Here is a 72089-nt window from a genome sequence, read left to right as displayed (position 1 = left end):
TTCTGGGTTTTTTTTTTTTGTTACATTTGTACCCCGCACTTTCCCACTCATGGCAGGCTCAATGCGGCTTACATGGGGCAATGGAGGGTTAAGTGACTTGCCCAGAGTCACAAGGAGCTGCCTGTGCCTGAAGTGGGAATTGAACTCAGTTCCTCAGTTCCCCAGGACCAAAGTCCACCACCCTAACCACTAGGCCACTCCATGGTGGATTGGGTGGGTATATTCCCGCTCACTTGAGCAGGAGACTCTATTAAATATTTAGGTATCATTATCCTGAAAGAGTTAGACATCTTGTATTCCAGTAACATTAACTCCCTGTTCCAGAACGCCAATCCCAAACTGAAGATTTGGTAGCACTATCCTTTTACATTAATGGGAAAAATAGCACTTTACAACATGAAGATTGTCCCTCAATGGTTGTATGTTTTGCAAATGTTGGCCTTCCTCTTTCTAGTCTCTTCCTCTAGACAATTAATCAGAGCTGTAGAGGGCACACCTTCCCTTTTTTGTGGTGGCTTGACCAAGGGATGTGGGGGTCTTGGACTTGTTAGATCCTAAACATTTTTCTGTTGTCTGTCAGATGTGACATTTAAATGACTGGTACTGCTCCAAGGACGGCTTTCCTTGTACCCCTTTGGAGACATGGTGCGCCCTTCCCTGGCACTTCAACTATCTTTTACATGCGTGGGATGCTGGGCTGGCGTGCACTGTGTTGGCTTGTCTCTTTTATAATCCTTTGAGGAAAACTTCCGGAAAAACCTAAAAACTCACCTGTTCAAAAAGCCATACCCCACCAATCCACCATAAATGCCCAATCTCTGTAACACAATGTAACTACATCACGGTACAGACTGGACATAAATCTTCTGTTTCACAATCCCCAATGTGGTTGCGCCATGTTAGCTCTATCAAACTACTTACCCACAATATCACTTTGTAGTGGAGGAGTGGCCTAGTGGTTAGGGTGGTGGACTTTGGTCCTGAGGAACTGAGTTTGATTCCCACTTCAGGCACAGGCAGCTCCTTGTGGCTCTGGGCAAGTCACTTAACCCTCCATTGCCCCATGTAAGCTGCATTGAGCCTGCCATGAGTGGGAAAGCACAGGGTAGAAATGTAACAAAAATAAAATTTGTCTACACCGGAGTCCGCAAGTGCTGCTCTGGAACTATGTAAGCCACATTGAGCCTACAAATAGGTGGGAAAATGTGGGATACAAATATAATAAATAAACATGGAGGTAGGTATGCCAAAGCGTAGGACTGTTGCTTTCTACTATCCCTTTGCTTGCATTCCGGGGTAATGGGGACTTTTTGCCAGGATTTCAGACAAAGACTTTTAAACATTGGTCTGACCAAGGACTGTAATATTTTTGGCAGGTGATTATGGATAAGGGGAAAATGAATCCTTTTGCTGCTTTGTGTACTGAGTATGGTTTAAGCCCCCATGACCACTATGCATACCGACATTTGCATCACTACACGTATCTTCCCTTCTGTTGACAGCTTTAATGTTGGACATGCAGGAACAACTTAAAGAGTCTCTTTTTATAGATGTGCAGCTGGCTGTGCTCTTACAATATCATCATAAATACATTCAGGAGCAAAACCCAGTCTTTGACTATGCACCGCTGGTGCGTAAGTGGGAACTCAATCTACAGATCAGGTTGTCCGCAGATCAACTTAGGCGTTACTTATCTATTTATGCAAAAGCATCATATAGCAATCTTTAAGGGAAACACAATATAAGCTGATGCTGCGCCTCCACGTGTCCCCACATAGAGCCTATAAAGCAACTCTATGCTTGGATGACACTTGTCCTAAATGTTCTCAGTCAGCTGTCACATTAGGTCATATGTTCTGGCAATGTCCTCTGGTGCATCATGTCCTCTCTGTGGCACATTCGTTGGGTGCCACATCCCCTTCTGCTTTTTGACACCTTCAACATATTGGCACCGGCAATATAAGTATAGAGCGCTGACACTTTACTGATTTGGATTCCCCTCAGTGGAAGATGTTTTGTTGGCTTTGGGAGCCCTTTTGGACTTTTCTTCACCTACGTTGCAAGGAGCAGAATCTCTGAATTTTATGAATTTTTTTATGGAGGACATTATGTTGTGGTTGGGGGGGGGTTGTATCATTTGGAAATGCTTGACACTGTTAATGCTGTCTTGTCTTGTTTCACTGCCAACTTATTGTACTAGAAGTGTCAGTGTACCTTGCCTATAGTCCCTTTGTTGGCTTGTATTTTTACACTGTTTTGGAATATCAAATAAAATCTATATAAAAAAAAATAAAACTGGCTAGCTTATAGAATTGCCCTTTTAATGTTCCATCTGCTATGAGCTCTCCTAGACTAAGAGATGAACTGCTACAGATTCTGCTGCAAGCTGCTTAATCATTGGCTGAGTCACAGGAGAGGACTATTGATGCAGCTACTTCGCAAAAGGTGAGAACATCAGCTGAACAAGCATAGCAAAGCGTTACCCAAGCCAAACCAGCTGTAGTTACTTTGGACACTATTTGAACCATAATAAATCACATAAGGAATGTTTTGGTTGCCTGGACTGACACTGCCCTGGATGGATTCCATGGAAGAACATTTAAAGGCTCCTTAAATTGAGGTAGGATTTGTACTTACCACATATTATCAGAAAAAAATTGCATGCGTAAATGCAAAGTCTGTAAAATAAATGCAGGGGTTGTGCTCTGCATCTGCCTTGCATTTACTGTACAGGACAGACAGTTAACGGATGGTCACCGCATTATATGCCTGGGCAAATAGCAAGGGCCTCTAAGCTACTGGCTCAGGCCTGTAACGCAGTGCTCATGTGCTAACTTTCAGCAGTACAGATACTCATGGTGGCACCACTCATTTGCAGACACCCCCCAATGACAGGTCGACCGCTTCAAACCCCCAGTGACCAGTCAGCTGCCCCTGAATCTCCGAATGACAAGTCCAACACTCCTGAACCCCCTAATGAAAAGTATGAGCCCCGAACCCCCAGATAACAAGTCTGACCCCTCCCCCATACCATCTGATTACAAGTCTGAACTCCCTTGCCAAAGCCCTCCCACATCACAAAGCTCCTTCATACTGTCCTCAACTCAAACTTTTCCCCACCTCTGGACCCTCCCGACCCCCCACCCATCCGCTTCTGGGACTTACACAGAGGCCTGCTCTGTCTACCAGTGGGTTCACTGACCCCTAGCAGTATTCTCATGATACTTCTGCTAAGAGATCAGCCTTCATATAAAGGCAAATACATAGTAATAACCTAAACAACAAGCCCTTGTTGGGATATTGGCACTGGTACTACATTAGCATAGTTTAGTGAGGTCTCTTTGGAATCCATCTACTGTACTTAGACTGCACTAAAGGACTCAGGACTGACTGATGGTGGAACCCAAGGGATGTATATTAATATGAAACAAGGTTTTTTCCAAAGTAAATGATTAACTAGAGTGAGATTTAATTAGCCCTGTGAATTTATTGACTTCAGCTGATAACTATGCTTTATAGTTTAAGACAAAAGTAGAACAATTAAGGGGGTCAATTAAATCCCAATGTTCAGGCAATCAAGATGGTTTCAGAACTAGGAGTTTCTGTTGATAGAAGAAGGTCTGGTTTCCCTCTGATTACTTATTTGGAGGTTCACGATTTATTAAAGAAATATGTTAACATTGTATGTTAGATTTATGTCCTATTTATTTGATGAAAGTAGCTTCCCCACTTTTTGTTGATGTTCTAAAGGATTGGATACACAAAAGGGTAGTTTCCCTAAGGCCTAGTTGATATAAGTTTGACATCTATACTCAAAAACCCTAAGGGGGACTTAATAGAAGTTTCTAATTATATAACAGTGGCTTCCATTCCTCTATTCATCCGAATAATGGAAAGTTGGGTGGCTAATCATTTTAATATATTATATTGTACTCAATACAGGTTTAGGAAAGATTTTAGTACTGAGACAGTGTTAGGAACAATTGTGAATTGGGGAAGGTCTATTCTGAGTATGGGTCAAAATCCCCTTATTATACAATTCGATTTATCAAGCACATTTGATGTGGTGGATTATGAGGTATTGATTAATATTTTAAGTGACATAAGAATTTTGGAGAGGGTATTGGATTGGTTTTAGGGCTTTTTAAAGTAATAGACAGTATAGAGCTAAGATGCATGGAGTGCTCTCTGAAGCTTGGAGTCCAGGTTGCGGGATCCCTCAGAGTTCCTCGCTTTCTCCTATTGTTTTCAATGTTTTGATGTGGAGGAGTGGCCTAGTGGTTAGGGTGGTGGACTTTGGTCCTGAGGAACTGAGTTCAATTCCCACTTCAGGCACAGGCAGCTCCTTGTGACTCTGAGTAAGTCACTTAACCCTCCATTGCCCCATGCAAGCCACATTGAGCCTGCCATGAGTGGGAAAGCACAGGGTACAAATTTAACAAATATATATATATATATTTGAATCAGTTGCAAGTGGACTTTTTATATATGCTGATATCATCACAATAATGTTTCCTGTGTCTAGGGAAGGTGCTGGCTCTCTGTAAAAATTCAAGAATGTATTAATATGGTAGATAATTGGATTATATCACATAGGTTGAAGTTGAACACAAGTAAAATTAAATTTCTTTTATTAGGGAAAAGTAATAATATTTAGTCTTCTCAATCATTTACTATTAACACTGTTTGTAATGAGTTGGATTTGTTAACACGGCTTCTGGGTATCCAGGTAGATAATCAAATTTCTATGGAAAATCAGGTTAATAAAATTGTGAAAAAATTGTTCTGTTTGTTTAGAAAATTGCAGTTAATTAGGAAGTATTTTGAAAGACATATCTTCAGATTAATCATTCAATCTATAGTGCTTTCACAATTAGATTACTGTAATGTAGTGTATTGTGGATGCTCTAAGACTATTTATAAGAAAATATAAACAATTCAAAATACAGCAGCAAGGCTGATTTTTGCAGCACAGAGACATGATGACTTTATTGCTTGTTAAGTTGCACTCGCTGCCAGTAGAGATCAGAGTTTATTTTATTTTATTTATTTACTAGTAAAAAAGGCCCATTTCTGAGAGCAATGAAACGGGCGCTAGCAAGGTATTTGTTTTCTGCAATGAATGTTTTGAAAGGGATTTTGTGGATAATTTTGTTGTGTTAGTAATGAATAATTGACATTTTAGTATTATGTGCAATATGATTTTTTAACTGGGGGGGGGGGGTTGGTCGTGTTATTGTTGGCTTGTATTAGTGTGGTGTTGTAGTCTGTTATTTTGTTGTTGTTGTAAATGTTGGTTTTGTGGGGGGTGGGGTGGGGATGGCGGGGTTGTTGAACTGTGAGGGTGTGGTGGGGGAGAGAGTGAGTGTCCATCTGTCCATGTTGTGGATCAGTGTGTGGTTTTTTTAGGGGGGGGGTTGGGGGGCGGTGGTTGTGTGTGTGAGTGTGAGAGACAGAGATCATGTGTTACAAAGATAGATTGAGTGTGTGTGTGGAAGTGAATGAGGGTGTGGCAAAGTAGTAGCATGGGGGTGATTATCGTGCAAGAATGTTGGGGAGGGGGCGTGTTTTGCGATCTGTAACTGTGCTTCACTGTGTGTGTGACACAGAGAGTGTGTCTGTGTGTGTGTCACAGATAGTGTTTGTGTAGAGGGTGGGGATGGTCAGGGTGTTTGTGGGGGAATGTGTGTGTTTCTGTGGCCCCTCCCTCTCTCGCTGCCAGTGGCCCCCCTCCCTGTCTCCCTGCCATGTGCGAGTGTGTGTTTGTGACAGAGAGAGTGAGTGTGTGCGAATGTGTTTGTGAGAGAGTGTGTTTGTGGGAATAAGAGTGTGTGGCAGGATGGGCCCCCCTCCCTCCCTGCCAGGTGCAAGTGTGTGTTTGTGAGTTTGAGAGAGTGACACTGTGTGCGAGTGTCTCTGTGGGAATGTGTGTGTGTGTGTGAGAATGAGAGTGTGTGCCAGGGTGGCCCCCCTCCCTCCCAGGTGCAAGTGTGTGTTTGGGAATGAGAGTGTGTGCCAGTGTGTGCCAGGGTGGCCCCCTTCCTTCCTTCCTTCCTTCCTTCCCTCCCTCCTTCCTTCCCTCCTTCCCTGCCAGATGCAAGTGTGTGTTTGTGACTGAGAGAGAGTGATTGTGTGCGAGTGTGTTTGTGAGAGAGAATGTGTGTGTGTGTGTGTGTGTGTGTGTGTGTGTGTGTGTGTGAATGAGAGTGTGTGCCAGGGTGTCGCCCCTCCCCCCTCCTTCCCTACCTCCTTCCTTGCCTGCCTGCCAGTGAAGGGGACTTATGTCACTCCTGCATAGCATGCTAATCGTCTCTTCTCTCTAAACTGGTGGAGTAAGGAGTTCATTTGTTCCCCCTGCAGGTGGTGGATTGTTGGCACGGAAATGCCACTTCCTCCAGAAAGGGGCGGGGCTTGTTTTGAAAGACAGCTACCCCCTCCTCAGGAAGGGGCGGGACTTGTGTGTGTGGTTTTTTAACCGAACGCCACTGCTTTTTCTTCGCTGTCCCCCTCCTGCTCCTCTGCGGCGCCAATTAAGGCAAGGTGGTTTAGTAGTCCGTGTGAGTGTTTGGGAGGGGGCGCTGAACTGGGTGCGCATGCGCTGGCTGGAGCTGGTAGTGCAGGTGTGTGCAGGAATCACTGACAGCTAATGTATGCTCCGCGTGTTTCCCTACTCCTCCCCCTGCCTGGGTCGCGAGAACGCTGGCTTGGAGAATCCCCGCATGAAGAGCTTGCAGAGTAAGGGCCGCAATGTAGAGGTAGGTTAGTGGCGGTCTTCACCCGCGCTTTCCTCGCGGTTGGTCCCCGTGCTGGTAGCTACCCCCTCCTCAGGAAGGGGCGGGACTTGTGTTTTTTTTTAAACCAAACGCCGCTGCTTTTTCTTCGCTGTCCCCCTCCTGCTCCTCTGCGGCACCGATTAAGGCAAGGTGGTTTAGAAGTGCATGTGAGTGTTTGGGAGGGGGAGCTGAACTGGGTGCGCATCACCCGAGGCACAGCCAATCAGCAGCGCGACACGGTCGGTGTCATTGCTCCACCCTCGACGTCATCACGTTTGATGTGTGGGCGGGGCAGACATTCATGGACGAAAAGCGATCTCTGCCGCCTCACTTTTAGAATGTTGGGAAAGTGAGGCTTCATTAGAACTTTGGAGGTGTGTTTTATATAGAGATTTATCACATTTGTATTCTACCTTTTCCCACTGATTGCAGGCTCAAAGTGGCTTATAGTGATACTGTAGTATAGTTACAGTGCAAGAAGTACAATTTTTGCAAATTGGGAGCAGGATAGAAATAACAGTTAACAGCGATAGGTATTGAAGTAAGATATAATTAACAATTAATCAGTAGTAAATAAGAAGATAATAAGGTGTAATTAGAATCCATTGGATCTTATAATAGTAAGAGATAATTCTGATTATGTTGAACCTGAGGAATAAGCCTTCTTGAACAATACTGTTTTTAATGATTTCCTAAAGTTTAGGTAGTTCTGGGTAGTTTTAAAGTTTATACACCTAAATTTAGAATTTTATATGGACAGGTCTCTCTTTATATGGTTTCCTCGATTCAATTAATATCAGGGGCGTGAGACCAGAATTACATCAACAAATATTATTATCATTTCCATCATTTCTGAGGATTAAGGATAAGAGGTCCCTTTTGTCTTCTTTTTCATATCAAAAGTTTGAAATAAGAAGGATACAGGACTATGGATTGTTTAGGAGGGTTTTAAGAACCTTTTTATTCAAGAAATTTTATTGGATATGCAGGCCATATTTTTGGTGTTGCAATTAAGTTTGGCTGTTTTTAATATTTGTTATATCCATTTCCTTGGTAATATTCAAGCTTCTTTTTGGTTGCTACCCGCATTGAATCTACTCAGGGTAGTTGCAGGATATAAGAACCAGGATAAGATAAGATAAGATTTATGACAACATTTTGAAAGCCATATTTTGGATTTGATTTTGATCCTTTTGAATATGTCCATTTTTTGAACAAATTAATTTTTGTTTAACTGTCTAGTGGAGGTTTTTCACATCTATGATGATGACTTTCTCTGTTAATCTGTAAGCCACTTGGCAACATTAACAATGGTATAGTAAGCCTCAAATAACATACAATAATCTTCAGGTTCATTGTAATTGCACTGAGGTCTTTTTCTCCACTTTTCTAATTTATAGTACACTGTATACTATAGTAGTGTTGTGAATGAGCTCTATTAGGTTCCTTCAGTTTGATAAATTATATCTGCTTGTGTGTAGTCTGTTTCCCCCATCGCAGTATGTATGCCAACAGTGTGATGGAAGGCCTAGATCAGCTTTCCCATTCCATCGTCTCTTGTGTTTAAAAAATATAAGGAGGGCACTTCAGTTTTGTTGCCTACAGCACATTCCTAAAATGACATCATGCCCACAACAGCCACAATGTTTTGGAAGTGTCTAGAGGGTAGAAAATATAGTGAACTCAGGAGCTTGACAAGACTTCAGACAGCACACCCACAAGTGGTCATTTTGGCCTTGAGCACCTCATTGAGGTCCAAGATCCCCTTCAGCTTAGGTACCATCAATGCCCTTCATCTGCCTCTGGAAGACCCATAAAAGATGAAAGATTCATGACTTATGAGTCATCCTGGGAACATAAGCACATGTCTGGAGTCTCCTGCACTGCAGTTCTCTGGCTTTTCGCTGTCCTTTCTTGCCTATATTTTCAGGCAGAGAAGCCAAGACGCAGAATTAAAACCATTGCCAAGCATGCTATCTCTCCAAAAAGGGAACAGGAGCCTGCTTTCCAGAACAGCAAAAATAGTGTCTGTCTTTCTCCCAAGCAGCAGCAGCTACAGAATCAGTATTGGTGTTTTTTCAATCAAACTTCCATAGTGCTTCTCTTCGCCTCCAATTTTTTCTGTCTTAAAACATTTACTTCACCTTCAGAAGTGTTGTTGTTATGCATCAAATCCCTTCCTACATCAGATATAATTTAGGCTCTCAGAAAATCTACACTAAACACTATAGCACAGTTTCTTGGGTCCTATATGAGCTACATTCACATTACTACCTAGCTAATACATAGTCAAGACTAATCAGAATAAATAGAAGCAATGGGACAAAAAAATAAAACAAAACATCTTTTCTATTCAGTTGCCCTTTTGAACATGTAGAGTCATTGAGATCCAGGCTTTTGATTTAATTTCCTTCCTACTACTACTACTACTACTACTATTTAGCATTTCTATAGCGCTACAAGGTGCACGTAGCGTTGCACAAACATAGAAGAAAGACAGTCCCTGCTCAAAGAGCTTACAATCTAATAGACAAAAAATAAAGTAAGCAAATCAAATCAATTAATGTGTACAGGAAGGAGGAGAGGAGGGTAGGTGAAGGCGAGTGGTTACAAGTGGTTACGAGTCAAAAGCAATGTTAAAGAGGTGGGCTTTCAGTCTAGATTTAAAGGTGGCCAAGGATGGGGCAAGATAAGCTCCTCCCTTCAGGCCATGCCATCCACACCCCCTCTCCCCCCTCCCCCCCTGAAAGCTGTGCTGACTCTCACCAAAATCTAATGTATGCATGATACTGGTATGCAGAATGCAAGGCCAAGAATGAACTCCTGTCAAGTGATGTCAGGGGAGGATATCTTGGAAAACAGGTCCAACCATATTAAAAGGTGCATACTTTTATTTATGAGGCCAAGTAATATATGTATTTGGTGGCACCTACAGCAGGGCATTGTAAGTTTAAGTGGCAAATTTTTCTATCTACATGTTAAATATAAAATGTTGCAACACTGTGAATGGCATTTTAGAAAGGACATCCAACTCAGAATAGGACAAGTCAGTACTTCACTGGTGGGGCTAATATTTTAGGACATAATCTGTTGATCTAAAGCCTGTTCTAAAATACACGAGAAATTGACAAATTTGTGCTGGTTACGTCCATCATGAACATCCATTTTACAAAGTGAAACATATAAACTATGAATGGGGCAAAACAAGAGGAATGGACTTCATTGTGGCAGCATAGGAGCATCCATGTTATAAAATAACCACATGCAGAGGGTTAGAGCAACAGACAGTGAACCAGGAGACCTGGGGACCCTCATTCAAATCCCACTGCAGTTCTTTGTAATTTTTTTTTTCACGTGCTCAGCCCTTCAGGGACGGAAAAACATGTATTATATCTGAAGTGCACTGGCTTAGAGGTGATATATAAGAAATTAATTTTTTTTAAATGAGTACCATGAGCATCTGTAGTTCCTGAATCTGTCACAGATCCAAGTATCCTTTGGGGAGGGGATGGCAGCAACCACTGGGGGATTAAGAGAGTGGCTTCCCTTAATCCCTCCAGTGGAGAACTGTTCAATCACAGCACCTTTCTGTAGGATGTGCCAGATCTAAATATTGGGTGCCAGATCTAAATGCCAATGTCCAGCTTTTAGGCCATAGACATCCCTTTCCTTTCTGAAATCAAAGTTGGACGTTTATATTTTGGCTCCTTGCTAGTCCCACCCAAAACACGCCCAGATCATACCTCCTTGCCCTGCAGTTTTTGACATCTGTATTTCAATTTTTTAACATCAAGATTTGAACATCCATGCAATATGGATGTCTAAATGCCAGTATTCAGATGTCCAAAACAAAAATAGAGAATTACTCTTTTGGGATCTTTCCAGGTACTTGTGACCAGTGGCGTACCAAGGGCGGGGCGGTGGGGGCGGTCCGCCCCGTGTGCACGCCACCGGGGGAGGGGTGCCATGCTCCGGTCAGCGTTGTTTGTTTCCATGCTCTCTCTGCCCCGGAACAGGAAGTAACCTGTTCCGGGGCAGAGGGAGCATGGAAACGAACGACGCTGACCGGCACGCGGCACCCCCCCAGTGGCGTGCACCCGGGGGGAGGGGGTTCTTTCGCTGGGGTGGGAGGCGCGCTGCACGGGGGGGCGCTGAACCCGGGGGGGGGGGGGGGCGGGACGCATCGGCGATCTGCCCCGGGTGTCAGCGCCCCTAGGAACGCCACTGCTTGTGACCTGGATTAGCCACCATTAGAAACAGGATTCTGGGCTTGATGGACCTTCAGTTTGTCCCAGTATGGAAATGCTTATGTTTTTGTATTCTTATGGACCTGAATTTCCAATTAAGATGCTAAACTCCAAAATTGAATTTTTTTTTGCTGCATGAGGTGGTTTTGAATTCCAGAGAGGTAAGTATGATGTGATATCACACAGTATTTATAGTCTGCCAACTCCCAACAAACATCAGAGAAAAAAATGAGTTTTCAAACGTTTAGCAAAAGAAAAATATGTAGGCACTGTTGTAAGATCTAAAGGTAATGAATTCCAGATCTGGACTGCTTGATATATAAAAGTACAATTTCCTGTCTGATCACTCTTCCAAACTTTAGTACAATTAGCATTTTATAAATGTGCAATCCTAAAATAACTTTCTAAATATATTCAACCACAACATAAGAAAGAATAATACCAGAATAGAAAGCAAAGTGGGTAGGTTGCTAATCTGAACATTCTGATTTGAACTGCTGCTTGAAATCTTGAGGATCTTCTGTGCTGCAGGTAAATTTCCTGCCTGCTGCTGCATCCAGCTTTAAATTACCAAACTGCATATTTTTTTCAATATATGAAATCTCTTAGACTGAATACAGTAAATTAATTTAGTTTTACAGAAACATGGAGGGACATTTTTTAAAAACGTCTAAATCCAACAAAATCTCACAGTCATAATCAAGCAGGACAAAATATGTTGTGTTTTTTTTTTTTTACTAAAGCTTAGCTCAATTTATCTGTAGCAGAGCCCATAGGAATAAAATGGGCCCTGCTGCAGTTAACTCAAGCTAAGCTTTAGTAAAAGACCCCCTAGATTTCCTGTTCAATTATGGCTGTGAGGTGGATGTTTTTGCACTGAAAATGTTCAAAATGAATGTCCATTCTGCAAAGTGAAACGTCCATCTTTTGAATGCCAAAATGCCAGGGAGATGAAGGTCAGTCTGGCATCATTTTCAAAACTATGGCCACACAGACATACTTGTAGAATAGAGAAGTAGTCTACTGGTTAGTGTAGTAGACTATAAACCAAGGGACACAGGTTCAAACTTCACTATAAGGTTTTTTTTTTTTTTTTGCTTTTTTGTTTGTAATTGTGAAAATACCTATTGTACCTGAATATACACCAATAGCCTTCAGGCTTGCAGGTGTCTTGTATATTTAGGTTCAGTAGGTATTTTTCTGTTTCTGGAAGGCTCAGAATTATTAAAAAAAAAAATAAAAGATGAAGTGGTACTTGAACCTAGGTCCCCGGTTTATAATCCACTACACTAACCACTAGACTACACCTCTTATCTACTTATTGCTTTCTTCAGAATGGCCATAATACCTGCAGCTGACATAGAGCCTGGTTTTCCTTTCCAGTTTCACTTGCAGGGAAGAAGGGGGGCAGCAACCACTGGGGGATTAAGGAAGGGCCATACCTTAATCCGTCCAGTGGTCAAAGCTGCTCAATCAGAGCATAATTTTCTAACTTGGGTGTGACAGAAAGAGGTATAAATAAAGTCCTTCTCTTTATATATATGGACGTTTCTTTCTATTCAAAAATCCCTGTTGGATGTCCTACTTACGGGCCCTCCCTTGTCCTGCTGAAAACACAACCCCTTGCTATTTGGATGAACTGCAGCATGAAACGTCCAAACTCTGACCTTCCAAAATCATGATCTGGATGTTTTTAGTACATGAACCTTTTTCTTTTTTTAAGATGTCCATCTGCTTCAAAAATGAGCACCATAGGGTAAGTGTGATGCACTGTGTACTCCTCTCTCCTCTCTCTCTCTCTTCCCCCCCCCCCCCCCCCATTCCCTGGCCACATCCACACCACTGTTCTTATATTTCCCAATATAGTAAGACAATATATTATAGGAACACTTCTGTGTTGGCCCTGCTCTTGCTTGTAGACTGTCTTCTATTCCTCTGATTACTACTAGGTCATGTTATTATTATTTTGGATTTTGCTCACACCTTTTTCAGTAGTAGCTCAAGGTGAGTTACATTCAGGTACACTGGGTATTTCCCAGGAGGGCTCACAATCTAAGTTTGTACCTGAGGCAACAGAGGGTTAAGTGACTTGCCCAAGATCACAAGGAACAGCAGTGGGATTTGAACTAGCCACCACTGGCTGTCAAGACCAGCTCTAACCACTAGGCCACTCCTCCACTAAAGCCAGTTCTATATAGTTCTGTATAGTTTCTCTGTACCCTTCTCCACCACCGCCAACTCCAGGCTCCGCTCATTCTGCCTCGCCTCACCCTATGCTTGGAACAACCTTCCTGAGCCCTTACGCCAAGCCCCCTCCCTGCCCATCTTCAAGTCTTTGCTTAAAACCCACCTCTTCAATGCTGCATTCGGCACCTAACTCTTACCGTTCAGTAAATCCAGACTGCCCCAATTTGACCGCCCCTATCGGACTGACCGTTCACTTGTCTCTTAGATTGTAAGCTCTTTGAGCAGGGACCGTCCCTTTATGTTAAATTGTACAGTGCTGCGTAACCCTAGTAGCGCTTTAGAAATGTTAAGTAGTAGTAGTAGTAGTTTCTGTGGACTATAAATAAGCAAGACAATAAGTGCATAGTAATGATAGGCTGATTTTAAATACATAAACCATTTTAAAAAAGCCTCAAACCTTTTTCATTTTAACCATTCTGCCAGCCCCCTCCCAATTCTTTCTTGCCCACCCCATTTTAATTTTGTTTCAAGGAGAGATGAAGGACCAATACCAGAGAAGAGAGATGTTGAAAGAAATGATATAAATGACTTTCTAGTGCTGCACTAGTAATCATCATGTCTTCATTAGGTTTCATAAATCAGACGAGCCCTGTTCTTAGCTTGCTGAAAATATTCTGCAGCAGTAAAAGTAGTTGACATAATCATGAAACCTTTGAAAGGAAAACAGTGTCATCCAGTGGTCAGATGTGTTGGGTTCCTAAGTGCACTAGAACGAATAAGCTTTTTCTTATAGTTCTTAATATGGTAGGTTTGGCTTTGACAGAAAACATAAGCTCAAATATAAAAGTTGCCATGTTCAAGGGACTGTAAGGAAGAGAAGTTTCTCATATTCTGTTTGATCTTTTACCAAAAGTCTCTGTTTTAGTTTACCTTGTTTAAACTGCCTCGATTCCAGGGTTCTTTTCTATTAGACACTCTTCATAAGTTTCCCATTTAATTCCACATTCAGCACAGACTTCTCAAATTCTATTGTTATACTTTTAATGTAATTACGCTTTCTTCTCCACAGTTCTTATTCTCTAGATATATCCATTTCATTTCATTTATGTCTTTTTTTTTCCTGGTATCAACTTCTACTCTGTCCTTTTCTTTGTTTACTCCTTAAATTGTCTACACCCCAGTGCTTGGCACATTTTCCTCCTCTATTCACTCTGCTCCTACACACTTGGTTTAAATTTCCTCTGTTTCATCATTTATTTTGCCTTACCTTCCTCCAATTGCATTTACCTTCTTTCAGATTTGCCAACATCCATGTACCAATATGCTTTGGTTTTTCATTTATTCACATTTGTTAACTATATTTTGGTTGAAGGTATGTAAATTGTTTTGAAGAAATCAAATAAATAAATAAAATATCAAAAGTGCAACATGGTTATTTATTGTAAAGACTTTGGTTCACAGAAGGGTACACTTTGATTATTTTTGGACCCTGTTAAGGAGGTTTTTCTGACCAATGATTACTTTTTAACTGATGACAGCCATAAGTTATTTTTTTAAAGTGGTTTATTTATTTATTTGGATTTTGCTCACACCTTTTTCAGTAGTAGCTCAAGGTGAGTTACATTCAGGTACGCTGGATATTTCTCTGTCCAAATAACCAAAGGACTTAGCACCAGTTTAATGAAGTCTTTCCTCCCAAAAGCTTTTTTTTTAGCATAAAAAGTTAAACCAATTCCTGTATAATTAACGGTAACTCCAAAGAAGTAAACACCAGCAAGCAAGCTGCTGGAAACAAGGAGGCTACCTACTGTCACAAAAAGCATAAGAAAATAAAAATTAACATACTGGGTCAGACCAAAGGGGTGGTCATGGATTTGATATATTGCTTTTCTGTGGGTACAACCAAGGTGGTTTACATATACCATAGGAAGGTACTTTTTTCTGTCCCTAGTGGGCTTACAATCTAAGGGGCCATTTTACAAAGGCACGTAAGGGCCTACACACGTGCAGTACACATCAAATCGGCATTACCACCTGGCTAGCGTGTGCACCTGGTGGTAATTCTGAGTTCGGCTTGCACCGAAAACCTGCAGTAGAAAATAATTTTCTATTTTCTACTGCGGGGACGTTCCCGGTGGTAATCGGCAGTTGGTGCGTGCTGGACGGTTACCACATTGGTAATGTGTGAGCCCTTACTGCTGTGTCAATGGGTGGCATTAAGGGCTCAGGCCATAAATGGATGCATGCTGGTTTTCATTTTGCCACACGTCCATTTCAAGGCCCCAACCAGGGGCGTAGCCAGACACACAATTTTGGGTAGGCCTGGGCCCAAGATGGGTGGGCAGAAGAACTCCGCCTTGTCCCACAAGTAATTTGGTCTCTCTCTCGCCTGCATGCCATATGGTCTCTCAAACATACCCCTCCCCCCATACCTTTTAAAATAGCAGAGTTTTGCTGGCAACCAGCAGCAACTAATACACAGTGCTCATGTTGTCCCTACAGCCTTCCCTCTGATACAGTTTCCTGTTTCTCCATAAGCAGGAATACATCAGAGGGAAGGCTGCAGGGCCGGTGCGAACAGTATGTATCAGTCGCTGCTTGTAGCAGGCAAAGATCTGCTATTTAAAAGGTATGCAGGAGGGACAGTTGGGAGTTTTCGGCTGGTGGGGCTTGGGAATTCCTGCCAGCCACATTAGAGATGTGCTGCTATTGGGTGGGCCTGAACCCAAAGTGGATGGGCCTGGGCCCACCCGGGCCCACCCTTGGCTACGCCACTGCCCCCCCCCTTTTTTCCAGACACGGTGGAGAAATGGTACAGCACGTGTCCAATACATGCGCCCATGCTACTGCAGACCACTTTTGTAAAAGGGCCTCTAGGTCTGTACCTGGGACAATGGAGGGTTAAGTGACTTGCCAAGGGTCACAAGAAGCTGCAGTGGGAATTGAACCCAGTTCCCCAGGTTCTCAGCCCACTGCACTAAACATTAGGGTACTCCTCCACATACACTTGTGTCAAGTCCAATATTCTGTTCCCAGCAATGGCCAATCTAGGTCACATGTACCTGGCAGGATTCCAAAAAGTAGCAAGATTCCATGCTACTCACCACGAAGGACAAGCAGTGGCTTTCTCCAGAGCTACCTTAATAAAGGTTATGTAATTATATGGTCAGTAAGACTTGAAGTGATATCTTATGCATACCTACAATAGGTTTGATTCACACATAAGGGCACAGCCTGAGTGCTGCTGATCACATGCTTTACATAGGCAACTGTATACCATGGTATATTACTGTGATTACAAAATAGAGGAACTAAATACAAAGAGAAAAATCAAAACATTTTTTTCAACTCTTTCAACATAGGTCAATTGTGCATATTCAACACTCTTGAATTTCACTCAGACATAACAAAGTTCAATGGCTATTGCATACCATCAAAAGTGGATCAGTTATATAGCTTACTGATTTTGATGCATTCTATAAGGGATCTTCAGTTCTTTTAGAATTTCTAAATGTATCCCACATGTAAATACTGACATTTAAGCATGCATATTGCCTGTGTAAATAGCAATTTTGGAAAGTTGCTATTTGGAGAGGGAGATCTATACCACACAAAGATTTAGTGGGGCGTGGATCGGAAATGTTTTGGGCAGGACTAAAATCTACATATACATTTTCCATTTCACAAAGGGAATACAATTGTATGTGGAAAAATTTCCATGCCAGGTATTACACCAGCTTAAAGGCACACAAAGGTTTTTTTTTTAAGTGCTCATTTCAGCTAGGGCTTTACATGAGGAATTCTTCTTAATTTCATGTATTTATTTCCTCCTCCGAAATGAAACCAAATTAAAACTGCAGCCTCAGAACTTAATTGGCAGTATTGATAGGTATAGGTTTGTAAAATGGGGCAGCTACATGTAAAAGTTGTGAAATTACCTCTACTACATGTAAGTACTGACAACCCAACATGGAAGCTTCTGGATCTAAGTTACTCATTTTTTCAACATATAGCTTTGTAAAATGTCTTCTCCCACTGCTTGTGCTTACAAATCCATATACACTATGGCAGGTATTTTAGAAAATGCTCTGCATCAGCAGATTCTCCTGAAATACAACTGGAATTGAATGCATCTCAACCTGGACATCTCAATTTCAATCTCTACATTCTATGCAAAATTGGTGATGGTATGCAAACAGTAAGATACATTGCAAGTCATTGCTCCCAATTCAAGTTTGAATATAATAAATGCACCTCGATTCTGCTAAGTAATTAAAACATCGGATTAGCTAAGGAGCCAATTAAGGGCCCTGTTTACTAAGCCAAGCTGTAGGTGTGCTAACGTTTTTAGCGCATGCTAAAAATTAGCATGCACTAATGCAAGAGACAGCCATATATTCCTATGGGCATCTCTGACATTAGCCCTAAATGTTTAGTAAATAAGGCCCTAAATTAAAAATATACATAAGTTTAACAAAAAGTGCAGAAGATGCTCAGAAGATGACACTCAGGACTTGAATTTAGAGTAATGAGACAGTGTGTTATAAACTTGCACTTACCGTGCTAGAGAACCTTAGTAATTTTACTACAAACATCATGCATCCAGTCCATGAGCACAATCTCTACTTCAGCTGCAAAATAAATAAATAAATAGGATTTACAATCGACTTATCAGGGTTTACTTAAAAAGTAATAATGATGACAACAAACAAAAGTATTTAAATCATTTCAATAAATTGATCACATGATGCAGTGAGTAGGGCAACCATACCTAACATAAACTCCAAGTCCTCCAATGAGCCAACCTGTCCCTGTCCCCGGCCCCTTTGCAATCTAAACAAGTACCGTATTTTTCGGACTATAAGACGCACTTTCTCCCCCCCCCCCAAATTTGGGAGGAAATGGGGGGTGCGTCTTATAGTCCGAATGTAGTTTTAAAAGCACCGTAATTCCGTTTTGCAAGGTCCCTCCCTCACTCCCTCGCTTCGTTTTGCAAGGTCCCCCCTCGCTCCCTCCAAATTTTAAAAGAAGTTTTACCTGGTTGTGGTTGCAGCAGCAGCAGCAAAAAGATGCACGCTGGGCGCGTCAGTCTTCCGTTCTGACGTCTCTCTCAGCTCTGGTACCGCCCTCAAGGGGTGGGACCAGAGCAGAGAGAGACGTCAGAACGGAAGACTGATGCGCCCAGCGTGCATGCTTTTTGCTGCCCCAACCACGACCAGGTAAAACTTTTAAAATTTAGAGTGAGTGAGGGGGGACCTTGCAAAATGGAGCGAGGGAGGGAGGGGGGACCTTCCAAATGGAGGGAGGGACGGAGGGAGGGGGGGAAACGGAGAGATCGGGGGCCCTGCATTCAGACAAGACGCACCGGACCATAAAACGCACCTAGGTTTTAGAGGAGGGAAAAAGTGTGTTTATAGTCTGAAAATTTTTTTTTCCTATTTCCCTCCTCTAAAACCTAGGTGCATCTTATGGTCCAGTGTGTCTTATAGTCCGAAAAATACGGTACTTGAGATGGGAAGGTGGTAGAACTAGAAGGCGTGAATTGAAATTGAAAGGGGGCAGACTCAGGAATAATATCAGGAAGTATTTTTTCACTGAAAGGGTGGTAGATACCTGGAATGCCCTTCTATGGGAGGTGGTGGTGATGAAAACGGTAACGGAATTACAAAATGAATGGGACAAACACAAAGGAATCCACAAAGGAATCCTGTTTAGAAGGATTGGATCCAAAGAAGTTTAGAGGGGATTAGGTAGGAAAACCAGTGCTGATCTGACTTCTACAGTCTGTGCCCTGATGGAGGCTGAGTAGAGTTTGATGGGACAGAGTAGAGCTTTTCGGGTGCTTTGACAACAACTTCAGAAAACAGGCCCAGTGCCGGGCAGACTTCTACGGTCTATGCCCTAAAAATGTCAAGGATAAACCAAGAACAGGTATACATATGATGTATATACCATATATATGAGTTTATATTGTTGGGCAGACTGGATGGACTGTACAGGTCTTTATTTGCTGCCATCTACTATGTTACTATGTCTGTGGACATTATTACCTTAACTTTACGAACAGATTTGTATGTAAGTACTCAAAAAAAGGCCATCAAAAGCAGGCAAGAGAGAAATGTAGCAGGCTGGGAGAAATTAAGATGGCTGACAGCACAAGCGATGCCTCCAAGTGTGCAGAGATGACAATAATACAGCTTACAGAATTGATGCTCAAGGCATTGGATGGGTATTTTTTTAAATGTTATATCAGCTAACCAGGATAACTCAGTTTCTGGAAGAGTATGCACCTCAAGTGGCAGCCACTAAGAAGGATCTCTTTAATGTAGAGAATAATGTCTGTGGGATGGCAGGGCAGGTTAAGATATGTCAGGTGAAATTTTGAGGGCTATAGATATAGATGACCTAGTCACAACATGGAAGTCTTGCCACTGATGGGCCTAGAAAAAAACATAAAGGAACTATTTGAAGACCGTTTCTATTTAAAGGAGGAAGGGAACCTGAAACTCACAAATGTATAAAAAACAAGCCAAACAAACTGATTTCACCCCTCAGGAATCTAAATGGGAAACAGAACTGGGGGTTTAGCCCAGGGCTTCTTTAACAAAAAAATATTGGACTGCAGGAGCAACAATATACAGTTTTATTTAGAGCATACATTGCCCTCAAAACAGCACTGCAATTTAAATTGTCTACAGATGGCAGATGTTTGAAACATGGGGGGGGGGGGGGAGGCAACACTAGAACACCTTTTCTAGACCTGCCCAGTTACTCAATGTTTCTGACACTTGGCAACAGCATACATAAGGAGGGGTTGTGACAGAGGAGATCACACAATGAGTGAAACTGATTCATGACTTGGGGAGAAGGGCGAGAGTATTCTTAAGGAAAGTATGTCTGTTAGTGCATAGATGTCTCCTGGTGATGTGGAGAACTTCAGACCCCCTGACTTTGAACCAATTAAAAAATCAACTTATTCAATATTATATCAATGGAGAGATTAAGCATAGGGAAGCAAAACATGGGCCAGTGGTAAACATTTTCAGCTGCATGGGTGCCGTATTGGAATTCATTGCCCCACCAGGCAAGCAGTCAAATTTTGAAGATGTGGTGAATATACAGGACCAATGAGAAAGATAAACAAATGAGTGGCTTTGGAAAAAGCAGGGAGGACACACTGCAGGAATGTTTAAAATGGTATTAACGGGTTATTTAGGGGTAGAGGGCAGGAAGGGGTAGAGGCTGGGGGATGCACAGAGATATCATAAACAAAAATAAAAAGTTTGTAATTGTTATTTACCTTTGTTGTTTGGGGACTATTTTGGTTTTCACAAGCACAAAAGAAACTGTGGACTGCAAAGCAATACCACAACACAAAATCATCCACTCAATTAAAAATTGTCAACAAAAAGTATGCAAAGTATATTCTCAGCATTGTTAGCGAAAAACGGTTAGGACATATTCTCAACCTTAATAATAATATCCTCGTTTAAAAAAAAACAAAGAAAAGGGAGGAAAAACCTCAGAAACAGTCTGGGACCTTTTTGACAAGCAAATGTCCTCATAGACCACTTAGGCACCCTCATAGGCATAAAAATCTCCCTTCTGTTGTTCTAAAAAAAAACTTTTAAATAGAGTGTAATGCAGAAAAATCTTTTATGTAAACAGTGTAAATCTTAGAAAGCCCAAAAATACCTTTAAATTCATCAAAACTGTTTCCGTAGCACATATCAGATAATGGCAAATGTTCAGCAAAACTTATCTGAAAAATAGGAAAGACAAATATGGTCCCAACAATGGTGGCCAGCGATTCGCTTATCAAGCTGCTTCAGAGATTTAACCAAGTTCAGACACATAATTCTTGCTCATTGCAGGACTGAATATTCCCCCTATTTAGGAGGTGGTGAGGGCTCCCGTGCTAACCTGGTGGTAACCGGGCAGATTACCGCTGGGGAAGCCCCTGACACAAAAAAAGGAATTTCTGTCACACCAGAAATGGCGCACCCTGGGGGCAGCACTACTGCTGGTGCCTGCGGTAGGCCAGCAGTGGTGCTGGATTAGCGCACAATAACACCACTGTAGCTCTACCGCGGCATTGTAAAAAGGGCCCCTTTGTGACTTTTCTAACTATAGGAAAGAAAAGGTTAATTAAATTCCCCATCTTCTAGAGCTATTCAGTATACTGGCCCTACACTAGAGAGCTATTTATTTTACTACAGGCACCACAACCACTCTGCAAAGCAGTCAGACTTCCCTGACTACTTAAACCAGATTTTCAATTATAGCACCGTCACACACTACAGCTGTCAACGTTTCCAAGTTTCAGCCTACCCTTTCACAGACAGGCCCAGAGTCACACAGTACTTAGGCCCCAATCACCTCAGGCCTGAAACCTGGTGAAATCTTAACACAAGATTTTAAGGAAATTCTCTCTCACAAGCAGATGATCAAAAGCCCTGCGCTGTTCCAAACAGCGCTCTAAAATAGCACTGGAACAGCGCGGGGCTTTACTGCACTGATGATCAGAGATAATTGCATGCAAATTTAAGCACGCAATTATCTCTGATCATGGGGTAGAAGTGCGGAAGAATTGTGCCTGAGCATGCGCTCAGCACAATCCTCCCGCACTTGTTTGACAGGTCTGGGCTGTCAAAAGCTCAAACCTGTCAAACACAGGGGCTGGAGGTCCATGGGACCACCAGGCCCCAACTACCCCTGCCCCGAGCAAAGGGGGCTGGAGATCTAGTCCGGTCCCCCCCAACGATCCCCCCTAGCACTGGGGGGGGGGGGGGTTGGTTGGTCACCAGGAACCTTTTGCTGGGGGAGTTAGGAGGGGTTGGAGACCCACCGGATCTCCAGCCCTCCCTGAACCTGGGGGGGATCATCGGGGGGACCGGAGGTCTGCCGGACCTCCAGCCCCCCGTCGTTGGCAGGTTTGTTGTTGGGGGGAATGGAGGCCTGCCAGCATGCAAATGCATGCTGAACAGGGCTCACCATTCCTCCCTAATGATCTGCAAGCCCTAACGCCAGCTCGGAGCTGGTGTAGGGTTTGCCACGGCCAGCGACCCAATCTTTGATGCGCTGGCCGCTGATCATTGGGGATGAATATGTTTAGCCCTGTTTAGCATGCATTTGCATGCTAGTTGCGTTCAGAGCCCTTGAGCGTGTTGTTTCATAAGCTCGAGGGCTCTGATCATGGGGTGTTAGCAAACACCAGCGCTAACAGCCTCTAGCGCCAGCCAGGGGCGTATCTGGACTCGGGAGGGGCACATTTTAGCCCCCCCCCCCCCCCGGCGCCACCGATCCCCCCCCCCCCCCCGCCATTTCCGGACCCCCCCCCCCTCGCCACCAATGACACCCTCCCCCGCTGCTGTCAGTTACCTTTGCTGGCGGGGGACCCCAACCCCCCGCCAGCCGAGGTCCTCTCTTCCATGCAGGCTGCGACGCTGCAAGTTTCAACGCTTCCTGTTCTTCTGAGTCTGACGTCCTGCACGTACAACGCGCAGGATGTCAGACTGAATTCCAAATTCTGAGTCTGACGTTCTGCACGTTGTACGTGCAGGACGTCAGACTCAGAAGAACAGGAAGCGTTGAAACTTGCATCCTGCACGGAAGAGAGGACTTCGGCTGGCGGGGGCTTGGGGTCCCCCGCCAGCAAAGATCGGCGACAGGTTGGTGGCGGGCGGGAGGGGGAGGTGGAGAGAGTTTGTGGTAGGGGGGTCCAGGGCGAAATCTGCGGGGGCCCAGGCCCCTGTGGCCCCACGCAGATACGCCCCTGGCGCCAGCGTTTGCTTCTGATCATCCCCCTGTCGGCTTACTGTAGAATGTCAGACTCACAGTAAGCTGTTGATTAACATCTCATGATCCAAAACAAGCTTCACAGGCAGCTTCAATCACAGCATGTCTAGTACTATCAACAACTTTAAAAGGAAAATCATTTTTTCCCCCAAACTTTGCTCTGAACCTATTAGGCTACACACTCTCACATAGCAGTGAGGGTCATCACAGCTATTCTGAGCAACTACCACCCAAGCCATTGCCAGGGTGACAGTGACTCCGATGTCATCAGAGAATCCACCCACAGACACAAACACCAAACAGATTCATGCAATCAAACACTTTCAAAAATGTGTATGCAAGCAGTTCCATTCTGCAACCTCAATCTCCATTTTGAAACTGTAAAATTCCATTGAAATGAATGGGAAAATAAACTTATAAGTGAAGTACCACAAAAATCATTCATATCTTAATAAAAACTATCAACGTTCCATTTTGCCATGTATCAACCACACACTTTTTTCCAAATTTAAAATAACACGCTGTACAAGACGTTACCAAATTTCTTCACAAAAATTCCTAAAATCCACCCGAAACCCGCCAACATCACTCTTAAAAAATAAACCAGACCTCAGACATGGGCACGAGGAACAAAAGCCTGAAACACACACCTGGAAGCCCCAAAGCCTGCCTGTTTTTAAAACAGCCACAAAACTATTTAAAATAAAAATGTTAAAAATCCTCAGCATCCTATTTCACCTCAGAGTGACCCCTGGACCCCCCAAGGAATAGGGATACCATATGGCTCCAGAAAAAGGAGGACGGATTGAGCCAGCCGGGTTTTACTTCCATTGCTTTAAGCAATGGAAGTAAAACTCGGCTGGCTCAATCCGTCCTCCTTTTTCTGGAGCCATATGGTAACCCTACCAAGGAACAAAACCATTTTTTTAAAATCTACCCCTGAAGCCCACAGCACCACGGACCTAAAAGATCCTATTTAAAATTTAAAAAGGAGACCTCTTACCTGATCACCCATGTCTTCTTCAGGCTATCTTTGGAATTCTTCGAGGTCAGGAAGGACCCACCACAGCAGCAGCAAAAAAGTCACAATTTGCTATGGAACTCTACCAGGCAGGCCAAAAATTGAGGCCCCAGTTTCATTTGGAAAAACATGCATGCACCAGAGCTCTGGCAGCCAGGTCTGACATAGGCCATTTTCCTGCCTGTCTTTAGCCCAGGAAGCTTCATTTGTGACTAGACCCACACTGCAAATATTTATTTAAGCAGAACCTAGTTGAACTGTATGTGAGGGAGAATTAAGGGGCCCTTTTTCTAAGCTGTGATAGTAAATGGACTTAGTGTGCTCGAACACGAGACTTTCCCATGTGCCAAGTCCATTGCTAGTACAAATGTAAAAGAGGTATTTTTGTATTTATTGAGTTTCTGGCCAAGTGCTAGTGTTAGCTATTTAATAAAAATTCATGCAGAAGCACCTCCTATTTAGGAGTCACTAAGGGCTTTCACATTATGGACACACTAACCAGTTAGCATGCTGGTGAGGTCAGTGCTGAATAGGGCTTCCATGCCCATTCTCCACCCCAGACACATCCCCTCCAAAAAAATATCATGCACTTAGTGCATACAGATGGCAAAACTAATACAGAACGCTGTAGCATGTCCTGCGTTAGACCATTTTTCTTGCGTCAAGTGCACCTTAGCACTTAACAAAGTTTAATAAAAGGGCCTCAGTGAATTCTTTACTGTATTTTTTTTTTTTGTGCTTCATCATATTTCAAGTGCTTAGGCTGATGCTGGGCCTACGATGAGATGTGGTGAGGGCTGTTGGAGGAAGATATGGAGGGGATTAGCAGGAGAACTGTGAGTAGAACGTTGATGTCCATTATGAATATTAGTCTTAAAAGGAAACAAGAACCTGAATGTCCAGTTTCAATGCATGTGTTTAGTTCCAGAGTAGATGCTGAATTTACTAAAGAGCATGCCCCCTAATTCTATAAAAGTCACCAAAAATTGTGTGTGCAAATTTGGATTTGCCCCCAATTTGCACATGCAATTTAATTGAATAATGAGCTAATTAGCACCAATAATTGGCTTTTTAACAAGCAATGGAACTTAGATTTAATTGGCATTTGTGTGTGTAAATTTAGACACAGTATATGTGCTTATAATTACGTGCAATCTGAAAAGTGGGCACAGAAATGGGAGGGTCATGAGCGTAATGGGGGCACGCCTAAAATTAACACACATTGTTATAAATAACGAGGATACTCGCCTAATATAGGGGTGTGTATTTGCACCATGTTTCAGTTGGTGCAAATGGCCATGCCTAAAGTTAGGCATGGTTCCTGGGCATAAGTGCTATTCCCCTGGTCCCCAAACCTGGTCCTGAAGGCACCTCAGCCAGTCAGGGTTTCAGGATATCCACAATGAATATTCATGAGAGAGATTTGCACAGTGCATTTTTTCTAGTGAAAAAGGTGCCGGTACTCAAATGCTAGGCCACCCTTCAGGGGTGGGGGTAATCACTGAGGGATCCGCCCCACAATAGCCAGGCCCCCTGCAACCAGTCACAGAACCTTTGACCAGGCAGAATTGGTGTGTAGAGCCTGAGCTGTTTCATTAAAACTTGGGGACCATGGGTCAATTTTAGCAGACAATGGAAAAGGTGCCAGTACTCAGTACCACCACCCCCCCCCCCTGGTACCCCCTCAAAAAAAGCCCTGGATTTGCATGAGGTGCCTCCACAGCATGCAAATGTCCCTCATGAATATTCATTGTGGATATCCTGAAAACCTGACTGTCTGGGGTGCCTCCAGGACCAGGTTTGGGAACCACTGTGCTATTCTATAAACCATGCCTAACTTAAAGCACAGCTTATCAAATAGCGCTTTTTCCAGCCCTGATTTTTTGGTGTCATATATAGAATCTAGCCCATAATGCCTTTAGTAGATCCAGCATGAAAACTGGGTTTAACACAGATGCACCTAACCATTCTACCTCTTTTCAGGAAATCTAGACTACCCCAATTTGATTGTCTACACATTTTGTCCATTAGATTGTAAGCTTCTTTGAGCAGGGACTGTCCTTCTTTGTTAAACTGTACAGCGCTGCGTAACCCTAGTAGCGCTTTAGAAGTGTTAAGTAGTAGTAGATGCAATACTGCCACTGGTAACGTGCACCCAATGGGAACTCTTATTCCCTGTGACCGTGCTAAAGTGACTCCCTCAGTTTAACATTCATCTGCTCCCACACCTCCCCCGAGTACTGAAATGGTCCCTTCAGGAGCATTAGCCTTCAGTCCCTTTCCAAAAATAATGATACCTCTCGAGATGGAGTTACTTTTTAAGCTAATGGGAGAGAAAACACGAATCGCACATGTTAACATCATTTGCAGGATTCTGGCTTGTTAATGAGATCTTTTCAATAAATTTGCATGTGATACAGTTCATTCATATTTTTTTTTCTGTTTTAATGGGGCCTCTTTTGCATTAACAGTAAAAAAGAGGTGTGTTGCACTAATATTCATTAATGCATCGACGTAAACATTTAAAATGCATTAAAGCACTCAGTAATGGCCCCCCTTCATGTTAACATTCATGGTGGTGGTGCTGCTGCTGCTATAAATGTGGCCCTATGGAAAAGTTAGAATAGCTTTCTGATTATCTAATAGGAAGTCACATTCTGAACCCAGTTTTCCTATGCCCTACCCTGACCTGCCAGCATTATGAGAGAGTTTTTGCAATTGTTCAACGTTATGAAAAGCACTGTAAATGTCAGGAAATCTAACATCCATTTAGGAAGTTATCTCTACATTATTTGGAGTTTCCTGCTCCACTAATTTTGGTTGTTTGCCTCAAGCCATAATAAGAAAGTCTCTCACATCTGTTCCCTAAGTTGACTGAAAGGTACAATCTGTACCACTCCTTAAGGTCTGTCCAGGCAGATTCCAAGTAAGTTATGTAAATACCAAACAGCATAACAATAGGAAGGGAGGGGGGTAGGAAGGGAGGGGGGCTGACTGTTTCAAGCTCCAACTGAATAGTGATGTACTGTCAAGTCATGCAAAAAGAGCACAAATTCCACATGTCCTGATACACATCATCTGACGCACATGCAACACCAGAGAATGATTATCTAAAAACGGTATTTTCCAATGCATTGATACAGCTGAAAAAAATTGTTCTTCATTTCCTCTTGGTTACCTGCTAGAGCTGTCTGGATGGATGCAAGACATGTAGCAGGAGTTTTCATAAATTTGCAGATACCGTAAAACACAGTCTGGGTCTTGCAAAGTTTGTTTTACTTCTTTTAAATCGTCTTCAAGTAATTGGAGAAGTTTCCATGCAAAAAAAAAATGGGATAGGGCTTAATTTTTGGCCTCCAAAGTGCAAATAGAGTGAAAAACATAGCAACAGCTGGCAGAAAAATCGATATCCATGGGGTGTGATGACAGGTTGATATAAAAATTCTTTATGGCTGGAATATTTCATACCCTAAGTATTTAGTAGTGTTGTCATATTGAATTCCTACCTTCAAAAGAATAAAAGGCTAGGTTCACCTACAACGTTTTATCTCTGGAATCCAAACAGAGCAAAATATTCTGAATTTTTCAAAGATTAGCAGTTGTGAAAAAGATAAGGGGCTGATCCACTCCTGTTGGGGTAATGTTTCCAGGAGGTGAACAGTGGCCAAATGTTGAGTTTTCTCAAATATTGACTGTTGAGAGACTCAAACATCCATTTACACTGGTGCAAAGGTATTAGAGGCCCTAAACAAACTTTCAGCCTCGCACCTTCCCTCAATTAACTATTAGGCCCCTAGACTCCTTGCTGAGAATATAATTAAATTCAACAATCACGATTACCCCAACACGACCCCTTCTCAGGGGCATTAGGGTGCTCGACTCAGGTTTTCAGTGGAGCTGTACCCGCATGCTGAACTCCTAGCCCCCAAGCCCGCCTGACCCAGGACCCAGGTGTCATGAAGTGGGGGCAGGTGCCAAACGAGGCATGACGGAAGATTGGGAGCTTTGTGCTTCTAGAGACAGAGCTCTGGGAGAAGTTAGCAGGACCCAGTCACACCCTTCCCTTCACTTTCTGCAACTTAAGTAGAGAGGTGTGGTAGCCGTGTTAGTCCACTCTTAAAGGTTATCAATAGAAATCAAACAAAATAAAACATGGAAAAGAAAATAAGATGATACCTTTTTTATTGGACATCAAGAAATGTATTAAGTTATGTCCAATAAAAAAGGTATCATCTTATTTTCTTTTCCATGTTTTATTTTGTTTGATTTCTTTTGATAACCTTTCTGCAACTGAAACTGAACCTCAATTATCCCTTGCTGTATGCCAGTGCGACAGGCATGTTCCTCCCCCTTACAGAAAATAACTTCCCAATGCTCAACAGTAACAGTGTGCATATAATTTGCATGCTATTAGTGTTGAGCATTGGGAAGTTATTTTTCTATGCTGCTCCAGTGGTAGTCTCATGCGCTGATTTCTAAGCATCAGCCTGTAAGAGATGCTGGGAAAAAAGGAAAGCAAATATAGAAATGAAAAAAAAAATAGCCAATACAGTAAAGTGGAGTCAATACTTTGGAATACATAGAAGCTGATAAGGATAAAGTGGCCATTTATGTTTAAGTGTTTCTATGTTGTAGAAGAGAATATTGGACCACTATTTGAAATATTTTCAGACTTCAAAAAATTGATTGCAAGTAGAGATATGCTTTGACCTGTAGTATTCATTATCAGAGTCCTCTCTACCTTTACTTGCACCTACTTATATTTTATATTTGTCTCATTATATTATATTTTTACCCTAGCTCACAACAGAAGTAAGTCTGGCCATGTAACTCCCAGTGGAAAAAATGGATTCTTTTGGGTCAATATTCAAGCACTTCAGTTTCTTTTTTTTATAAACACAGGACTTGGTATTAAATATACTGTATATACTCGAATATAAATCTATTCAAGTATAAAGCGAAATAACAGTTTTCTTCCCCCCCACCCAAAAAAGGGGGGAAAACTGTTAACTCGAATATAACTGGGGGTTATATTCAAATATGCAGCAACTTTCACACACCCCAACGAAGAGCATTTCTTCCTCCACACCACCCCCCTCCAACTCCTCACAGTTGCCGGAATTTCTTTCTTCACCCCTCCACCTCAACCCCATCCTTCTGCGGTTACAGGCATTGCTGCAGTTCCTGCCTCTGAAAGATGCTGACAAAGAAAGCCATGCCTCCTCCTCTCCTCCGAGTGCCAGTCCCAACCCCAGCTCAACCTCTTCATCTCCCACAACAGTCCTCCATCCTCGCCTTCCTGCCACCCAGAATTTAAAAGTCATCTTACCTCGGGTCCCAGCAGCAGTGAAAGGCGAGCAGGCTCGGCGCTTCAGCCTTCCCTTCTCTCTCAGCTCTGGCCCTGCCCTTGCGGAAACAGAAAATGAGGGCGGGACCAGAGCTGAGAGAGAAGGGAAGGCTGAAGCGCCAAGCCTGCTCGCCTTTCACTGCTGCCAGGACCTGAGGTAAGATGACTTTTGAATTCTGGGTGGCAGGAAGGTGAGGACGGAGCAGGACTGTATGTTGAGGGAGAAGAAGAGGTCGGGGCTGGCTGGGGTTGGAACCGGAACTTCCGGCGCCGGTGGGTTAAAACATTGGAGGTGCTCGAGCACCCACGGAGTTGGCGCCTATGGTCACTAAACACTTAGGGGTCCCTTTACTAAGCTGCAGGGAAAAGGGCCCTGCAGTACTGGCAGGAGCCATTTTTCCCCACACGCCAGGGCCCTTTTTACCGCAGTGAGTAAAATGCTTCTCCCCCCTAAAAAATGGCCATGCAGTAAGATAACTCTTACCACATGGCCCTGCAGCAGGGAGCACTTACCACCACCCACTCAGGTGGAGGTAACCGGGCAGTGCACAGTGATGCCTGATTACTGCCTGCTTAGCGCCACACTGCAAAAAAAAAGTTTCCCAGCATGCTGGAAATAGCATGCACTTGACCCAGAACTACCACTGGTGGCTGCGTTGGGCTGATGGTAGTTCCAGGATAGCATGCAGTAAGCTTGCGTTGGGAAGGTGTGCCGTGTGTCTGGGAGGGGGGTTGTGAGGGAGGCAGCGAGTGGCTTGCAAGGGGTGGTAGCGGCGGCAGTACCGGCAGTGTTGATGCTGGCAACATTGGGCACGGACTGAGGGTGGGGTGGCGTAAGTTATCTGAGGTGGTAGCGGTAGTGTTGAGGTTGTGGACGTTGGCTGCGGAGCCCGGGGGGGGTCCCGCGCGTGTCTCTGAGGGGGGTTACCCGGCAGTACCGGCAGTGTTGAGGCCGGTTGTCTTTCTGCTTCGGTGCTGGGCACGTGGGTTGCGCTATTCTTTGAGTCCATTGGTGTGCCTCGTACTGCTATTGTGTGGTTGGTCAGTGCTGCTTGTGATGAACCAGGAAGCACGCTAACGTCAGGACAGGAGATGGATACAGCGTTACAGGCAGCACGAACCCTACAAACCTTCACTGCCACGGAGTCAGCTTCAGATCGTTGGAGGTGCTTTTTATTATAGTAGATAAGCCTTAGAGTGAGAAACATCTCATTCATGTGGTCTCTATGTGCTCTGGGCTAGAAACCACCCTTTTCAGAGCCTTCTTTGGCCTGTATCCCTGCCTGGGCTGACTGGTCCCAGATTTAGTTCTCTCCCTTCTCCCTGTCACTGAGTGAAATCTGTACAAGTTACCTCTAGTTAGTGATAGGGATTTTTCTTTTGGATGTCTCTGTGTTTGTTTTGGCTTTCAGGGAGGCTGTAACTCAGTTCTGGTCCCCGAGGAGCCTTTGCTACATTACAATTAGCAATTATAAGCCACACATACTCAAAATGTAGTTCAGTGCTGCTTACAAAGAGTAGGGCAAACCCTACAGCATACATAGTATATGATACAAACTTCTAAAATAACCAAGTTATTAACAGCTTTTACAAGGTCAAACACACTCATAACTTATGTTCTCTAGCTTCCAAAGAATGGGGCAGACTCTAAACATTACATAATATTGAAGCCATAAAATTATTAAAATTCAGCATGTGCAAACTTCTGGAATAACCACGTTCTTAACAACTTTCAAAAAATCATATGTTTAGATTATAAGATATCAGAATCAATCAATATCTCTCTCTCAGCTCATCTTCATTTGCTTCCTAATGCTCTGTTATGGGTGGAGAATAGGCATGGGTTGCACATCGTTAGCACACAGTACTTCACTATGCATTTTCAAGACTGCCAATAGTGTGGGTGCACTTAGGCCCAGATTATCAAAACTCCGGCGCTGCTCTAAACAACACCAGAAAATAATGCCACAACAGCACTCAAAAACTCCCTAATGCTCAAATTATTCCCCAGTGATTTCTAGGTTACTAGGGCCACACTCCCAGAGGTCCCACAGTCTCTAGAAAGTACCCACAGACTCAACACACTAACCAAACTAAAAATGTTTGTCATGAAAAATATTGAACAGTGAACCATAAACACAGATGGAACAAAAACAGCACATAATAACAGGTAACAAATATGGATCAATTATAACACTAAACATTTGTTTACTATTTAAATAGTATCTGGGGGAGTTCAGCACATATAGCTGCTCATAGGTTATCAAATATAACTGTTCACAGGGCCTCAGCAAAGAGATCTTTTTCTCTTTTCTCCCTGGCTAAGACTGGGGCAAATGCCAGTACATCCTAGATGAATTGAGCTCCTGTGCCAATCAGAGCCCAGAACAACACGTTTTCAAAAGTATACTGCATCTTATTTCCTATCTGTGTTAGACTAAAGAAAAAAAACAGAGTCATTTCTCTGTAACAGCTTTAAACACAAACATGCACCGCCTGCGGCCACATTAGAGAAATACACTTCAAGCCAACATGGATTCAGTGAAATCTTGCCTCACCAACCTATTACATTTCTTTGAAGGGGTGAACAAACATGTGGATAAAGGTGAGCCGTTCGATATTGTGTATCTGGATTCTCAAAAAGCATTTGACAAAGTACCTCATGAAAGACTCCATAGAAAACTGGAGAGTCATGGGATAGGAGGTAGTGTTCTATTGTGGATTAAAAACTGGTTAATAGATAGAAAACAGAGAGTAGGGTTAAATAATTAGCATTCTCAATGGAGAAAGTTAGATAGTGGGGTTCCCCAGTGGTCTGTGCTGGGACTGATGTTTTTTAACATATTTATAAATGATCTAGAGATAGGAGTAACTACTGAGGTAATTAAATTTGCTGACAACATAAAGTTATTCAAAGTTGTTAAATTGCAAGAGGATTGTGAAAAATTGTAAGAGGACCTTACGAGACTGGAAGACTGGGCATCCAAATGGCAGATGATGTATAATGTGAGCAAGTGCAAAGTGATGCATGTGGGAAAGAGGAATCCGAACTATAACTACGTAATGCAAGGTTAAACATTAGGAGACACTAATCAGGAAAGGGATCTAGGTGTCATCTTTGATGATACGTTGAAACTCTCTGCTTAGTGTGTGGCAGCGGCAAAGAAAGCAAATAGAATGTGAAATATTATTAGCAAAGGAATGGAAAACAAAAATGAGGACGTTATAATGCCTTTGCATCACTCTACGGTGTGACCGCACCTTGAATACTATATGCAATTCTGATCACCGCATCTCAAAAAAGATATAGTGGAAGTAGAAAAGATACAGAGAAGGGCGATGAAAATGTTAAATGGGATGGGATGACTTCCCTATGAGGACAGGCTGAAGCGGCTAGGGCTCTTCAATGTGGAGAAAAGATGGCTGAGGGGAGATATGATAGAGTTCTATAAAATAATGAGTGGAGTGGAATGGGTAGATGTGAATCACTTGTTTATTCTTTCCAAAAATACTAGGACTAGGGTACACGCAATGAAGCTACAAAGTAGTAAATTTAAAATGAATCAGAAAAAAATATTTCTTCACTCAATGTTTAATTAAACTCTGGAAATCGTTGCTAGAGAATGTAGTAAAAGCAGCTAGTTTAGTGGGGTTTAAAAAAAAAGTTTGGATAGCTTCCTAAAAGAAAAGTCCATAAGTCATTATTAAAATGGACTTGGGAAAAATTCACTGCTTATTTCTAGGATAAGCAACATAATATGTATTGTACTGTTTTGAGACCTTGCCATGTACTTGTGACTTGGATTGGCCACTGTTGGAAAATAGGATGCTGGGCTTGAAGGATATTCAGTTTGTCCCAGTATATCAATACTTATGTACTTATTACATATGTATAATACAGTTTACAGGCTTAAACCCCACTGTTTTGTCACAAACAGCAATACCAGGAACAGGATTTTGATATGCAAACAGTAGATCATCTTATCTTAAATTTGGCTGTTCAGCCTATGAGAACAGTGACATTGCCTGTGTTTGTTGAACTGGTTACTGGTGTCGCGTGTTACGTTGGGTCACTTTAAGTGAAGATGAAGCTGAAGCTTTTAGCAATTCTTGGTGAACAGACATATGTCTCTAGCACAACAGACTGCTGGTTATCCCATGGAAAATGTTACATTGGGGTGACTGTCCATTGGTTTGATAGTGTCTTTAGAGAGGAAGTCTGTTTGTCTGGCCTTAAGACTGAAGGGTTCCTGCACGTTTGACATTCTTGCATCAGTTCACGAAGATATTCAAACAGTTTGCCATTAGTTGAAAAACTGTTAGAACAACAATAGACATCATTTCATTGTAACTGGACAACATGACGATGAAAATGAAGATGAAAATAGAAGTGATAAATTAGATAGCACTACTTCTAACGCAGGTGATAATGACAATAATGATGAAGTACTTTGCTATATGGAAGTCAAGTGTTTGAGAGGTTCTCTCTATCCAAACCTGCCAACTCATTCAGAAGACATTAGTAATATTGCAACCTGGCCTGATTTGAAAGAACTTTTTATCAGACTGAATAATCCACTTCCTGTTAGTGCAGTTGTTGAAACTTTTTAGCTGTGCTGGATTAATGACTCACTAACGCACTTGCATGAATGACAGTCATTTTCAAAAATTTAATTTTACTAAAAGTAAAGTAGATTGAGTTGTAGAGCAATACAGTCGTTGGGATAAAAACATTACTAATAGTTGCATCCATTTTAGTTTTGTTAGTATTAGGCAATAACTTTTTTACTTTCACTTAAGTACATTTTTAAACGTGTTCTTCATTGTACTGTTACTTAAGTACTTTGACCTAGTACAGTAAAATACTGATTATCCAGGCTATCTTCTGCAGGGGGTGATCCGGATAATCATAAATGCGGACAATTGGAAAAAAAACTTTGGAATATTAAAATTGCTCACCAGAAGAATACGGCACCATCTGCAGCTGGATAGAAAGAAGGCTCCGTGAAGCTCTGCTGAGTAGTGTGCTTTATATTGATGCGCATGCACATATATCTGACCACACATGTCATGCAGGTACTCGTGATACAGTGGAGTTTTGCGAGGGCTTCTTTCTATCCACCTCCGGACGGTTCCGCATACTTTCTTGTGAGCGATTTTAAGTTTTCAGCTATCTGTGGGAAATGGACACTGGGGGGGGTGATGCCGGTCCGGATAATCGGTGCTCGGATAATTGGCATTCTGCTGTACTTTGAACAACACTGTGAAAGATCTAGCAAAGAACGAATAGATCAGATCTGCCTAAGTGTGAAAAAACTGCATTGGACAATGGAGGAAATATGTTATTAGAAAGTAGGAGAACTATCAAGATGGACCCCTATGATTTTAACAGAAAGGGGACATCTACACCATCCTATATAATAAAAAGCACCTCCAACATTCTGAAGCTGACTGCATGGCTGAGGCATTCCTGCTCTCTGTATCCATCTCCTGAATTGACATCACGTACTTCCGGGTTCGTCACAAGCAGAAGTGACCAACCACACGAGGTTTCTCGGCTTCAGAATGTTGGAGGTGCATTCTATTAAATAGGATTGGTCAGTTCCTTGAAGCATAGCCAGAGCTCAGCGTCCTGCACAGTAATGCTCAGACACCAGAGAGAGAGGGGGGAGCTGACACCAGAGAGGGCGGGAGGTATCTCTGTTACACACACACACTCTCACAGTCAATGTCTTTCTTTCTCTCACTCACTCTCTCACACTGTATCACATTCACTCTTTATGTGTCACACAGTCTCTCATATACTCAGTCTCACAGAGTCTGTCTCACACATACACTCTCTCTCAAACACACTATATCTGTGTGAAACACACTCTCTCTCTCACACTGTCTCACATACGCACTTGCACACACTCATTCTCACACACACACTTGCACCCAGCCTCACTCACTCTCACACACACACACACTCGCACATTCACTCTCTCTCTCTCTCTCTCTCTCACACACATAGAGGGGCATAATTGAACGAAAACGCTTATCTCCATGGGCGTTTATCTCCGAGAACGGGTCAGTGAAGGGGCGGACCGAACCGTATTTTCGAAAAAAATAGACGCCCATGTTTTATTCAACAATGTGTGAGCTGGGCGTTTTTGTTTTTCAGCGATAATAGAAAATGAAAGCGCCCAGCTCAAAAACGAATAAATCCAAGACATCTATTCGTGGGAGGGGCCAGGATTCGTAGTGCACTGGTCCCCCTCACATGCCAGGACACCAACCGGGCACCCTAGGGGGCACTTTTACAAAAACAAAAAAAAAGGTCAAAGAGCTCCCAGGTGCATAGCACCCTTCCCTTGTGTGTTGAGCCCCCCAAATCCCCCTCAAAACCCACTGCCCACAAGTCTACACCATTACTATAGCCCTAAGGGGTGAAGGGGGGCACCTACATGTGGGTACAGTGGGTTTGGGGGGGTTGGACGACTAATAAGCATTAAGCAGCACAATTGTAACAGGTAGGGGGGGATGGGCCTGGGTCCACCTGCCTGAAGTCCACTGCACCCCCTAACAACTCCTCCAGTGACCTGCATACTGCTACCAGGGAGCTGGGTATGACATTTGAGGGTGAAAATGAAAATGTGTGAAACATCATTTTTTTGTGGTGGGAGGGGGTTAGTGACCACTGGGGGAGTCAGGGGAGGTCATCCCCGATTCCCTCCAGTGGTCATCTGGTCATTTAGGGCACTTTTTGGGGCCTTATTCGTGAAAAAACAGGGTCCAGGAAAAGTGTCCTAAATTCTAGCTAAAAACGCATACTTTCTTCCCATTATCGGTGAAATGCGCCCATCTTTGTTTGGCAGATAACCACGCCCCAGTTCCGCCTTCGCCACACCTCTGACACGCCCCCATAAACTTTGTCCGCATCCGCGACGGAGTGCAGTTGAAAACGCCCAAAAATCGGCTTTCGATTATACCGCTTTATTCGTTTTTGTGAGATAAACGTCCATCTCCCTATTTAGGTCGGAACTTGGGCGTTTTTCTCGTTCGATTATAAGCTGGATAGTCACTCTCTCAAACATACACACTCCGAGGAAAACCTTGCTAGCACCCGTTTCATTTGTGTCAGAAAAGGGCCTTTTTTACTAGTATATATATATATATATATATATACGGTATATATATATATATATATATATATATATATATATATATATGATGCTTGTAGTTAAAAGTAAAAGTGGAAATGGGATGTAATTGACAATTCCTCAGTAAACCAAATGAAACAGCAAAACCGGGAACAGAATTTTACTATTGCAAACTTCATCACACAAACAGTGGATCATTTCATCTTAAATTTTGCTGTTCAGTGAATATAGCCTTTGAGAACAGTGCAGTTGCCTGTGATTGTTGAATTGGTTACTGGTCTCCGGCCAAACAGGACAGTGATGAGTTGGGTCACTTTAAAGCAGAGATGAAGTTGAAGCTGGTTGCAATTCATGGTGAACAGGCATACATCTTTACCAAACAAACATCCAATGAAGAATTTTACACTGGGATGGCTGTCCACTGAATTGATAGTCTTTAGAGAGGAAATCTGCTTGTCTGGCCTTAAGACTGAAGGGTTCCCACACATTTGATGTTCTTGCATCAGTTCTTGAAGATATTCAAACAAGAGTTTGCTATCAGATGAAAAAATGTTAGAACAACAACAGACAATGATTTAAACTTTGTGAATGTCTGCTCTGTAATTGGACAGCATGATGATGATAACGAAGATGAAATGAAGATGCAAGTAATGAATTAGACCGCGCTACATCTAAAGCAGGTGACAATGACAATGATGATGGTAAAGTATTCTTTGCTATAAAGAAGTCAAGTGTTTCAGATATTCCCTTGATCATAACCCGCAGACTCAGTCAGAAGACATCAGTAATATTGCTGCCTGGCCTGAATTGAAGACACTTTATATCAGACTGACCAATCCACTTCTTGCTTGTGCTGTTGTTAAACACCTTTTTAACTGTGCTGGATTAATGACTCACAAGTGCACGCATATGAGTGACAGTTATTTTCAAATGTTAGCTTTAATAAAAGGAAAATGTATTGAATTATACAGCAATAAAGTTGTTGGGAGAAAAATATTAATAATAATTGCTTTCATTGTAGTTGTGGTACTTTCACATTTTTATTCAAAAAGCATTATATTAGGCAATAACTTTTTTACTTTCATTTAAATCAATTTTTTAATGTTTTTCACTGTACTTTTAGTTTTAAGATTAAAATATACCTTTATTTTTACTTTTACTTAATACTTTGACCTAGTAATTTGAATAACACTGTCAGATAAGACAGACACACTCTTCAGGTTCTATGCTGTTGTCCTTGCGCTCTTGCAGCCATAGCACCCCCTCCCGCCCCCCTTATCATCAGTTCTGTTCACCATCATGTAAAGTTACATTTGCTGTCAGCTCTTTTTCTCACCCTGCAGCAGCAAACCCTCTCACATTCCTACTTTTCCATACCCCTTTTCTCTCCCCTCCAGAATATTTGCTGGTTCCACTGGCTCTTCCAAGGCCCCATATAGAGCTAAGTCTTCCCCCACAGCCCTTACAGCTCAGCCCCTCCTTCCTGTGACTACAGCAGTCTTCCCACTGGTTGGATCCTACCAAACTTGGAAAAATACCCATACATGTTAGCCATTCTTCTAGCTTTGAAACAGAGCAATCTTATTCATATTGTTTTAAGATTCCTTCTTGTCCATTTTAGTTGTATTTTAAGCAGTCATTTTAATGTTTTCATTTAGATCATACAGAGGTTCAACAGCCAGGATTTTGACTTTCCTTTTAAGTTTATGTTTTTTTCGCTATAAGAGGTATAAAACGTTTCATTCATACTCAAATTTCATGTGTATTTATTCATTTATTTATTTTTCAATTCCATACATTTTTTAACTCTTTAATCCATATATCTTGTCTTCCATACATTGAAGTGTAGGGTCCCATAATATATGTATATCTGACTAGCTTGCATTTTTAATGCCTTATGTACAATTCTTTAGTTTTGGAGTTTATTTGGATTGTCAGTTGTTTTATTCATGTGCACTTTACTTCATTCACTTTGATATTGGACTATTTATTTATTGTATGTCGTTTCCATTTATGTTTATATTATGTTTAGATCCACTTGACCCCTGAGGCAGGCCTTTGTGCCGAAACATGGCCATGTTAGGTCGTTTTTATGCTGTTTATAATGAAAAGACTTCTTGCTATCCTCCTTGAGTTTACCTCACTCTTCTGTTTGCCTTCCCCATATGTGCAGCCTGTATCTTCTCTTCATGTGCAACATCTCCCCTCTTCCTTTCCCTTATGGGCAGTGTAGCTGGGTCCCCCTTCCATGACCCAGCCAGGCTCAACCCTGCTTAGCTTCCTTCGTCACCCGACTGTTGCCTCGCTGCACACCATCTTGGCCTGTTCTGGGAACTCAGCGCCAGACCCCCTGAGAGCTTGCAGGACTTCCTCCTCTCTCTATTGTTTCCACAGAGGCTCAATCAAGGCAAAACGTTTAGAGAAAAAAAAAACTTTATTTTCTTGCTTCCATTCAGCATAGACACAAAAGGAAACACCTTACTCCCTGGTTGTTAAGGTTTGCTGCCAAAGTCTCAGTCAGGGTTTAAACAGTCCATATTACTTCTTTTAGGGAGCAGTACATTATCAGAAAGAAAACACAATAGCTTGGTAGGTTGCAGACCCGACCTTTCCAGTATGAAACAGTTTACACAGTCTTTCTTACAGCACAGCTACACAGCTTTGGTCTCACCTGGTTCAGACTGGGGTTTCAATTGTGTCCAGCCCTCTTTCTCTCCCAGGGGCTGCACCTGTTTCCTCTTTAGTAGAGATCTCCCCCAGCTCCTCAGTCTCTCTCCTCTGGTCTTCCACAGTCTCTCCAAGGCACAGCTAGCCACCCTCTTACAGCAGCTTTTCGGGTTTGAGCCAGAGCTCCAATCTCCATCTGTTCCTCCTCTAGTCCTTCAGTAACCTCCATTTTATCCTCCTCTTCAACTTCTCCTGCCCCCAACCTCTCCAGCTGGCCCTCATCACCTTCCTCAGAGACCATTTCCCAATCTTCTATCTCCTCCCCTAACTCTTGCACAGCCGGGTGGGGAAGAGAGGGATTCTGGGACTGGTAGTTCCTCCTCTTCTTCCTTCACCCGGCCAACCTCTCTGCCTCCGGTAGCGCAGCTTTCTGAATGTGGGTGTTGTGCACATGAAGTCTGCCCCGTTGGGGTTCCCCGGCTGCCTGCACCCCTTCTGCGTGCCTTCCCAGATCCCCTTTCACCTACCCTCTCACAGCAGCCTGTCTCCCCTCTTCTCTTCCCTTCATGTATAGCTGGTCTTCCCTCTTCCCCTTCATGTGTACCCTGTCTCCCTTCTTCCCTTCCCTTTATACGTAGCATGTCTCCCCTCTTCCTTTTCTGTGCAGCATATCTCTCCTCTTCCCTATATGTGTAGCATGCCTCCCTTCGTCCCTTCTCTATATGTGCAACATTTTCATTCTCTCCTCCTCCCCACCCCTGTTTTCTCCCGCAGGTTTGTGCCGTGGCACACCAGTTGAAAAATGCTGCATTAGGGTGACATTTTAACAGACAGCAGATAAAGACAAGCATGCTCCATCTAGTCTGCCTAGTAGTGTGGCTAGAGTCATACCTGCCACTCTGTGCAAAACATGCAAGTCAACCTTTGTTTAGGATTGTACCAGCAGCACTATGCAGGTTACATGCCTCTATATCATTTGTTTTGCTATGATTCCCATCCTCTTGCTAGATAAGAATCTTCTGTATTTATCCTATATCTTTTGGAATCTCACTGTTTTTGCCCCAATCACCTCCATCAAGAAGGCGTTCCAGGCATCCAGCACCCTTTGAAAAGGTATTTCCTGATGTTGCTTTCAAGATTACCTCCTTGTTAGTTTCATTTCATGTTCTATAACTTCCTTATCTTTGAACTGTATCATATTACCTCTGATCCTGCTCTCCTCTAGGGTCTACACATTCAGGTCTTCAAGTCTCTTCTCATGTGTCTTCTGGCACAGAGCACATGCAATTTTGGCTGCCTTGTTCTCAACCACTTCAAGTCTTTTTATATCTTTAGAACAATATTGGCCTTCACAGCTGAAAGCAGTACTCCAAGTGGGGCCTCACCAACAGGGGCAGCACAAGGAACTATGGCACACTGAGTCAACTTTCAGTTTCATGCCATGAGCAAGATTTTGGTTCGGCACCCCCCCCCCCCAATTGGCGTACACTCCTCCCCATCTCTCTCATGCCACCTTCTCCCTCAAGTCTACCTTTAAATGTGGTTAACCCCTCTCAAACACCAGCAGCGTTTCACTTAACACTACCCGCACCAACATCTCCCCTCTGCCACACCCTGTCCCACTTTGATGTAAGTTCATTTTATCTTTAGCACTTCTCTTTCCTACTTTGATCTATGCATTCTTTTTTTTTTAATATTATTTTAACGTTTGAATTTATTGTAAACTGCATAGATAACTTTGATATGCAGTATTTTGATATGCAGTATTCAAGTATAATAAACTTGAACTGTTTCTGTGGGGGCACAGCGGCGGGAAGACACCAGGACTGGTGCGGGTAGTGTTAGGTGAAATGCTTCCAGTGCTCAAGAGGAGGCAACCTCATTTAAAGGTAGACTGGGGTAGGAGGATGGCCTGAGAGAGAGGGTGGTTGCCCGACCCAGGGATGGAGGTTTTGGCCACTGCAGGGGAGTAGGTGAGAGAGACAGGTTGTTTTGGCAACCTTGAAGCTTGGCGTCCTGAGCCAGTACCTTAACTGGTCCATGCCTTGAGCTGGCCCTGCTCACCAATGACTTGAACAGGGCCATTATCACCTCCTCCCTTCTGCTGGTTATGGTTCTCTCGATGCAGCTTCAGATGAAGGTATTGTAATTTTATTTTACTATTATTTTTATTACAGGTTGATTTCATGTTACCTTTTGTCCATAATAATATCTGATCAGATGATACAGAATGTGATATTTTATAAATATTTGCCAAAACAATAAATAAATGTCTGATGCAATGGAAGATAAAGTGACTTTACCCAAGACTGCAAGGAGCGTCACTAGCAGATGCAGGATTTGAGGACGCATCCCTGGTTCTTAGCTTATTGTTCTAACCAGTAGGCCACTTCTAATAGCTTGAGCCACATCTCTTCTTTCAATCTGGGTCACTAAAGATCTTGGGAACCTTCTTTTTGAATGAAAGCTAAGAATGGAAAATAGCTGATGGCACCTATCCTGTGTTCCCTTCTTAATCTAGGCTGGTATGTATTTTCTTTGTTGTTGGCACATGGTATATATTATGCTGTATTGTGTAGCATTTGCACTGTGTACTCATCCAAAATAAGTTGATTAGTGGAAATTCTAAAGTAGAGAAGAGAGAGAGAGAGAGAAATTTCCTGAGAACTTCATTCTATGATTTTAGAGGATATGGCAACCTTCAAGGTCACAATGCCTCAATTGTTCTACAATAATAGTAACAATCATTCCTCTTACTTCTTGAGTAAACTATGAATGCTTTCAGCACACTGAACTTTTCCTTTGTGCCAGCCATCGGCACTTACTTGTACCAGGCTTTGTGTGATCTATTGCCAACCAAGCAGATTAACAAAGAACTAATATCTAGCATGCAAGCTGTCACTGTATTTCATGTTTTTTAACATCGTAACATAGTAGATGATGGCAGATGAAGACCAAAATGACCTATATAGTATGCCTAGTACAGGGTAAGAGCTGTAACTGCCACTCCGTACAAGCTTATACCTCTGCCTCATACTATCATTTAAAGCTGGAACTGCTGCTCTGGGCAGGATCCTCCTCTGTCTTCTTAGAGATGCAAAAAATTACTTCACTAATGTTTTGAACTGAAGCACCCAGGACAGAATAAACCCTTTGGTGGTTCCTAGGCAAATAAGTACACTGGACCCAATCTACTACTTCTGTTATTTATTATTTCTATAGCATTACAAGATGTATGCAGTGCTCTACTCAAACATGTCAGAGACAGTTCCTGATCAACATAGCTTACAATCTATTCAAGACAGACCAGCAGCATAAATAAGGGTTTAGAGAGTACATTTATTATAGGAATGATTAACCCCCTCTGTTTACCAAAGCTTAGCTCGAGTTATCTGCAGCAGGGCCCATTTTATTCCTATGGGCCCTGCTGCAGATAACTCGAGCTAAGTTTTAGTAAACAACCCTATAAAACAACATGGGTATTAAATAGGCAAATAAGGGGTTAAGATTTAAAAGCAACTTCAAAAAAGTGTTTTTTTAAAGCCTGAATTTGAATAGGACCAGAGGGGGAGCATGGTGTAGTGACTCAGGAAGTCTAGTCCAGGCAAATGTCACAGCAAGATAAAAGGAATGAAGTCGGGAGTTGGCAGTGCAGCAGGAGGACATAGAGAAGAGTAACTTACCCAATGAACAGAGTTCATGAGGAAGGAGTGGAAAGATACTAAGTCACTGCAGAATGAATGCACTCTCAGGTCAGTAAGAGAAGTCTGATCTGTACAGTGGTGGAAATAAGTATTTGATCCCTTGCTGATTTTGTAAGTTTGCCCACTGACAAAGACATGAGCAGCCCATAATTGAAGGGTAGGTTATTAGTAACAGTGAGAGATAGCACATCACAAATTAAATCTGGAAAATCACATTGTGGAAAGTATATGAATTTATTTGCATTCTGCAGAGGGAAATAAGTATTTAATCCCTCTGGCAAACAAGACCTAATACTTGGTGGCAAAACCCTTGTTGGCAAGCACAGCGGTCAGACGTCTTCTGTAGTTGATGATGAGGTTTGCACACATGTCAGGAGGAATTTTGGTCTACTCCTCTTTGCAGATCATCTCTAAATCATTAAGAGTTCTGGGCTGTCGCTTGGCAACTCGCAGCTTCAGCTCCCTCCATAAGTTTTCAATGGGATTAAGGTCTGGTGACTGGCTAGGCCACTCCATGACCCTAATGTGCTTCTTCCTGAGCCACTCCTTTGTTGCCTTGGCTGTATGTTTTGGGTCATTGTCGTGCTGGAAGACCCAGCCACGACCCATTTTTAAGGCCCTGGCGGAGGGAAGGAGGTTGTCACTCAGAATTGTACGGTACATGGCCCCATCCATTCTCCCATTGATGCGGTGAAGTAGTCCTGTGCCCTTAGCAGAGAAACACCCCCAAAACATAACATTTCCACCTCCATGCTTGACAGTGGGGACGGTGTTCTTTGGGTCATAGGCAGCATTTCTCTTCCTCCAAACACGGCGAGTTGAGTTCATGCCAAAGAGCTCAATTTTTGTCTCATCTGACCACAGCACCTTCTCCCAATCACTCTCGGCATCATCCAGGTGTTCACTGGCAAACTTCAGACGGGCCGTCACATGTGCCTTCCGGAGCAGGGGGACCTTGCGGGCACTGCAGGATTGCAATCCGTTATGTCGTAATGTGTTACCAATGGTTTTCGTGGTGACAGTGGTCCCAGCTGCCTTGAGATCATTGACAAGTTCCCCCCTTGTAGTTGTAGGCTGATTTCTAACCTTCCTCATGATCAAGGATACCCCACGAGGTGAGATTTTGCGTGGAGCCCCAGATCTTTGTCGATTGACAGTCATTTTGTACTTCTTCCATTTTCTTACTATGGCACCAACAGTTGTCTCCTTCTCGCCCAGCGTCTTACTGATGGTTTTGTAGCCCATTCCAGCCTTGTGCAGGTGTATGATCTTGTCCCTGACATCCTTAGACAGCTCCTTGCTCTTGGCCATTTTGTAGAGGTTAGAGTCTGACTGATTCACTGAGTCTGTGGACAGGTGTCTTTCATACAGGTGACCATTGCCGACAGCTGTCTGTCATGCAGGTAACGAGTTGATTTGGAGCATCTACCTGGTCTGTAGGGGCCAGATCTCTTACTGGTTGGTGGGGGATCAAATACTTATTTCCCTCTGCAGAATGCAAATAAATTCATATACTTTCCACAATGTGATTTTCCAGATTTAATTTGTGATGTGCTATCTCTCACTGTTACCAATAACCTACCCTTCAATTATGGGCTGCTCATGTCTTTGTCAGTGGGCAAACTTACAAAATCAGCAAGGGATCAAATACTTATTTCCACCACTGTATATGAAAATGGATATGGAGTCAAAGAAGTGACTTGAGGAGAAAGGCTGAGTGTAGCGATACTGGAAAAAGTAAGTCAAACAGCTCAATGTTGAATAGATTGAAGGGGAGAGAAATGGTTCAGCTTGGGTGTGAAAGGAAAGAGAGAGAGAAATGGGACAACAGTTGGAACGGCAGGTAAGGTTTAGTGGAGTTTTTTGTTGGATTTTGTTTTTTAGAAGTGATGTAATAAAGAACAGTTGCAGTGGAAAGTGATAGGTTAAGGATATAACAGGTGGAAAAGATGGTAGTAGGGGAGAAAGAGCTGAGTAGATGGGGGGGAATGAGATCATTGGAACAGGTAGTGAGTTTAGAGGACAGAAGAAGTGCAGTTTCATCCATTGATTTTATTAAACAAGAAAGGGTGGCAGGAGTTGAAGGATATGAGAAAGAAGTAGGGGGAAAGAAAATGGAGGTGACCTAGTAGAGAACTCAAGATTAACCTTATGAATCTTGTCATTGAAATACTCAACCATAGTCTAGGCAGAAATTGAAAGGGGGGGGGGGGGGAGGTTGGAGATGGAGGTACTTTGAGGAGGAAATTGAGTGTGTCAAAGGGACAGCAAGGGTTGGAGGCAAGAACATTTGTCAAATGGACATTCTACTCTTGTTTGGCAAGTACATTAACAGACTGGAAGGACATTAGCATGAATCTGACATGTATGCAGTCAGCATAGGTGCATAATTTTAACCAAAGATGCTCTGATGAGGACACAGAAACAGAAGTAGCATATTCTGGAGGTCACCCAAAGTCAGGGTTTGGTATGCCTCACAGGACAGGGAATGAGAGGAGCAAAGGGGTCCAAGCAAGTGGCTGGATGAAGCACAGGATAGCAGGAATGAAGGTCCCACTGGGCCAAAGTGAACCTGGGAGTCACCTCTCCCCCATCCCATTATAATATAAATATATTTTAAAACCCTGACAAATAGGGTCTTGTTTAGTTCTGATGGCAGAGGAAAACTAGCAGGTAAGAAGTGCTGCTCATTACTTATCCAACCAACAGGATAATACATGGTGGAGGGGGAGGGAGATAACAGAGCCATCACTTTCCACAAAGGTCTGTTTATTCTCCCCAAGATAAGTACATAAGCATTGCAGTACTGAACCATCAAACCCAGTATCCTGTTTCCAACAATGGCCTAAAATCTCTTGAAGTCTGGCAAAATAGGAAGGAAATGGTATAGGTCTCTTTTCTTTTGTCCCTAGACTTCTTTGGTGTATGAGACCCAACTCTGAAGAGCCCAGACCCTATCCTTCCTGAAACTCTGACCCCTCACTAGAGTGGCAGAAAAGACGGGGAAAGTACAAAATATTTTCATACTGTAGCCCAGGGGTTAATTTTTCAAAGTTTTTAAAAGTTACTAAAATTACCTGAGTGGAGGTCCTGGGGTCTCTCCTGGGCATTGGTGGCCAGTGCAAGTCCATTTCTGGTGGTCCGAGGGTCACGTGGCAGGAGCTGAGGTGCTGGTGACCTTCCCCGATGCTGCTTGGCAGCAGAGTGAGGCTTTCCTGGTCTGGATGCTCAGGAAAATGGCCTGCTTGAGACCTAGCTTCAGGTTCGGCAGATCCAAGCATCTGCAGAATACTCTCTGGAGCCGGAAAATAGTCCCAAAATGAAGCCGGGGCCTCAATGTTTGAGCTGCCCGTCTGCGTTCCAGGGAATTTGAGTCTTTTTGACACTGCCACAGGGAGTTCACCAGGGCCCAAACTGAGGATGTGGGTCATGTTTACAGCCTTTGGATATCCAGATAAGAAGCCCTATAGGTTGTTTTTAAGTTTTTAAAATTTTTATGGGCACTTTTTGAAGCTGTGGAGCTCAGGCTTCAAAAGTGATTTTAAATTCTTTTTTTTTGTTGTTGTTGTTGTTCTTAGCAGGTTTTGGGGTCCCTTAGAGATGGGTTAGGTTATTTTGTGGCTAAGTATGGGTGTTTCAGATGCGGAGGTCCTGTGCTCTATAAAAGCATGCTTTCGGTTTCCGTTAGTTGTGGCTGTGAGTGTGGGATTTCATTAAATGGTTTATGTAATTTTTTTTAAATCAGAGATTATTTTAAGATTCCTTTATTGAGCAAAATGTATGTTGTCTTAAAAAATTATATTTTTAAAATTTAAAAAGAATTAATTTCAAAATGGAGATTGAAAAATCTGTAGTATGTATAACTGCCCTAATTGAGTATTTTAAATGCATGGCTGTTATTGAATGTGAGTCTGAGAGGGGGAGACTTTGCCTTTCTGGTCCTCCTGAGCCTCTGAGTCCTCTTAACAGGTCACTATTTTACTCAGGGTGAAAGTATTCTACTTCTAGAAACATTCTTCCAGGTCACCCCAGATAAGTCCAGGGGCTTCAGTTCTCCCTCCTCCAGACCCTGGGAGCCAGTGGGTCCAATTTCCGTTCTCTTAGGCTTTAAATCAGTCAAAACTCTTGGTTAGTCCAAATATAAGAATGCAGATCACTGTACAAGTCAATGTTTTATCTTCCACAGATTCATCTCATAACACTAATCCATTCCTTGCCTTTCAGGACTGGGTTAGTCAGTCCCTGCCACCTCCCGAGTAGTCTCCACCCTTGGACTACCATGACCCCAGCAGGATCCCAGGAATATACACCGACTATGATGAAATGAATTAAACCAAGTAGTCTTCCTATAGTTGGCTGGAGATACCTTCTCTTTATTTATTTATTTATTTATTTATTTATTTACCGCCTTTTTTGAAGGAATTCACTCAAGGAAGTCTTGGAGACCTATCTTCTAGTGATGGGATACACACCACGTTCTAACCACTTCGTGATTTTTTTGGATGTTTTGAAAATGAACCCCATAGCGTTAGCCCAATGTTTTATTTATAGTTTGGACTAGATTTTGGAAGCTAACACCTCTTTACTCAGGACAAAACAGAATGTGCCAAAGATGGCAATACTAGAAAACCTTTTGAATGATAGTCTGAGGGAGAAAAGAGGATGGATAGGTGACATACAGTAGAAATATATGATTCGGAATGAGTTAGAAAGCTTAGCTCTTTCTTCAGCTTTCTTTTCACTTTCAAAGTTCCTTATAATTTCACCTTCAAAGGTTTCACAATTCAGGATTGCTGTACATTTTCCACTGCTTATCTGGATCATAAGGTATTATTGGCACGTCAATTCCATTATCACCACAAACATGCTTGCTTGGTGACTGAGAAGCTGCTACAATTTCTTGTGACAATTTAGGGGGAAAAAAATCACTGTTCATTGAATTCAACCTACTCAGTAGACAACAGCATATTTATGGAAGCCTATCCCTAAACTCAAATACTAGCTGAGACAAATTTCAGGTACAATATTGAATTACAGACTCAATAAAGGGGTAGACATTGTAAACATGACCATACCTATGCTCTTTATTAGAATGATATTTGTACCTTGACAGGTATGGCAATAGATATAAATGCCCCTAACCACTGCTTGATATCTTTATACTGAGTGGCTTTCCTTTGTTTTTCTTCTTTCTATCTTAACCTGTTGAAATGACAAGCAAGATCAAGATGAAAGGCTTCAATATTATTGTTTATTATTTTTTATAATGAGTGTTTCATGATTGTTTTCTGTAATGGCTGTTTGAATTTATTTTCTGTCTGAACCAAGTGAAAAGTTTTTAAAAATAGGAAAATTGCATCATTTGTTGAATGAAGACTTAGCTAGGATTTTTAGGAAGAAAAGAGATGGTATTTAGTAAGCTTGAGCAGTGACTGAAATCTTGGCAATTTAAGAAATAGAGCATAAAGAGTCATATCATATATTTCCCTTCCCCCTGAAAATGCAACCACCACACACACTGCCAACTGAGAAACAGAAAACACACCACTGTGTCACACCTGCAGTCATTTTATAACAGATCATCCAGGCTATCCATACAACTAGGTACATAGTACAGTATGTCATGCCTATTTTACAAAGGCAATATATACACCTATGTACTGTCATGGGGTATCTGTAATATAACCTTTGAGAGTCCCAGTTCAATACTTCGGTTGCTCTTTTCCCACTCTTGTGCACACTCCCATGAGGAGGTCACCACTGCAATTGCTAGAATCAGAGGCATAGCCAGACCTTGGCTGGAGGGGGGTCCAGAGCCTGACGTGGGGGGGGGGCACAATTTAGCCCGCATCCCCCAGCCGCTAACCTCCCCGCCACTTTGGACCCCCCCCCCCCCGGCTTCCTGACCACCAGATCATACCAAGTCAAGGCAAACTCAGAAATCTCCCCTCCCTGGAAAGCGGAATGTGGAGTCCCACAAGGTTCGCCACTGTCACCCATCTTATTCAACCTAATGATGATCCCACTAGTCAAGTCCCTATCTGACCAAGAACTCAATCCATTCCTATACGATGATGGTGTTACAATCTACATCCCTTTCAAAAAACAACCCATCAGAAATCGACTCCGAAATCACAACCAGCTTGAACATCATGGAAGCTTGGGCATCTTCCTTCAAACTAAAACTTAACAGGGAAATAACACATTGCCTCATACTCACATCCCCTTACAACACTAAGCAATTTATATCAATCAATGCACTGGGCTCATTGCTCCCAATCTCAGGCAATCTGAAAATCTTAGGCATCACCATAGACCAGGACTTATCACTTGAAAGATAAGCTAAGGCCACCACAAAAAAAATGTTCCACTCAATGTGGAAACTCAATCGCATAAAACAATACTTCCACGAGACATATTTCACAACCTGATTCAGACCATGATCCTGGCTCATGTGGACTACTGCAATGGAACTTACGCAGTGTGCAAAGTGCAAATCCTAAAAAAATTACAAACAGCACAAAACACAGCAGTGAGACTCATTTTCAGAAAAACATGATTCGATAGTGCCAAACCCCTCCTCCTATGGACTCAAAGAGTCCTGGAAGCAAAACTGTTCCTCAGAATTGTATAATGGTAGCATGCAGTAAAAAAGGAATAATAGATAACCCGAACTCATGAGTTCCCAACTCGCCAGAATGGAATAACAATTCAAATGTAAATTTGACTCGAATATACATCGTTTGACGTCTTGTGATGGTGTTCGTCAGTGTTTGGCAACGTACATTCGAGTCAAGTTTATATTTGAATTGTTATTCCGTTCTGGCGAGTTGGGAACTCATGAGTTCAGGTCATCTATTTATTATTCCTTTTTTACTGCATGTTACTGATATACAATTCTGAGGAACAGTTTTGCTTCCAGGAATCTCCATAGATATAAATTACAGGGACTCCTGAGGCAGGCCCGAGTGGCTGAAACATGACTTGTGTTGAGTCCAGGTTTTAGCAATAAACTTTTGATGCAAACTCTTTGAGTCCATTAGAGGCTTTTGTCATCATCCTTCTTGTCTCCTTCACTGTGCCTGTTTGCTTTGCTTGACCTGTGCAGAGGTTTTTTGTTCTTCTGTATTTGTCATGCCCAAACCCCTCCTCCTGAAACTACATTGGCTACCGATTAAGGACCACATAGCCTTCAAGATCTGACCCTGGGATACAGAATAATCTTGGGTCTCTCACCAAGCTACATGACCAACCTAATAGACTTACCAGTCCAGAACACAAACAAATCAGCAAGATCCTACCTTACTCTCCACTTTCCAACATTAAAAGAAATCAAATACAAATCAACTCTCACATCTACTTTTTCCTAAAACTGAAAGACAACTATCTAATCTTCCAAAAACACCTGAAGGCCTACCTATTCAGAAAACATATTCCTGCTGAACCAACCTAACCATCCAGCAGACCGATCATATCTACTCATAAATTCAACAGTTTGAACGGAAAAGGCACAAGCTCACAGCGACCAACCCGAATCCAAAAACTTAATACACCTTTCCAAAACTTATAACTCAACCCTCCCTAACTTCCTTAAACATTCACAACCAAGACCCTTTTTACTCCCGACCCACACAATCTCTAACCTTGTTCATTACGTATTGCGTAGATTTTACTACGTACCCATTGTCCACCGGAACTGTAACCCTACCTGGCCAATGAAGTAACCCTATTCGACTATGTTGTGACCTTATCCAACTCTTTTTATAACTTTCTAACAATGAATCATGTAAACCCCATTGAACCTCCTAAGGACTTAACCTGGCTAAATACTTCTGCGAGAAAGCTCTACAGACTCTCAATGTCTCTATCGAACTGTTAACCTCGCTCGATACTTTGTAACCACCTCCCATTGTTTCATGTAAGCCATACTGAACCTACCAATAGGTGGGAAAATGCGGGATACAAATGCAATAAATAAATAAATGAATAAAGTAAATCAATTTTTTACTCTATCCAAAAGTACAAAGACTAGGGGACACTCAAGGAAGTTACATGGAAATGATTTTAAAACAAATAGGAGGAAATATTTTTTTCACTCAACGAATAGTTAAGGTCTGGAACTCTTTGCCAGAGGATGTGGTAACAGTGGTTAGTGTATCTGGGTTTTAAAAAAGTTTGGACAAGTTCCTGGAGGAAAGGGCCATAGTCTTCTATTGATACAGACACAGGGAAGCCCTGGAATTTGTAGCATGGAATGTTGCCATGATTTGGGTTTCTGCCAGGTACTTGTGACCTGGCTTGGTCACTGTTAGAAACAGGATACTGGGCTAAATGGACCATTAGTCTGACCCAGTATGGCTACTCTTATGTTCTTATGAAATGCACAATCTACAACTGGCTGGATGCAAAGTAGAACCAGGACATTTCCCCAAAGAACTCATCACATATGAAAAACGTCTGATTCTTGTTTCATTTCTGTTACAACAACATCAACCCTCTCTAAAACCAGTAATACAAAACCCTAAAAAAAAGTCTCTCTGAACCAAAACCCACATAACAAGGATCATGCCCCCCAAAATACAGCATCATAAATATTGCAACAGGTTCTAGAACAAAAATGTCCCTACAGGGAAAACCGAACAAACTGGATTATTACATATTCCTTTATAGAACTCCATGCTGACTGAATAACTGGACTCTATCACACATGCTGAATATAGATAGAATCTCTCCAAGTATAGAATAAATTACCACGAACTAAAAATAGAACTATGTAGACAAAAATTATCCCAAGAATCTGCACTCTGCCAGTGCAACACAACATTTTTCTCTCCACATTTCGCCTTTCATCCCCAATCTCAATATTATTTGCTCAGTCTCCAGGGACAGTACTTCCTCTCCATCCCTGTTTAATTTTCCCTATATTTTACCAAACTAAAAGAGTATAATAGAAATAAGAAAACACAGGAAATTGAGCATGTGGAGATTCTGTATCATGTTCATAAAATATTAATCTCAATGTGTTCTTTGCTGGGGAAGGCATCAAGGTGTGGTGGCCATTGGCAGGAGAAAAACCACTTCTTCATTTCATTCGATTACATTACCATGTAAAGATCAGAGCATAAGCACTGATCACTCAGCTTAGTGCTGCCCCAAATATTCTGTCTGTGCAATAAGCTGGTCTTGCATGTGGACACTCAAAACCAGTCATACCTGCTCCCAATGTGCTCTTTGTGTGCACACGCTCTGCACATGCTTCATCAAGCCTGAGTGGTGTAGCAGAACATCATGTGCCTGTATTTCAACAGATTTGCCAAAAATAGTACACTTTAAGGCTTTAAAAAAGGGAATTTCAGAATTATGCAATATTCAAGATGAAAATGATCAGACAAATCAAAACATAAAAGGACTCTACAGAGACATGAGCTTACTAACTTACTACCAGACATTCTGTAATTAGGTTTTCTCTCTGACACCTTCTTATCTGCTAAATCTGCTCCAACTTTCTTCCTTCTTTGCACCATTATAGTGTAATCTGGGACTCACCAGTATTTTTAGATAAAACATCATCCCTTGCACTTACCTGCTTATAGCAGGGGCATAGCTAGAATTCAATTTTGGGGGGTGACCAGGGATGGACTGGGGGGGGGGGGGGGGCAATGCATTTTATCTGTACTCCTCCTCCTGCATTAATCATTTTACTTTTGCTGGTGGGTGTTTACATCACAAAAATCCATCATCAAAATTTGGCACAAGTTTGCACCATGGTGGCAGTCGGAGTACAGAGGCCAAAGATTATGTAGCTCGAGTCACTCAACTTTTCTCCCATAGATTTCCATAGATTTAGAATGGGATGAAAGCCAGAGTAAATCAGTCCCAGAGACTGAATTACCCTTTCACTCTTAGAAATGAAACTTTCATATCCAGGTTGAGGTGTTTTAGTGGGGCACAATACAGGAAGCTTGCAGTGCTGCTGTCTGTGCTGAACCTCTTCTCTGGATAAATGGAGAACATTTCTTTTCAGTTAATGATTATTCAATTTTCGTAGAAAACATTTTCAAAACAAGCTAGAAACACACTGAAGTTGTCATTATGTTCTTTAGGTAAGGACCTTACAACTCCCTTAAATCTCTAGAAATGTGTAAGAATGAGTGTTATTGTTTAAAATGCTTTGAAAAAGAAACAAAAGGGAAAAAAATGAAATTTTGTTCATGTTTCTGGGTTTGCTTTTTGCTGATCCTGGTTTTAAACTTTTATCCCAAAGAAGGGTAGTATTTGTAGTCCATGGTTCTAGCCATTGAAATCAGTGCTGTGGGTCCCATAATGCACCAGGATGAGGTTGACAGAAATCCAGGACTGGCCAAAAAAAGCCTCCCTCCTGGAATGGGTAACTTGGTAGCTCTGCACTCTTGGTTTTGAACTTACATCCCCAAACAGTGCGGTGCTTGCATTCTATCCATTGAAGTAATACAGCATGAGAGGTTTGTCAGAAATCCAGAACTGGCCTAAAAATCTCCTATTGGAACTGGGTTATTTGCAGCTCTGGGTCCTGTTGTCCCTAATAGTAATTAGATCTGAATGTTACATTTTTAAAGAACCCTCCAGACTTCACTATCCATTCTACTTTCTTATACACCCCCCCCCCCCCCCCATACACACACACACACACACACACACACTCTCTCTCTCTCTCTCTCTCTCTCTCTCTCTCTCTCTCTCTCTCTCTCTCTCTCTCTCTCTCTCTTTCTTGCCTTATCTATGGTCAAAACAGTAGAGGAGTGATTCATAGTTGCTCCTGCTCTTCTAGCGTTGTATTCCAAAATGGTACTCGCTGAGGATCAGTCCTGCCCTACTTTAACCCCCACAGATTACAGAGATGCCGAGTACCCAGTTCTAGGCTGGAGATTTTGGAACAGTCCTGGATTTCTGACCACCCCATCCTGTACATTATGGAACTTGCAGCAATGCTTTCAATGGGCAGGATCACGCCCTAGAAATCTCATTAATTTGGGATGTAAGTTCAAAACCAGGACAGACCAAAAATCTCCAGCTTGGAACTGGGTAACTTGGCATCTCAGGCAGTGCTTCTCAACCCAGTCTTTGAGGCATACCCAGCCAGTCAGGATTTTGGGATACCCACAATGAATAACTCCTATGTAATAATTTGTCAATCTGCGTCCCTGGATGGCTGGCTGGGTTCGTAATCATATGCAAATGAACTACTACATAATCGGCTCGCCTCCAGCCTTCCCTTCCCTCTCAGTGTCCCGCCCTCACGAAAAGAGGAAATTACATCAGAGGATGGCGGGACACTGAGAGGGAAGGAAAGGGAAGGCTGGAGGCGAGCCGAGCCTGCCACATTCACTGACGCTGCTGTTTTAAAGGAAGGGTGGCAGGAAAGAAAGGAGGGCTGTTGTGGGAGAAGAGGGTGGGCAGGTGAGGGCTGGGGTTGAACTGGAACTTGGGTGCTTAAAAGGGGGGCAGTGGGGGCTGGGGCAAGTCACTGGACATGGATGGAATGGGAAGGGAAGGGAGAATCACTAGACATGGAGGGGAGGGCAGGGGAGAGAGGAGAAATCGCTTAGATGATAGCCTTCCTAGAGAGAAATGGATTTTTTTTGCTTGTACATAGATAATTTGCATACCAAGGAGTAAGTGCATGCACATTTATCTCATGCATATTCATGCATATGCATATTGAAAATCTGACTGGCTGAACGTGCCCTGAGGAGTAGGACTGGGTTAAGAAGCACTGCATTAAGGGGATCTTCTAGTGGAAGGGCTGGAGGGCAGATCTGGCAGTGGTTAAGGCATAGATTTCATTAGTGGGGGAGGGTGGCAACCATAGGTGTGAACATTTCAAAATGACTAGGAGTGCCAAACACAATGCAAATTGCCCCTCCCTGGACACAAATGAAGGAGCTTGCTCAATATTGGGGCTGCTCAGCACCCACTGCACCCACAGAGCTGGCTCCTATGGTGGCGACCAGTTGTAAAATAAATTAAACTAGAAATGAAAACAGAAACAAAATGATTTTTTTTTTTGCTTTGCCTGCACAGCCCAAGAAACAAAGGAAACAATATTCAGTGCACGAGGTCAGCATTTTTATTTTTAAGCACTGACCACCATGGACTGAATTAGACCCGGATTCGGTCCAATACAGCTACTGGCACTGAATATCTGGGTCTTTGCAAGTTGCTTTAAGTTATCTGAGTCCAGCCGATATTCAATATTTGCCACTTATAACAAATGTTTCCCCTTAGGTTTCTGGGAAATTTGATGAATGACTTTACTGCAGAAGAAGCTTCATTATTGGATGTGTTGGTGGCAATTTTGAATAGCCCACAGTATTTGCAATATAGGAGGACCTTCCCCCCCTAATTCTATAAAGGGCGCTTTGAGATATGCGTGCGAATTTGGGTGCATGCCCAAATTGTGCGTGCATCTTAACTGAATAATTTGCCAATCAGCGCTGATAATTGGCTTTTTAACAAGCTGTCATTGGTGTTAATTGGAATCAATTCAGGTATATGCACTTAAAATTAGACATGTGATCCACGCTTAAATTTTACATGCGTCTCAAAAAAGGGGGCATGGAAATGGGAGGGTCATGGGTGGTTCAGGGTGGATCATGGCTGTGGTTTTGAGTTACACGTGCAATTATAGAATAAAGGGGTTCCGCGTCTAAATTTAGGCATGGGCATTTGCACCACGTTTTCATTAGTGCAAATGGATGTGCCTAGATTTAAGCGTGACCACCGGGACTTAAGTGCTATTCTATAAACCGCACTTAACTTTAGACACGGCTTATGGAATAATGCTCAGTGGGGGGGAGGGGGTTCGGCACTATTTATACAATCTAGCCCTGTACATTGTAGTCAGATTTTAAAGGAAAAAACACATATGTGGGGTAATTCCATATCCTAGGCACTCACATTTATATGTGCATTATGCATGTAAATGTTTAGATACTAGCTTATATGTGCATAAGGGGACACATATGTGTGTAAATGCTAACATGCTGCCTAAGCTCTATTCTGGAAATACCCATTTAAGGTGTGTTTGCAAGGGGTCATTCACAGGGGCAAAGCATGGGCTCCCACTTAGGCATATAGGGTCAGATTCTATATATGGTATCTAAACAAATCCACACGGTAAAGATTTCTGCCTAAGTGTATTCTATAGGCGGCAACTAGATTTAGGCGCAGCATAAAGAATAAGCTTAGGCGGAAATCCTAGTGCCTAAAACAACGCGCATCCATTTAGGCCAGTGTAAACATGACCTAGATTTAAGTGCACTAGGCCATATTCTATAACTGCACGTGTAAATTTTGGAACACCCATGAGTGGCCTAGTGGTTAGGGTGGTGGACTCTGGTCCTGGGGAACTGAGTTCAATTCCCACTGCAGGCACAGGCAGCTCCTTGTGACTTTGGGCAAGTCACTTAACCCTCCATTGCCCCAGGTACAAATAAGCACCTGTATATGTAAGCCACATTGAGCCTGCCATGAGTGGGAAAGCATGAGGTACAAATGTAACAAAAAAAAATGCCCATTTGCCCACCCATAGCCATGCCTCATTTAAACTGCACATATTAGAATTTATGAACAGTTCATTGCAGAATACACTTAACAAGTGGTGCACATAAATTCTAATTATTGCCTATTAGTGCTCATTATTGCTTAAGTGCTGTTATCGATGCTGATTACCTTGTTAAGCCAATTAAGTTGTGCGCATTGTTACAGAATACACCTAGATTTTGGCATGGATCTCTAGACGCGCTATATAGAATCCGTGGGATATGGGGTAATTCTCAAAAGGTCAAGTGAGGTGTTGGGATGATCCACGCGAAGCGCAAACTCTATATTGGAAATTATGCACGTAATTGATGCTATGGAATTACTAGTGTACATCCACAGTGACATGCCTAACTTTCGGCACAAGCAGTTATGCGGTAATTAGGAACATAACTGCTAGTATTCTAGAACCCACGTGCATAAGTGTTAGGCACGCCCTGACCTGCCCATGTCCCTCCCAGGTCCACACCCCCTTGCAATTGCACACTATGAATGTTGTGCACACAATTTGTAGAATACCAATTGAGGACAGTTATACAGATAACTGCAAATTAGTGTCAATTAGTGCCATGTAACACCATTTAAAGCCAACTTGCCTGGTTAGTTATCGAGGCACCAGTAGTGATATTGACTGGCATAAGTTTGAATGCCTAACTGTTAAGCATCTCTGTATCGGGTTATGCTACTAGTTTGTAAAGAAACCTTGTGCCTTCCTTTTAGGCATCCCCATGGGGTGCCTAAATGGAAGTGCCCAGTTATGCAATTGCCCCCATGATGTGTCCCTTTGAAAATTAGCAATCACAAAGTGCACAGAGAAAAGCGTTCTATGTCGAGCACACCTGCTATTTATGCAAGCGGCAGACTAGGGTGAAAATGCTACACATAATTTTGAAAATGCCAAGTGCAGGTGCTCTGTCACTCTCCGACCTCATTACAGCCATGTGCATGACTCCCATTAACCCGGCTAAAAATACATGCCCTGCGAAAGCCAACACATCCTTCCAGCTGGGCAGAGGAGGGCGGCTTTCAGCTAAGCCATTTTACTTGGGTTAATGGCTTTGAAAACTGGTTTCCTCTCCATCTGGCAGCAAGCAAGCAAGCAGTGAGTCAGGCTGCAGGTGCTGGAGGTATTCTGCTGACAGGAATGTAAGAAGAAACAGCATTATCTATCTAATTCATCTGCTGGTATGGCATTCCACTGAGTCCTTTGGAGAATTGCCTTGCAACAGCACAAGACTGATAAAGCCTGTTTACTATTATGTTTTTTCCCGGAGATACACAATAAGAAAAGTACTTAGCAAATCAGGCCCTTGAGTGTTCAAATATATGAAGAAAATGTTCCTCATCCTTTTTAAAAATATTTTGATGGAAAAGAGAGCACCCTAGTGGCAGAACCCAAATTTGAAATCATTTTTACTGCCTTGACCTTCAGGAACAATAAAAAAGCACTCATTCCCTAGCGCTGGTATTCACACCAGCCATATATATTATCAGGCATAGGACATGATGCTGCAGTATTTTCAGTGCTCCAGAAATGTACTGTGACGTATCATGGCATTTGGCCTAGATTCATAAAATTGTTATAGATGCCATTTGGCATTACATTTCTTTATTGAATAGTTTTATTTGATTTTCTGGCGTTGTTGACCTCAAAGGCTCAGCTTAAACTCAGCAACCCAGCTCACTCTGCCAGAATGCAATTCTGTATTGTAGCTTTATTCACGGTGACAGCCCTGGCTTTGGATCCCCACTATCTGCAGATTGCTAGCACAGACAGGATAGAAAGAAATTCACCTGGCAGGTGTAAAGGGATTGGCAATTCAAGCTTGGTTAGTTTGACAGTGATATATAATTACAATATCCTCTGAACAGGGATTAACATCAGTGGTGTCTCTAGACAGAAATATTTGGGGTGGGAACACCGGGGCAAGCTAGGTATGGAAGGGAGCAAGCCAAAGTAACATTTCCACACATGATCTACATTTTTAAATTAGCAATATAAGACACTAGGGTTTTCTATGCATAAAAATACCCTCCACCCCTCCCTCCTATCAGCTAGTTTCAGCTATCATGGGCTGATGATCAGAAGCCCCTAGCTGTTCCAAACAGCGCTCTAAAAATAGCCCCTATGATCAAAGCTAATAACATGTAAATTTATGAGCACTAGTAGCCCCCCCCCCCCCCCCAAACACAAGACCTGGAGGTCCAGTGGACTTCCAGGCCCCTCCCCCAAAGCACAAAAACCCTGGTGGTCCAGTGAGACCGCTAGCTTCCCACTCCCCCCCCCCCCCCAACATATCGCACAAAATCGCCCTCGTGGTCCAGTGGGACCGCTATCTATCTGCCTCTCCATAGTGGTGGTAGTATTTGGAGAAGGGAGGGACTAGCACTCCCTTCCTCCTCTTTGGGGTCCTTCCCAAAATGGTGGTGTCCCGCCCTGCCTGGTATATCCTGAGATACAGTGGGTGGGGCTTAACTTCCATATATGGATTAAGCCCTGCCTGACACATCCCAGGATGCACCGGGCAGGGTGGAACGCTGACATTTTGAGAAGGCTCCTGAAGAGGAGAGAGGGAGTGATAACTCCTCCCTCCTCCAACTACCACCACCACCACCACTACGGAGAACTAGGCCGCTGGGGGGGGTGGGGGGCAGATAGATAGCGGTCCCATTGTATAACCAGGGCATTTTGTGCGATATTGGGGTGGGAGGAGGGAGCTAGTGGTCGCACTGGACCACCAGGGCTTTTGTACTTTGGGAGTGGGGGGCCTAGAAGACCACCGGACCTCCAGGTCTTGTGTTTTGGAGGAGCGGGCTTAAGTTTGACAGGTCCGGGAGAAAATTCCAGGCCTGTCAAACCTCTTCAGTGGGTCTCCCTCATTAGCAAACCCTAGCTCCGAGCTGGCGTAAGGTTTGCAGCGGTAGCAGCGCCCTTGTTTGGCGCGCTGCCCGCTGATCATGAGGGATGAATGCAGGAGACTCATATTTGCATGTGTTTGCATGCCATTAGTGTTCAGAGCTGGCAAGTGCATTATTACATGCGCTCACTGGCTCTGATCATCAGGCGGGAGCAAACACAGGCACTAGTATGGCACTATTGGCCTTTAGCACCTGTGTTTGCTTCTGATGATCGGCCCATCAGTGAGCCACGTGATAATTGGAGTACCACTGAGAAAGGAGGGAAGGGTGAGAGAGGTATCAGATCACGTGGGAGAGAGAGATAACAGGTTAATAATTCCATCACCTAAAAAGGCTACATTCAGCTTTTTTCTATGTAGCTCCATCTCTCTGGAATTGCCTTCCAAAAATTATCAGATTAGAAGAGTCGTATGTTAAGTTTCGTAAACTTCTAAAAACATACCTATTCCAAAATACGTTTGAAAGTAATCTGGAATGAAAAAGGGGAAACAGGGGCAGAATGTATATGCAGAAAAAACCATATGTTTGTTCATATAAATTTGTTATGAATGGATTGTTTTATTGTTGTTTTTATTCTCAGAATGGATGCTTTTGGTTTGCCGTGCTTTCCTGTCAAAGAAATGGAGTTCCTGTAGGTTATTTTAAAGTTTTGTATATTTTTAAAGAATGTAAACCGTTCTGGTTTGTGTATGCAATTAAGAAACGGTATAGAAAATAAATAAACGATAAAGCAAGAGGTAGGGATGCCAGACCTTGCACACTGGGGAGGGGAAATATGCAGGACATAGAGTGAAGTCCCTTGTTTTGCTCCTGTTACCCTGAACTTCAAACACAGTGAAACAAGGGTTGGAAAGGTGTGGTAAGCCCTTTTAGGGGGTGGCACTTGTCACCCTGAACCACCATCTAGCAACAGCTATGGTTAACAGACAACCTGTAACAAAAGAGAAGAACATTCAGTCCATTAAATATAATCTTTTACTGGACCTCAGGTTCAGCTTTTTTTTTTTTTAATGGACTGTAGGTTTTGCTCTTTTGTTACATACTGTTTGTGTAGCACCTAGCCTCTTTTCTGTAGTTAACAACCTCCCTGTTTTTATTTTGTTTACCTGCATGCCCTAGCAGAGACACTAATTATCCACTGTGTCACTTTCTGGTACCACCCAATTCTCAGTCTGGCACTGAGACCAATCATATAATCTGCTCTCCAGTTTAACTAGCCATACACTGCTTTTTCAAAAAGGCAGTTAATAAATAATGAGAAATGCATACTTTGCCAACGCAATTAAAAGTCTCTGCCAGGATTTACAGGCAGTCTTGCCCAGTCTCCTATCAGTTAATCAGCAGAAGAGAAACACCTCTCCTTACACAAACATACAGGACTCTTTTAATCTAATAACAGAGAATGGCCTTGACAGAATCCTTCGACCAACCACCTGCTCCCCTTACCCCTGTCCATCAAACATAGTACAGCAGGGGCCTCATACAAGGGGGCCACAAAAATGATGAACTCCTCTCTTTCTAATGGGCAACTACCAACAGCCTTCAAAATAGAAGTAATGCATTTTTTGCTAAAGATGAACAACCTTGACCATGACAAGCTCAAAAGCTATTAGCCAATATCTAACTTCTCATTTCTAGGAAAACATATCGAACAAGCAGTCTGTTTTTGGCTCAGTGATTGGCAAGAAAAGAGAAACTGGCTAGAATCATGTCAATCTGGATTCAGACTTGGTTATGGCATAGACACAGACTTCATATCCCTACTAGAAGATCTTCACAGAATCTTGAGACAGGGGATTCACCTCAGTGTTAATACTGCTGGATTTCTTAACTGCTTTTGACACTGTGGACCACGATATCATGCTAGTACAACTGGAAAAAATAGATATCAGTGGCAAAGTACTTACCTGGTTCAGATAGGCTACAGTCCATACTGTTCAAAAGCACTTTATTGTCACCATGGGCACTGACCTATAGTATACCACAAAGATAGATACTATCACCTATTTTGTTTAATATCTATCTCAAGCCAAGCCAAGAAGATTCAATTGGTGGATGCTCAGTTCTATATCTATGTGGAAGATGGGCAGCTACTCATACCCCATTGAACCACACTTTCCTACAGCCCTGAACAAATTGACTACCTGTGGGCTAAAAACAACAAATGGCCTGAACCCAAGTAAAACTGAGCCCTTCTGGGCCCCTTACACAAGCCAGCACATACCTGACATCAAAATACCTTTTAGGAGTGTGAGGGAGTCTATAGGATGCTGCCCGTTCCCCTTAAAAATACTCCATCACAGAGTCAGAACCACCTTAAGCCTCATAGTCCCACCCAAAGAGGAAGTAACACAAGAGGGGTGTAACCAGGAGGACAGCTGCCAGGAAGTATAAAATGCAGGGCTACAGTTGGGTTAAAGAGGCCCAGAAGGAAGCAATGACACCCCATGGCATACGACTCTATGCTTATGTGTAAACTACAACAACTACAGTCAGGTGGGCCAAGACCAACATTGAACCTTGCATCTGGTTCTGTATCAATTTCCAGAAGGTGAACACTGTCTCCAGACTGGAAGCTTACCTGATGCCAAGGGTCAATGAACTCATTGAGAGGCTGAGAAACCGAGTTCATTTCAATCCTAGAATTGACCAAAAGACATTGGCAGGTATCCCTCATGCTGGCTGCCAAGATCTATTCCAGTTCATGGTATTAACCTTTGGCCTTGGAGCTCCAGCTACCTTTCAACACCTTGTTGACCACCTACTTAAATCACATGGGACTAGATTCAATATACGGCACCAAAGAAATGGCTGATAAATAATGCACCTAGGCATATTCTATTAATGTCACTTAAAGTTAGGCTCAGTTTATAGAATACGTCTAAGTTAGATGTAGTTTACAGAATACACCGAAGTGCTTGGTCTGGTGACTAAATTTAGGTACAGCCATTTTGCCAAGTAAAACTTGGTTTACATGCCCACACCTAATTTATGTACAGATCAGACATATTCTATAACAGCACGCATAGTTTTTAGGAATGCCCATGAACCGCCCAACCACTCCAATGGCCACTCCCGCTTTTCACATCCGTGTCTTAGAATGTACATGCATCACTTTATAGAATACACCTAGCAAGTTAGTCATGTAAATTCTAATTAATGCCAATTAGTGTTGATAATTGTTTAAGTCACTAATTGGTGCTAATTGGATTATTATTCAATTAAATTGTGCACAGAATACTCCTGTATTTCCATGCACAATTTACAGCACTGTATATAGAATACGGTGGATGGTGACTACATGGCTGCTTAATTAGATAACATTGTCATCTACAGTAAGAACTAGAGGACCCATCTCATCCAGGTAGACTGCCCTCATTCATGGTACTACAAGGAGCTACTAACTTCCCCTTAAAACACATGTCAGGAACCTTGAGGTATAGCTAATCTGATTTAATCTAACCTAATAATAGCATCTATAGCCCACTTAACATGAAGTTCTAGGTGGGTTACATTAGCAACATAACAATAAAACATACCCTTAAAAACAAGGTAAAATCCAGCTAAAATCAGAGATTAGAAAAAGAAAGCCCTCATTGATAACATGTTTGAAGCAACCATGACTTCACCAAGCAACGAAAACTCATATAATCTGGAGTAAGTCTAATGGTGAGAGGTAGAATGTTCCAGAGTTCAGAGCCTCTTCCCAAGGTGGTCGTATTGAAGGTTATTTTCAAATGACACATCTCTTCAGTAGATCTTAGGTCTCTTCTCTGTTGATATAATTTGGCATATGGGGATCAAATACAAAGGGGCAAGTCCAAAATTATTTTTTTAAATCAAAGTCAATAATTTGAATTCAATCGTTGCTTTGCATGGGAGCCAATGTAGGCTCTTCATAAAAGGTGTTACAAGATTTAACCATCATCCACCACAGATCAGTTTGGTAGCTGCATTCTGTATAACCTGTCATCTTTTTAATTGTCTATCAGGGAGACCTAAATAAACTATATTACAGTAGTCCATCATAGACATAATCATAGCCCCGATAACCACCTGAAACAGTTGCTTATCTAAAATATGATTCATTTAATATGGTATTTTTAATTTAAAAAAAGATTTGCTAACTATACTGCTAATCTGAGATGACATGGTAAGGCCCGAGTCTACTATTATCCCTACCAATTTTATTTCTTCCCTAATTAGGATCTCAGAATCTGCAAGTTTTGGCAATATTTGAGATTTACTGAATGAATTGTTTCCCAGAGTATGTATGTTTTATCTGGGTCGATTACAGTATAACTATGTCATCCACATACGAGAAAAAAGTAGTACCCAATGGACATAAAATTTTACTCATATCTTTGACATAAAAATTGAAATAATGGGGCAGAGTGATGATCCATGCAGTACACTGCAATTCATATTTCAAGGAAAGGAAACGTGTTTTTGCCAATAAACCTGTAATGATCCATTCTTCAAAAATCCAGAAAAACCAGGTAAGAACATCTCCTGCCAGATCTATATCTGACAATCCAGTAAGCAGAATAACGTGGTCCACCAAATCAAAAGTTGCCAAGAAATCTATCAATCTCCCCTCACTCATCTGTTGGGGATTCCAGTTGGACTACAAATATCTGTAACCCTGATCTAATTCTAGTCCAAGCTCTGACAACAAGCCTGCTAACACTGCGTCTATATTGGAGTTATATGAAAACCTTCAGTGCATTAGGTCCAAGAGATGAAGCTGTTCCAACTACTACTCAACAAATCCAAGCAACCTTCAGGAGCTACCACTATCATCTATGACAACTATGCTGTCTCCATACATTAAGAAGGCAAGTCTCATCACCATGGTTCACGCCATGATAGCATCAAGAATGGATTACTATAATGCTTGCTGCTGCATATTAGTCTGACTACAAAAGGTTTACAACAGCTCCAATTAATTCAGAATGCTGCAGCATGACCGATACAAGGATGTATGTGATATGATCACATCACACCATTTCTGCAAAGACTTCACTGGCTACCAGTACAATAAAAGTCTAATTTGAAACTCTATCTGGACTTCAAAGCCCTTAAACAAAATAGACCAGAGCACTTGAAGAACATGGTCTCCTTCTACGCACCTCCAAGGTCACTAAGGTCCACCCAGTAATATCCCTAACCACTCTTTCTCAAAAGGAAATCATGCAATGTGATACCCAACAACAAGACTTCTCCAGAGTAGCCCCCACACTCTGGAAAGCACTCCCAGAAAGGCTTCACTCAACACTTAACCTCAGGAAGCAGGTGAAAGCTTGTCTCTTGTCCCAAACCCTTAATGGGAGAACCATTATCTAGCTAGTCATATGCAGGGACTAACACCAGCTGCATATACTTACCACTCTTACCCCAGCTGAGATCATTTTCACACACCTTTTCTGACTCCACATGCAATTTTTCCTTATGTTAGTCACCCAATAAGTGTTTCAAAGAATATATAAATGAGACAAGTCTGTGACTGAAGTGTAAGCAAGCATTTTTGTCTTACCATTAGACAAATGCCTAATCAGGACATTTATCTAAGGGTAAGAAACAAAACTGTTTGCCCTTTTAATTCTATTATTCTGTCTCAGGGCTTGAAAAATCCCGGATGTCAGGTCACCATGGCACCTAGAAATTGCATGCTGGCATCTGGGATTTCTTGCCTTCGAATTTTATCTTTGTAGAGCTACCTCAAATGATGGGTTTTCTGCTTTGCACAGCAATTCGGCTCTTTATGAACGTGAGCCACAAGGTGCAGGAAGTCTGGGAAGTCTTATGATTTCAAGTCTCTTGGGGACTTCCTGCACCTTCCTGCATCGTGCAGCTCAAACTTCATAGAGAGCTGAATTGCAGTGGGGCACCGAAGCCAGGGGCATAACCTTGGATGGGCTGGGCCCATCCACTTTCAACCTGGGCCAGGGCTACTCAGCAGCATCCAGCCTCACCAGCAAAGAAGAAAACTGGCCACTTTAAGTGCACATATTCTGCCAGATGCCAGTGGCACTCCCTCTCAGCCTCCTCTGTTCAACCCATCCAGCTGCCCAAGGACCTGCAGCAGTGATGACATCACAAGCAGGGGCATATCTGCGTGGGGCAACAGGGGCCTGGGCCCCCACAGATTTCACACTGGACCCCCCTACCGCCATCAACCCTCCCCGCTGCCGTTGCTTACCTTTGCTGGCGGGGGACCCCAACCCCCAACAGCCGACCCGAGGTCTTTAAAGTTCTTCTTCATCCTCCGTGGCCGTGCTGCTGTTGAAAGCTGTTGAATCCAGTTCAGAGTCTGACGTCGCAGCACGTTGTACTTGCAGATTCTTCTTTCAATATATGCATCACCATCTTGAAGTCATTTTCTACCATGAATGTCTTGACCCTATCCCAGTACTGTGATGGAGCAGGCTCTCATGGACTCGCGAGAGCCATTTGTTAAGTTTTTAAGAATTTTTGGAGCCGGTTGTTAAACTAGCCCCCCCCCCCCCCCCCCCCATGGCTACTTTAACAAATGACTCCCAAAATGTGGGCTCAAGCCACCTCCTGAATTCTCTTTTACTTTGCTGGCAGGGATGCTGAGCCTCTCCAACCAAGTAAATAGATGGCTGCCACTCCCCGCTCCTTGTTTCCAGCTTAGAGCCAGAAACAAGGAGCAGGGAATGCTGGCAGTCCATTTATTGGCTGATAGGGCTCAGCATCCCTGCCAGCAAATGTATGTCTAACACGCCTGTATAAGAGGAGAGAAAGAGAGGAATGCATTCCCCCCCCCCCCCCCCCCCCCCCCCCCCCGCCCAGTCCACCCCTGGATCCCTTAAATTGCAGGGCTGGCTATGCCCAGAAAGAGTCCATTGCCAGCCAGGACCTTACGAGATTGGGTGACTGGGCGTCTAAATGGCAGATGACGTTTAATGTGAGCAACTGCAAAGTGATGCACGTGGGAAAGAGGAACCCAAATTATAGTTACGTCATGCAAGGTTCCACGTTAGGAATTACCGACCAAGAAAGGGATCTAGGTGTCGTCGTTGATGATACGTTAAAACCTTCTGCTCAGTGAGCTGCTGCGGCTAAGAAAGCAAATAGAATGTTAGGTATTATTAGGAAAGGAATGGAAAACAAAAATAAGGATGTTATAATGCCTTTGTATCGCTCCATGGTGCGTCCGCACCTTGAATATTGTGTTCAATTCTGGTCGCTGCATCTCAAAAAAGATATAGTGGAATTAGAAAAGGTGCAGAGAAGGGCGATGAAAATGATAAAGGGGGTGGGACGATTTCCTTATGAGGAAAGGCTAAAGTGGCTAGGGCTCTTCAGCTTGGAGAAAAGGTGGCTGAGGGGAGATATCCTAACCCTTATTCACTTGTTCATAACCCTTATTTTATCATCCTCACTTTAATATTCCCTTATCTCTTGTTTGTCCTATTTGTCTGTCCTAATTAAATTGTAAGCTCTGTTGAGCAGGAACTGTCTCTTCATGTTCAAGTGTACAGCGCTGCGTACATCTAGTAGCGCTTTAGAAATGATTAATAGTAGTAGTAGGTCTATAAAATAATGAGTGGAGTTGAACGGGTAGATGTGAAGCGTCTGTTTACGCTTTCCAAAAATACTAGGACTAGGGGGCATGCAATGAAGCTACAATGTAGTAAATTTAAAACAACTCGGAAAAAATTTTGGTCTTTCCCAGTATGGCAATACTTATGTACTTATGCACTAGGCATCAGCGTGCACTATTATGTACATAATATTTTCATTGTTCATTATACTACTAGCTACAACCCAGACCTTGGACAATGCCAACATTGCCTGGATGCAGTGGCGAAGGAAGGGGGGGGGCGGTGGGGCGGTCCGCCCCGGGTGCACGCTGCTGGGGGGGGGGGGTATCGGCTCCGCTGGTTCACTGCTCTCTCTGCCCTGGAACAGGTTACTTCCTGTTCCGGGGCAGAGAGAGCAGGGAACCAGTGGAGCTGACGCAGCTCCCAGCGACGACGTGCATTCGGGGCGGAGCGCCAGTGGTAAGAATGCGCTCCAAGGGGGGGGGTGCACGCTCTGGGGGGGTGCACCATGCTGCACCTGGGGGGGGGGTGCGCAGCGGCAACCCGCCCCGGGTGTCAGCCACCCTCGCTACGCCACTGCCTGGATGAAGTGGCAAAATGGCTACAGGAGCACCGTATGGTCTTTAAACCCCTCCCCACCCCACTCCCACACTACAGTTTGCTGGATTTTGGCTATGCTATTTCCCCTCAATTATTCCTATTTTATTTGGGCTATTAGACAACCTGTTGATCAATTTAAATACCTAGGAGTCACTCTCAATTCAAAATTGAGTTTCTCTCCTCAAATTTCTTCAGTCCTAAGTTCAGGTTTTCTAGCTCTTAGTAAAATTAGATCTGTATGTGGCCTTCTTGATTTTCAGGTGTTACATACTCTCTTTCATGCATTTATAGGTTCCAGACTGTAATGCAATCTATCCAGTTATCCCTAAAACAGATTTCAAAAGGATTCAATCTCTACAGAACACCGTAGCATGGGTCTTGTGTCAAGCAACTGGAAGGACCGGGTCTTTCCCTTTTTTGGTAAATTATACTGGACTTCCAGTAGATTATAGGATCCAATTTAAAATTTTCACATTGACCCATAATGCCCTATACACTGGTTTATCACACTACCATGCTAGGTTACAATTGCCTACATGTCTACTCTGTCTCTGCTCAATGAATGATCATAAACTTGTATTACCTAATTCTAAACAGGCACACTGGGAATCAACCAGAATAAGTTCCTTTTATTTTATGATGGCCTTTACTGTTATTTCATCTATAGGAGCCATTTGGCCCATTTGGCCTGGAAAAGGGTTGAGGACCACTGCGGTTGCTGTTTGGGATAGTTGATAGTCTCCTGAGTGAATGTTTACATTTCTATATTTTTAAGGAGTTCCTTTTCCTTATTTGAATTTTTTATGGTACAGCACTTTGATTTGTGTTTTTTAAAAAAGTGATTTTAACAAATATCATGAAACATAAACATATTGCAAACTTAGTTGCATCGTTGTGAATATATATGGTGCAAGTCTCATTCTATTGTATTTAAAGGTGATCATTTTCAAAGCAGATGAATGTGTGCCTTTGAAAAGCCCATCTGCTAAAAAAATAACATCTAAATCCTGATTTTGGAAGGTCAGAATTTGGACGTTTCATATTGCAGTTCGTTCGTTCAAATAGCAAGGGGGTGTGTAGTGGGCGTGTTTTGGGCAGGAATAGAGAGGGTCCAAAAGTAGCACATCCAACAGGAATTTTCGATTGGGAAGAAATGTCCATGTCTATAAAGAAGGATGTTTTTAACTAGACTTGTTTCAGTCACGTCCAAGTTACAAACCGTTGTTCTAATTGAGCAGCTGACCACTGGAGGGATTAAGGCATGACCCCTCCTTAATCTCCTAGTTGTTGCTGTCCCCTTCACTTTCCCCTGAAAGTAAAACTGGAAAGTAAACCAGGCTCTATGTCAACTGCAGGTATTATGGATATTCTGAACAAAGCAGTAAGCAGGTCAGAGGACTTAGTGCAGTAGCAGTGTAAACCCAAGGAGGTTTAATTGACAGGAGACAATGTCATGTGACCAGGCTGAAGCTGTAGCTGCCATCTTGATACACTCAAATCAAACCAAAGTATTGGTCCACGCCAAGCCACACATAGGCAGTCCTTATTTCTAAAAAAAAACATTTGCTATTGTGTTGGGTGACTCAATATGGTGGCAAACTCTGCCTACTGGCTTCAGGCCAGATAATGGCTCAAGCATGCTCCCGCTGTCTCCTGTCAATTAAACCTCCTTCTATGAATCAAGGGACCCAGGTTCAAATTCCACTTCAACTTTTTTTTTAATATCATTCTGAGCCTTCCAGAAACAGAAAATACCTACTGTACCTAAATATATAAGACACTTTAAGCCTAAAGTGGTGTACATTTAGGTACATTTTTCAGGTCCTGGAGTGATCATATTTACCAAAAAAAAAAGTTATAGTGGGTTTGAACCTGTGTCCTTTGGTTTATAGTCTCCTGTATTAACCACTAAGCCAGTGGTTCCCAAACCTGGTCCTGGAGGCACTCCAACCAGTCAGGTTTTCAGGACACCCACAATGAATATTCATGAGAGAGATTTACATGCACTGCTTCCACTGCATGCTTATCTATCTCATGAATATTCATTGTGGGTATCCTGAAAACCTGATTGACTTGGGTGCCTCCAGCATCAGGTTTAGGAACCACTGCACTAAGCTACTGTCACGTCTGTGGCCGTGACCACCCTCAGACTTACCTTATTTCTGGGGGTCAGCTTCTAAGCTGGCTTCTGCCTATCCTTTCTGGAGTAGTTTTCCTTCTGTGTGCTGGCTGCTTCCAGCATGGCTCTATTTACTCCACTCTACTGCACCTGGGGGTGCTGCCTGAGTTAGCTCTACCTCTGTCTCCAGCCTGGCTCTGTTTGCTCCTCTGTGCTGCACCTAGGTATTCTAAGTCTCTCTATGTTCTGTGTGCGCTCTGCCTGCTCCTTGGTTTGTGCTCCTCTCACCCGCTGGTGGCCAGAGCCAGTGGCTGCCATAGTTTGTCTTGCTGTTCCTACCCATTCCAGACTTTAGCCCAGTCCGGTCCGGTTCTTCCAGGCTGCTGGACTTGGCTCTCTTGTTTGTGCCTGAACAGCCTCAGTAGTTGCTTACTGATGGCTGCAGCTGCTCCTCAGGTGTTGAAGGCCTTTATTAATCACTTAGAGACTGCAGCCTTTGCCTTTGCATCGTCTAAGTTCCCTGATATGTTAGCGTGCTCTGTGCACTGCTACCTTGTCCAGTTCAGTGTGAGTTTCTAGCTTGTTACTAGTAGCTTGGGCATAGCTTTTCTTGTTGGCTTGTGTACATCTTTACTAGTTCTCCTGTGTGTTGTGTTGTGTGAGTTCCTAGCGTGTGACTAGTTAGCTTGGGCATAGCTTTGCTTGTTAGCTTGTGTACAGCTTTACTAGTTCTTCTGTGTTTTGCTTAGGGTGAGTTTCTAGCTTGTGACTAGTTAGCTTGGGCATAGCTTTCTTGTTAGCTTGTGTACAGCTTTACTAGTTTTCTTGTTTAGCTTTCTGGTTTTCCCGTGTGTGTTTTCCTTTGCTTCTGGAGCTTCAGCCCTAGTCCTGTCTGCTGCCAGTACTCCTTGCTACTGGAGCTCCAGCCATAGTCTTGCTACTTGACCTGACCATTGCCTGAATCTGACTACTCTCTGCCTGAGCCCCGACATTTGCTGCCTGACCCTGACTATTGCCGGAACCCGGACATTCCCTGCCTGTCTGCCTTGCTTTCGCCTAGGTGCCTGGGGGCACTTCTGTATCCTGATTCCTGTGGTTCCTGCTTGCTAGTTCCAGTTCCGGTTTTCCTGTAAGCCCTGCCGGTTGCCCGAACCTGAGGGCTCAACCCTCGGGAAACGGTGGCTAAGCATAGGTGAAGCCTAGGTCCAGTGTGTTCCTGTCCAGCGGGTTCCAGTCCCATGTGTTCCAGTCCAGTAGGCTCCCCTCCAGTGGGTTCCAGTCCAGTGCGCACCCGTCTGGTGCGTTCCAGTCCTGTGTATTCCACTGCAGAACTCCAGTCTGGGGTTCCAGTCAGCCTTGCCTCGTCTCTGCTTTGAAGGTGACCTTGCCTGCTACTGCCACTCCAAAGGTAGTGGCCCAAGGGCTCACAAACCCAGTGCTTCCAGGGAAGAAGCCTGACAACTATTCATCTGTTTTGCAGAGGGTATCTCTGTGGACATAATTTTGAAAATGATGCCAGACAGACATTCTAGTCCCTGTTTTTTTTGTCTTTCAGAAGTTGGAAGTTTCATTTTGAAAATGGCATTTTGGACGTTTTCTGTGCAAAAAAATCCATCTCACAACCATAATCAAACAGGAAATCTAGACATTTTTCCTGTTTGATTACGACTTTGAGATGGCTGTGGGGTTTTTTTTTCTCTTAGATATATATTTTTTTAAATGCCCCTCCATGTGTACTTTAAAGAATTGGCAAAGCAGTATAGGCTTGCTATAAATAAAGCCAAACATGAAAATTATTTTGCACTATTTCAAAAGGATACTAATTTCTCCAGACTTTATAGACTTGTTAAAATGCTTAGTAATCCCTCTGCTTGTTTTGACTTCTCTCGCTTAACAAGCGATGAATTGGGCCAAGCTTTTGTTGATATGGTCTCTCTTCTTTGATCTTCTCTTTCTAGTTCTCTCCCCTCTAGTAACCCTTCAGCACCCTTAAGTCCTCTTTCTGTCTCAGTTGCTTTACATTCCATCCCCGTTATTAGTTGAGGAAACAATCCATACTTCAGCATCTCCTCGTGACCCTATTCCCAGCTTACTCTTAAGGAAATAACATCCCTACTTCCAATTGTGCATACATCATTTGTCATCAGTTTTAGAAATGGAATGTTCACTACTTCATGGAAACATGCACTTATCTACCGTAGATTAGATAAGGACCCTGAATCTAATCAGAGTGTTTCCTCTAACCATAAACCAATATCAAATTTACCTTCTCTCTCTAAAATTAGAGAAACGTGTTGCCATTCAACTTTTAGACTATTTGGATAAAATTAATGTTGTACACCCACAACAGACTGGTTTTTATCCTGGTCATAACACTGAGCATGTTCTCATTGGTCTTGCTGATTTTATCCTGACT

The sequence above is a fragment of the Microcaecilia unicolor genome, chromosome 2, assembly GCF_901765095.1.
Source record: "Microcaecilia unicolor chromosome 2, aMicUni1.1, whole genome shotgun sequence".
In the NCBI taxonomy this organism is placed as follows: domain Eukaryota; kingdom Metazoa; phylum Chordata; class Amphibia; order Gymnophiona; family Siphonopidae; genus Microcaecilia; species Microcaecilia unicolor.
The sequence above is the reverse complement of the archived record's forward strand: the minus strand, read 5'-3'. Positions refer to the sequence as shown.